This window comes from Typha latifolia, chromosome 2, assembly GCF_019914945.1.
Source record: "Typha latifolia isolate L0001 chromosome 2, TyphaL0001v2, whole genome shotgun sequence".
NCBI lineage: Eukaryota > Viridiplantae > Streptophyta > Magnoliopsida > Poales > Typhaceae > Typha > Typha latifolia.
In genome coordinates this window covers 7,182,336-7,254,424 of record NC_133087.1, presented here as the reverse complement: position 1 = coordinate 7,254,424, position 72,089 = coordinate 7,182,336, and the positions used below count along the sequence as shown (strand labels likewise).

General features: G+C 38.5%; 3 protein-coding genes across 5 annotated transcripts; 2 read left to right on the top strand and 1 right to left on the bottom strand.

Annotated features, from left to right (window-relative positions):
• The first annotated feature begins 4,928 nt into the window (after positions 1–4,928).
• On the top strand, positions 4,929–11,659 carry LOC140783004 (uncharacterized). The gene is made up of 4 exons (XM_073129945.1): positions 4,929–5,362; positions 10,770–10,849; positions 10,931–10,989; positions 11,202–11,659. The coding sequence occupies exons 1-4, from the start codon at positions 5,045–5,047 to the stop codon at positions 11,504–11,506; spliced, it is 762 nt and encodes a 253-aa protein (XP_072986046.1). The 5' UTR covers positions 4,929–5,044; the 3' UTR covers positions 11,507–11,659.
• A 15,724-nt stretch (positions 11,660–27,383) lies between these two features.
• On the top strand, positions 27,384–49,252 carry LOC140781585 (apoptosis inhibitor 5-like protein API5). The gene is made up of 16 exons (XM_073127634.1): positions 27,384–27,600; positions 27,717–27,881; positions 30,832–30,931; positions 31,012–31,077; positions 36,321–36,403; positions 36,478–36,552; positions 36,690–36,839; positions 42,057–42,122; positions 42,224–42,289; positions 44,039–44,149; positions 44,406–44,492; positions 44,572–44,678; positions 47,889–48,003; positions 48,259–48,324; positions 48,686–48,786; positions 48,877–49,252. The coding sequence occupies exons 1-16, from the start codon at positions 27,514–27,516 to the stop codon at positions 49,061–49,063; spliced, it is 1,632 nt and encodes a 543-aa protein (XP_072983735.1). The 5' UTR covers positions 27,384–27,513; the 3' UTR covers positions 49,064–49,252.
• Positions 49,253–49,842: 590 nt separating this feature from the next.
• Positions 49,843–63,192, bottom strand: LOC140781584 (C2 domain-containing protein At1g53590-like). 3 transcript variants are annotated; one of them, XM_073127631.1, is made up of 12 exons: positions 62,986–63,192; positions 58,210–58,284; positions 57,906–58,049; positions 57,462–57,557; positions 57,226–57,342; positions 54,477–54,629; positions 54,346–54,387; positions 54,030–54,078; positions 51,936–52,028; positions 51,669–51,852; positions 51,247–51,373; positions 49,843–51,148 (listed from the first exon to the last, which is right to left on the bottom strand). In XM_073127631.1, the coding sequence occupies exons 1-12, from the start codon at positions 63,109–63,111 to the stop codon at positions 50,657–50,659; spliced, it is 1,698 nt and encodes a 565-aa protein (XP_072983732.1). In that variant the 5' UTR covers positions 63,112–63,192; the 3' UTR covers positions 49,843–50,656. The 3 variants fall into 3 exon arrangements, with proteins under 3 accessions (XP_072983732.1, XP_072983733.1, XP_072983734.1); XM_073127632.1 differs by having other exon boundaries at positions 51,936–52,025; XM_073127633.1 differs by lacking the exon at positions 57,226–57,342.
• Between the last annotated feature and the right edge of the window lie 8,897 nt (positions 63,193–72,089).

The following is a 72,089-nucleotide window of genomic DNA, read 5'->3' as shown; positions in this document are numbered from 1 at the left end:
ACTAGCTCTATGATCTCTGTCTCCTCTAATGGCTCCTGTAGAACTGATCCAATGACCTCATGATCTCCAATCCGCTCCGTCAATAATAAAACATAGAAGATAGGATGCACTCTCGACCCTTTAGGCAGCTCCAAACGATATGCAACTGGTCTGATACGCTCTAACACCTGAAACGAACCGAAGTAGCGATGCGCTAACTTCTGGTTTCATATCGGACGCAATGTCACCTGTCAATACGGTTGCACCCTCACGAACACCCAACTGCCGATGTCGAACTCTTGCTCCCTATAGTTGCGATCATAAACTTGCTTCATGTGGTTTTGAGTAAGTTTAAGATGGACACGCAACCTCCTTAATGTAGCATCTCTATCCATCAAAGGTAAGCCCACCTCCGTTCAATCTATAGATGTCATTGGGTCAAAGGCATGTAATGTCAGAGCCGTGCATCCATACACCACCTCAAATGGAGTCATGTCAATAATACTGTGGTAGGCAGTGTTGGAAGACCACTCCGCCCACAGTAAGAACTCCAACCATTATCTCGGCATCTCTCCAACAAAACACCTCAAGTACTGATCAATGTCTCGATTGATGACCACGGTTTGGCCGTCCATCTGTGGATGGTAGGCCAAACTGAAGTTCAATTAAGTCTCCTGTAATATGAAAAACTCTATCCAAAAGTCACTCATAAATACACGATCACGATCCGAGATAATCGTGTATGGCATGCCATATTAATCGAGCAGCATCTCTAACAAAAATTTCAGCCACCGACTTGGCTAAAAATGGATGTGACAATGCAGAAAAATGTGCATACTTGCTCAACCTATCAACCACCACAAAAATAACTGAATAATCACGTACCAGCGGAATACCTTCTATGAAATCCATAGAAATATCTTCCCAAACACAGTCCGAATTCGGTAGAGGCTATAGTAATCCGAACAGTTTCAATGTAGTTGCCTTAGCCCTTTAATAGACTTCGCAAGCATGGACACAACTCATCACATCTCGCCTCAATCCTGGCCACGTGCAACTCTGTGATATCCTTATATAAGTCCTCAAGACACCCTCATGACTAGCCTCTAATGTTTGGTGGAAATGCTCCAACAATTTTTGCCACAATCCATTATTTGCGGGCACTCGAATGCAGCCGCGGTCTAACAGCAAACCGCCTCGATTCTCCAACTCTTGATGGCGCTCCGGATCATCCAACACCTCTTGTAACAATCTCAAAACATCTGGGTCAGATATACATGCATTCTTCAGTTCAGCAAGAAAAGAAAACGTGAGAGAAGAATAAGCTACAAGCTCAGCGGTATCGGATTGGCATGATAGTGCATCTGCCACTCTAATTTTCGTTTCTTTCTTGTATTGAATTTCATAATCATACCTCATCAATTTTGTGACCCATCTCTGCTGTGCCAGAGTGTGAATACGCTGTCCCATAAAGTATGGAATGCTCATTTGATTGGTTCGGATAATGAATCGCCTACTCAATCAAATAAGGCTTTCACTCTGTCACCTCATGCAGAATTGCCAATATCTTTCTCTCATAGGTCGATAATTGCTGGGATTTTTGTGATAAAGCCTTACTAAGAAAGTCTATGGGACGTCCTCCTTGTATTAGTACAGCTCCTATGCTAACTCTCGATGCATCACATTCCACAATGAACTCTTTAGTGAAATTCGGTAGAGCTAGAACGGGCGCCGTTGTTATTGTTGTTTTTAGTTTTTCAAAAACTATAGTAGCTTCATCCGTCCATCTAAAAGAGTCCATCTTCAGCAAAGAAGTGAGAGGAGCAGTAATCTTGCCATACCCGGTGATGAAGCGCCAATAATATCTGGTCAGTCCCAAAAATCCTCGCAATCTTGTGGTGGTAGTAGGGATTGGCTAAGCAGTCATACATGCTACCTTTTGAGGATCCGCCGTTACACCTTCTGCTGAGATGATGTGGCCTAAATACTCCACTTGTGGTACTCCCCATAGGCACTTGGACTTATTAATCTTCAGTTGGTTTTGCTTCAACAAATTCAACACATTCTCTAAATGTTGCCAATGCTCCTTTTCAGTCCTACTATACAGCAAAATATCGTTAAAGAATACCAAGACATAACTTCGTAATAGAGGCCAAAAAATATCATTCATGAGGCCTTGAAAAGTAGCTAGAGCATTGGTAAGACCAAAGGGCATCATTTGGAACTCATAGTGCCCGTTCGGAGTCTGAAATACAGTCTTGTGCACATCTGTTGGGTAAACTCTAATTTGATGATACCCGACCCTCAAGTCAAGTTTACTGAATATAGTCACCCTTACAAGCTCGTCCAGTAGCTCCTCTATGACCAGAATGGGATACTGGTCCTTGACGATAATAGCATTTAGTGCCTAGTAGTTGACACAAAAATGTCATATCCTGTCCTTCTTTCGCACCAATAGCACCGGCGATGACTAAGAGCTATGACTTAGTTATATGAGACATTGCTCGAATATCTCAGCTACCATTTTAGAGATAACTTTCTTTTGCACATGTGGATACCGATATAGCCTCATATTCGCTGGTGCAACTCCAGGTACAATATCTATGCGATGGTCCACTATTCGCCTTGGTGGTAACTCCTTTGATTCCTCAAAAAGTCTAGTAAATTTATCTAATAAATTAGACAACTCGATAGTACTATTTGGACTCATTTGAGGCTCGTCTCTTACTGGTCATAATTAAAAAAATAGGCCAAATCACTCGCACAAAGCAGCCCCTCCATCGGCTGCATCGCTAGAATCAGCGGAGACCTAACACCATTAAGTCACACATCTTTATTTCTTTGCTTAAATTTCATCAACATGCTCCAGAAATCAAAAGTGACAGGTCCCAAGCTTTATAACCACTGAGTGCCTAGGACAATGTCCGTTCCTCGCAGTGTCAACGGATACAAGTTCACAATGATGTCGTGTCCTTGCACCCGTATACCGACCCGGCGACACAAGCTCTCCACTTGAAGCTTCGTGCCGTCTCCAATAGCAACGTCAAACCCTGCAGTCGATTCAGCATCCAAGCCCAACTTCCGCACTAACCTCTCGTCTAAAAAGTTGTGTGTACTCTCGGAATCGACGAGGATGTGCACACAATGCTTTCTAATGAGTTCGTCCACCTGTAATGTCCTCGGCGCGGAAGTAGCTGAATATGCATGCATCGATATTTTAGCTTAGATATCTTCCTCCGCGCCCTCCTCCACGGCCTCCTCATGGATCTCCTCTAAACACTTTCCATCACCAACAACCTCATCATCCTCCTCGAGACCGTCGATGAGCATAACACTCCCGATCGATTTGGAACACCGATGACTGGGGGTGAAACGTTTATTGCATCAAAAGCAAAGGTCTTTCGCTATTCGCTCCTCCACCTGGGCAGGTGTGAAAGTTCAAACGAGGGGTCTTATGCCTCTTCTAACATCAGAAGAATGTCTCAAAGGTGGTCGTGCTCTAGTACTAGCAGTCGCTATCTTTGAACTTGCAAAATTTCCAACCGGCATTCTAGGCGCAAATCGCTCATTTCAGTTGCTCCAACTTATTTTTTCTTCCATCTTGAGAGTTTTATGCTTTTTCTCCATCCTCACGACCTTCTCAAGATTGGTAAGACAAAGAGCACAAATATCTACTTGTATCTCTTCCCGCAATCCTGAAATGAATGTGCTCATCAATGTCGGTTTGGGCCAAGGTGGCTCACAATGACTACTAACTCTTTCAAATTCAGCTTCGTACTCCAAAACAGTCATCCTCTGAACCATCTTGCTTAATGTGGTAGTAAAACCTTCATATACCGTTATCCCAAATCTGCGTATAATCCTCCTACAAAAGTCAGTCCAATAAATAAATCCTCCACCACGAATAGCCAATCTATACCAATGCAATACCGTTTCTTAGAGGTGAAAGCTTGTTATTTAGACATTTGCATCCTCCGCTGTCCCTTGACAATCAAAGTATTGTTCCACTTGAAACACCCAATCCGTCAGATCACCGCCTTGGAATTTTGAGAAGTCCAAGCATGCGGTTCTCCCTTGGATAGCATTATCGGGTTCGCAAAATATCCTCGGTTCAGGTCTGAACCTTTGTGCTTGTTGATCTCCTTCTCTAAATCCTCAAGCATATCCATCACCATCTCCGAAGGGATCAACATCATCTTCTAAGTGTCAATTCTCTTTATCGACAAAGCGCATCGGTATTGCACGCTTCTCGAGTTCCACCACCGCCAATCTTGGGTTGTGTATCAGAGGTGGGGGATGATGTGTAAAAATAGGTAAAAGATGATCATTAACATTAACATGTCGCACCTGGATTTGTGGGGTATCGGATCGGTATGGTCCCATTTCTGGTCCTTCTTGAGACACCAATCTTCGTCGAGGAGATGACGAAGCCGACCAGTTCATGACATATTCCTTTAAAGCATTATGATCATTCTGCATTGCAGCAACTCTATGCAGCAATGTTTGGAACATGCCCCATATTTATACCCATGGACGTTGGTTGACTCGGTCCTGCCGTGGTCGCTCCAAATGAATCGGCTTCACGGTTAGGGTTATCGTTGATTGAGTCTTCCCTTATCAGTGTGTTCTCCATTGATCTATTTGTTGATGTCATCTTCCTTGTTTCCACCATTATTGGAGGTCAGAGGTTCGCCTAGCTCTGATACCAAATGATATGTCTACAGTACCAAAAGATAGGCTCTGATGCCATATCAGAAAACCTAGTAAAAATGTTAAATTGATGAGCATTTTCCTTCAAGGTGCTAAACGCCCAAAAGTTTCAGCTTTTTATTAAAGACAGTAAAACACTAAAATTTGTAAGTGTGCGATTTAGGCCTTTAGGGTTATTGGAAATATAGAACCCCAGTAATAAGTTTGATGGGCAAAATAAATTAATTTTGGAATAGGGCTAATTTGCTCAAAGACTGCAAAAAGCCCAAAGGGGGGCTCACGGCTCACTCTCGAGGTCAAAATAGAATTTGCCCATTCCAGAAATCCTAGAACAGAACCCAGAATCCCTCGAACTATGCGAAGGCTTCTCACAAGAATTCCTCGACTCTCCACCACCACCTCTTTCGTCTCTCGATTGGCCCCTCTCTCGTCCTCCTCTTCTCTTCGTAATCCTTACTTCCGCGGTGGTGTCGGCTTATTACCCCCCCTTCCCCAACGATCGCAGCAGACCATTCCGAGCGATTTCATGAAATGGGCATCGCTAGGATGCTGTAGAGGTTCGAGATTCGCCACCGGCTTCGCCCCTCTGCAGCCCAAGACCTTGGGCTCCATCATCGACATCGATAGGACCAAGGACTGCTCACCAGAAGACCTAATCTCCATCTGGGATGATGTGAGTCCCCCAAACTCAAATTTCAATATTTCTCTGAGATCAAATAGAATTTTGGTAATTTTGGCTATGAAGACATTTATGTTCAGTCGTTAGTTGGCTGAAGTAGTTCTTTTATGTTTTTTGTGGGATAATGTTTACTTGCAAAGTAATTCTTTAATCTTGGTGGGCAAAATATTTATACTACTATATCAAAGTTCTTTTATGTTTTAGTTTCTTTTAATTAACATGTTAACTTATGGCTTGATGTGGTGATCTTTGCCAAAGTTAACATTTCTTTGTTTCTGAAGTGGTTTAATCTGGTTTGGTGTATAAGGTTGGAATAAGTTTAGTTGAGACATATTAGCCCTAGAAGGCTTTTCATAATGAAATTAGTGGAACTTCTTTTACCAACAAAAAATATTAGCAAAATCTACAAAGCAAACAAATTTATCATACCATACCAAGCTCTTGTTTAATATGGATCCAAAAGATCTATTTTCATCCTACCAATCGGAACTTGGTACAAGGAGGAGAAATATGAGATAGCATGGTCCCCTAGCACTGGTGGCTCATAATTCCTTGATCACAGTGACCTTTCAATGAGCCTCATATTGTAATTGCGTAATAACTCTTTTGAACTACTTCACCTTTGATGGTGTAGTGCTGTAGACCTTCACAATTACGTGTCCTGCAAACTCATTGCATGGATTTTAACTTTTTTTTCTTTGATTTTCCTTTTCTTCTGGTGAACCTTTTTCAACCGAAGTACAGTTGGTTTTCATGTGATTAACTATAACTACCTGAGCATGGTTCTATTCTTGTTTCATTTGTGTTTTACTTTGTTCCTTTGTTTTCTTTATCCTAGTAGAAGTGATGTATCATATCCTAGGGTAACCCTGTGTTGATATTGTCCTTGACAAACTAACTCCAGATAAGGAAGTTAAGCAAGAGTGAACCAATGCTGAAGTAATTTTATTCATACTATCATGTGATAAATCTTTGATTTTGCATGCCGGATCAATGGAGTAACTTATTCCACTCAGTAATGAATCACTGCTGGGATCATTTCTAGTCTCAAGCCTCTCTTATCATGCTATATTCAGGTGCATGTCAAAGCTCATAACATGTACATGTAGAATATCCATCTTATCAGGACAGTAGGATCGAAGGACCTTATTATCCAGTTATCTGCTAGGAATATTACGACTTTCTTCTATTCGCTTCACTTTTGATCAAACTTTGCATAATGTTGTGTCATTTGTCTTGAGCGATTTTATTGTTATTTCTCCACTTTGGGCTAGTTGGAGGTGTGTTTCCTATACCATAGGAGTGATTATGAAGCGAAAGCAGATTTAAATGATGATAAAGAGGTCCATGTTGTTATTTAATTGGGAGCCTTGTGGAAGGTTCTCCAGCTATTACCATTCTTGAATGTCTTGATGCTCCAAATGAGAAAAAGGTTGAAATGTGCTTAATCCTAATATTCTTGGTAGAATCTTGATGGAAAATGTTAACGAAAAAGAATTACAATTAACAACAAGTACGAATGGGAACTCTTGCCAATCTCCAAGCATGCGAAACATAGAATGAGATACCTAAGGTGATTTCTTAGTTAAGCTAAGTTGTTATATTTGGTACGGAAATAAACTTGTTAAATGCTTAGTTGACCTTGTGGGAGAAATCGCGAAAGCATTTACGGTTCCACTCTAGCATGGGGTGTATCCGTGTATGTGTATTTTGCACATACTTAAGGAGAGTGATTTAGTCTTCTCTTTAAGTTATAACTTTTGTTTACTATGTACAATCTTCTATAAGAAACTTTCACACTTATTACTATTAATTTATCTTGTGATTTTCTTCTATTTGGATATTGTTCAATGACTTAATCAAATCATTAAGTTATATTTTATGAATCTAATATGGACCAATTTGGACGTAAGAAAATTGTGAGATTTTTATGGGCAATAGCTTGATGAGTTAAGGTTCTAATGACTTTAGTTTCATGTGAATCAGATGTCAGAATGAAAAGTTAAAAATAAAATAGTGGAAGAAGATCAAAATAGGACAGGAGTGAAAATATTCGACGTTATGGCTATCGGTGGCGGCGGCTAATAGTGGTGGTGGGCGGTCGTATAGTAAGGTGGCTCATGGTAGAGGTTGGTAGTTAGGATTTGAGTGCTTGAAGGTGGATTTATGGTTACGATCTATTCCTATGAAGAAAAAGACGATCTAATGACTACAGTAAAAGATAAAAATAATGAGAAATAAATTGGCTAAACTCAAAATTTATGCAACGATAATAATTAACTCATGACCACTCTTATTTATAGGAGTAAAATTTTATTGAATCGGATCCACATGCGGATTATTCGCTTTATTTGAATTTAAAACAATAACCAATTCTAACTAACTTTACTCTACTTGATTCGACTCGACTAACTCGACTGACTTAACTTTCTTGGTCGGATCGTAACAATCCACCACACTTCTGACACTTTGCCCTCAAGGTGATTTCCTTCACATCCTTGCACTCGTACAGTTTGTCATGCCAGATAGAGGACTCAGGTTCATCCTCTTTGAGACCGCCTAAGAATATGACGTTGGCTAACTAATGCTTGCATTTATGATCGATGGTAAAACAATCATTAGCTTTTGGTGGTTGGGCGTGCCATGATACGTGAAAATTGCTTTTACTAGGTAGGTCCAATCTAGTAGGTCCCCTAAAATTTTTGAGAAATCAAGCTTGACGGTCCAAACTTAGATCGTAAAATGTGGCCTGTCATTGTGGGTCAAGTGATCTCATGGTCGATGTTGGTCACGTGGGTAGGCCCATGGATCCGGCTCATGTCGTGCCCGAGCTGCATGCTTGTTCGGCTCAATCAAATGATGCGGGCCTATCGAGTCGTTCCACCAGTCATACTCAGGTTCGTACTTAGTCCCAAGGTCATGCTCATGCTCTTCAAACTGGTTTGCAAAAATTTGGCCTGCCTCGAAATTCATGCACTTTATCTCCTCCATGCATTTGCCATAACCTAACCTAAGGCTGAATTTGAATTTCGGCCTACGGGTATCACCACAGGTTGTTGTAGCCTTGATGATAGCTGGAAAGGGTGTTTGGCCGTCGGCAATTGCCATCCAGTGGGTCCCCGCGGTGGCTTTGCAGCAGCGAGTAGCGGTGGCAAGTCAAAATCGAGCTCAGCCCCATTGTTGGAGAGTCGTAGCGGTGGGAAGCCCCGACAAATCCATTCCAATGAAGGGATAGTTCCTCGTGGCAGTAGCTATCGGGTTCGGCCACCACTAGCTGGCAGTCGGCCCAAGGAAGTCAGCCGTGGAGGCACCGGACCCACAACCATGCAACTCGGGTTTGCTACAGTGAAGAGAGCCATTGTAAGCTATTGACTGGCCATCCTTATGGCTGCCACCAGTATGGCTCAATTGCGGGGCCCTGTGGAAGGGATCAAACGTGGAGGTCAAAGCCAAGGTGCCTAGATCGATGGAATATTAGGGCTTTAGAATCTTACTTCCACCGCAAGTGGGGAAGATGACATTGACCCCTGCGCTTGCGGCTTCTCTGGGGCTACAATGGCTATGTCTAGGGTCTGTAGTGGTTGGGGGTCTCCACTGCATCCGGAGAAGGGGTCAAGGCCATAGTTTGGGCTAGCTTGTCCCCTTCCTCACGGCTTGGATTATTCTCGTCATGGGGGTCTATTTCGACTGTGGCTAGTGGCGCAAGCGGGTGGTGTTGAATTAGGAGGGTTGCCGTCAAGGCTTGAATAGCATTTTGATATGATTCGAACTTCACCGATGACGTCTCGAGTATGGATACACTTTAGGGGTATCTTTTATTCTTGTTTTAGTATTTATTTCATAGAAAAATAAGTTTTCTGTATGTCGCGTTCGAACGTGCTTATGAACGCATGCATCAGGTTCGCACATCCAGAGAGTGCGAATTATGTGTTCGAACGCCGCATTCAAACGCGCTGCGAATGCCTGTATCGCGTTCGCAAATCCAGAGAAGTGAGAAATATGTGCGTTCGAACGCAATCGGGCGCGTTCGAACATGGTCGGCGAAAATATACTATTTAGGGTTATTTTGAATTGTTTGGTTAGCCTCTAAAGGTGTGGATGGCAACCATGAAGTCATTATTGATGAATTAAGTTTTTGCCTTGTCTCCTTCGTCTTCTTCGCTCCCGTTCTCTCGATCCCCGGCGACACCGCTTTCAGCCTCCCTCGACCGGCCAATCACCCTAGTCCCTTAGGGGTGGCCCACTCTTGCCCCTTCTTCCAATCTATCCAACACTTGCTATAACCCTTCCATCACCCATAACCTTTCCACCACCATTTATTCACCGGTGCCACCCCATTAACGTCGGTCCACCACCATCCATCATCACCTAGGATCCCGTGCCACTATCCACGGATCCTAAGACAGACCCCCCTGACGTTCGTCCACTAATCGGACGATCATCCAATTCATCTGAAACTTGATTTATTGGAAAGCTCTTTTCCAGGGCTACGACATATCAAAATCTCACGTCCATCCGACGGCAGCATCATTCGGGATCTATTTTCCAAGTTCTGTGTCAGATCCTATCCAGATTTGCAAATCAAAATAGATCGAGCCTTGGCCCAAAAAGGGAAGATTATATCACATTTTCCATCCCCTCGGTGCTCTCCATGGCGGATCTAACGACCTCCTTAGAAAATTCTTTAAAAAACACCTTTACCCATCGTCGTCGACGGTGGCTCTTGGAGAAACTCCCATAGAAACGGAGATGAGTTCCTAGTCCTCCCTAGTTGCTTCTTCCTCGTTTGTTTTGGATCGCATGTTAACCATTGTATGAGGAAAGTCGACTTTGATACCACTATTACAAACCAAATCTGAACTAATCTAAACGTAAGAAAATTTTGAGAATTTTTGTGGTGGCAGTCTTATGAGTTACGGATCTAATAGTTTTAGTTTCATGTGAATCGAAAGTTGGGATAAAAAGTTAAAATCAAATAGTAAAAGAAGGTCAAAATAGGACAGAAGTAGAAATGTCTGACATTGGGGCGGTCATCAATTCATTCAACAATAATATCAACTCAGAATGACTTCTATTTATAGTAGTAAAGTTCTACTGGATTGAACCCACATACAGATTATTTGTTTTATTTGATTTTAAAATAATAAACAAATCAAACAAACTAACTTGACTCGACTCAACTGATATAACCCATATGGATGGATCGTAAAATTGTAATCGAGTATGGTACTATATTTTTCTTTTCATGAATTTTTTTATTTTTATCTTTTGGTTTGTTGATGAACAAGTTTCATAAACATTTGATGAATGTGGCACATTCTAGTATCACCCGAGTAATTCCTTTATATTCTAGATCTTCTCATTTTGATATGACTAATTTATTTTCCTTATGAAACTTCAGTATCATTTGGGAAGAGGTCACATAGGTACATCCATGAAAGCTAAGCTATACCATCTCTTGGAACAAAGATCTACTTCCTGGTACTTGTCTTTCTTCACTTTCCTATTTTCTATGTAGTCGCATATATTTTTTATTCATTCCCATAAACTTTTATTTTGTAGCCGGCATTTTGTTATTCCTTTATGGAGAGGAAGCGGATATACCACCATGTTCATACAAGGTCGTCTTTTTTAAAATTCTCTTTTTTGCTTTCTTTGGTATAGTCAAGCTTGTATATATTGGAGGGCTCAGTTTAGAATTCTTTAATAGGCCTCCAATTTGGTTTGGTATTGTCCTCTTCATCTTGAAATTATGAATCTTTTTTTGAGTATTTTCTCATTATCGAACTTATCAAAATGTTGATCTTGTTGTGTTTGCTTTTCATTTTCCCAGTCCAGATGCCACACATGCTCTTCACAGGCCTTGAGGATTACAAGGCAAGAGGAACTCAAGCAAGCCCATACTTTACTGTGACCTATTACACAGAATTCGCAGAAAGCAAGGATGTGGTGCTTATTCGCGGGGATGTTGTATTTACCAGCAAACTTAACGACTCAGAGGCAAAGTGGCTTCTAGAGACTGCTCAATCTTTCTATCTGAACGACATGCGGTACAACCTTGTCGAGCGGTTCAACAAAGAGACTCATGAATTTGAGTTCAAAGATGTTCTTCAGGCACTTGAAATGCCGACACTCTGACCCTGTAGCACAAAGTGACAATATGTGTTTCTTTCTCGGCACAAAAGTGACTAACAGAGTTAAATTATATGGATAGATTTCCCAAATTCTGTGGCATCCTCTTCTCTTCATCATAGACTTAAAATAAATTTCCATTTTTCCGCTCTTATTGCAGATTGAAGCATTCTTGTCAGGAAATCAGAAAATCCAGAGTTCTACCTACTTTGATATTTTGTCAATTTTATTAATAGTAGATTCCAGAATGCATACTTATCTTCCATTATGGTAACATTCATTTCGCCTATCTGGATATATAAACTCTCAGGGATACAGTTGTCCGCAATTCGAAATATCCTATGTCATCCTTATTCCGAGTAGTATACTTGAATAGGACAAGGAAGCTACTACAACTAATCAGCTAGAGATCAACCCAAGTCCTTGTTGTAGAATAGGAATAAATTTTATTATTCTATAACTAAACAACAATTTAGGTTTTTTTAGTATACTAATTTATTATTTTATCTCATATTATTTCATACAATTTCTAAAAGATAATTTAATAAGATGGCGTTTGGGTAAGGTTACTAGCCAATGGCAGTCGGTGTTTAGTAGGTCCTCAAGGCCGCAAGCAATAATGGAACCAAGAAACCAAGCTCATCTCGGGTTGCTGCAATGCCGGCCATGGCACATCGCCGATGAGTTCATCGGTCCCTAGTGGTTGCAGTTAGTGGCCATGATCCCATTGCAGCAGAGCAAAGGTGGTGGATGGCCCCAGCGAAGCCACCTCGACATGGCTTGTCTTGGGCGATATCACCATGAGCATGGCCATCGAGTTCAGGCCTTGCAATGGATTCGACGGTTGCGATGGCTACCATGGGCTTGCAATCGGCTAGTGGAAACTGATCATGGCTGCAAGTGGTTGCTAGAACACCAAACCTGCGGCCACTAGCAAAGGTTTTGCTATAACAAGGAGGGCTTTCACCACAGTCTTCCTGCAGTCTCTTGTTTCTACAACCGACTTAGCTTGAGTGCAGGGGTACCATGGAAGGAACTGAATGTGGCAGTTTGGGTTGGGAGGGTCTGGATCGCCACCGGTAAAAACTAAGGTTTTAGGCCCTAGCTTCCACTAGTTGAGGATAGGGGTGTAAACGAGCCGAGCCTGAGCGAGCCGGCTCTGGCTCAGGCTCGGCTCGAAATTAGTTTCGAGCCTCATAATGTTGCTCAGGCTCGGCTCAGCTCAACCCGAGCCGAGCTCGAGCTGAGCCTAACTGAGCCCGAGCCGAGCCCGAGCAAAGCTCGAGCTCGATTAGAGGCGGTGGCGACGTGGGCGGTGGCGACGTGGGCGGTGGCGACGTGGGCGGTGGCGACATGGACAGCGGCTTGCCGAAGGAGTCGGAGACGGATGGAGGAGGCCAACGACGGAGGAGGAAGAGGAAGAGGAGGAGGAGGAGGCCGACGGCGAAGGAGGAGGAGGCCGACGGCGAAGGAGGAGGAGGAGGAGGAGGAGGAGGAGACGGATGGAGGCCGACGGCGAAGGAGGAGGAGGAGGCCGAAGGAGGAGGAAGGCGTGGCGCCGTGGTGGTGGCTTGCCGTCGTTGCCGATGGAGGCCGACGGGGAGGGAAGAGTGAAGGTGATCAGGTGGATGAGGGTGAGAGTGAAGATGAGGGTGGGGTGGGGGAATTGAGGATGGGGAAGGTGGTGATGGGAAAGGTGAAGTAATTAATGAGGGTGGGGTATGTGAGGGTAGGTGAGGGTGGGGTAGGTGAGGGTGATGAATATTGTGTTACGGGTGAGAATGAGTTAGTGAGGGACACATGGCAATATTTCTTTATGCCACGTGTCCTTAGTCATATGGAGTCAGGCTATCGAGCCTATCGAGCCGAGCCTGAGCGAGCCGGCTCCAGCTCAGGCTCGGCTCGATATTAATTTCGAGCCTATTATGATGGCTCGGGCTCGGCTCAGCTCTGATCGAGCCGAGCCGGACTCGAGCTTCACCCGAGCCAAGCTCGAGCCGAGCCCGAGCTGCTCGTCAAGCCTGACAGCCCTAGTTGAGGAAAATGATATTAGGACCATCGTTAGGGGCTTCTCTCGTATCGCATTGGTGACTGGGAGGGTCTGTAGAGGTAGTAGTGACTCCAATGCAATCGAAAGTGGTGCTGTAACACCCCTTGGGCACATGCACGCCCACATGCCCACACAGTACGCGCGTCGCACGCGACAGGACAGGCAAAGCCACCACGCACAGATACACCCCTATTCTCATATAATCCATCACAAAATGAATCATGATATCATCAAGTTAAACATGTTAACAAATCAATATCTATATCAACAACAACTATACTAGATAGCTATATAATCTAGCAGGGTCCACACAAGCTATGACAAACCATTAAGATACAATTTATATGATACGATTCGGACTTCACCGATGTCGTCTCGAGTATGGATACACTTTAGGGGTGTCTTTGTTTCATATTTTTAAGACCTAGAGATTAAAAGCATAATGTGTGCCAAGAATAAACTTATTGAAGCTAACATTACTCTCATAACTTTGTAGCAAGGGAATGATCTCAACATAAGAGGGAAGGGGTGGACATGACATTGAAATAGTAAATGACTCATATTTAGGCCCAAATCTATTAAGTAATGAGAAGGCCTTATTCTTATCATTAACAAGATAGCCAATAGCAGCAGGATTGTCAAATATGAATTTAAACTGATACGATTCGGACTTCACCGATGTCGTCTCAAGCATTGATACACTCTAGGGGTGTCTTTGTTTATTTTTTTAGTGTTTAATTCTTAAAAAAATAAATTTTATGTATGATGCATTTAAACGCGAGTAGAGTGCGTTCGAACGCACTTGTGAACGCCTGTATCAGGTTTGCACATCCAGAGAGTGTGAAATGTGCGTTCGAACGCCGCGTTCGAATGCACCTACGAACGCCTACATCGCGTTTGCACATACAGAGAATGCAAAACGTGGGTTTGGACACGGTCGAACACGATCAGCGAAAATCTACTATTTTAGGATTAATAATTGTCATTTTTGAATTATTTGGTTAGCCTCTAAAGGTGTGGATGGCAACCATGGAATCATTATTGAATGAATTGAGTTTTACCTTGTCTCCTTCATCTTCCTCTCTCCCATTCTCTCATTCCCCAGCATTGCCGCTTCTAGCCTCTCTCGACCGGCTAATCACCCTAGTCTCCCTTCTTCCAATCTATCCATCACTTTGCCCTAACCCTTCCATCACCCATAACCCTTCCACCACCATTTATTCACCAGTGCCACCCCATTAATGCCGGTCCACCACCATCCACCATCATCTAGAATCTCGTGCCTCTATCCATGAATCCTAAGTCAGATTCCTCGACGTTCATCCACTAATCGGACGATATCTCAAGATACCGATATCTGATTCACCTAAAACTTGATTTGTTGAAAATCTCTTTTTCGGTGCTAAAACATGTCAAAATCTCACATCGATCTGATAGCGACGTCTTTCAAGATCTATTTCCAAAATTCTAGGTCAGATCCTGTCCACATCTGCAAATCGGAATAGATCGAGCCTTGGTCAAAAAGGGGAAATCATATCAAGTTGGTATCAGAGCCACCGTTCCTCGGACACGCACTTCCAATGATGACATCTAGAGCCATGGCTGCATGGCGAGATGAGAAAGAAGAGATTCTCCCAATAGAGAAGGGGGAAACGATTGTAGGGACTTCCACCCGCGGAACCGCCCAACCAAATCGGAATACGGAAGAGCCTAGTGTTCAAGCTGTGTTGGGGTATCTTTCCAAATAAATGGCCATTAAGAACCAGATGATGATGGAGATAATGAGGGAATTATAGGCGACAAGGGAAGCCATGGCGAACGGGAATGCACCATCGACCCCACAGCGCGAGTCCACTCCCATGAACCCGCTGCCACCGATTCAGAATTTGCAACCACAAGAGCCGCTGCTGCCCCCACCCTATGGGCAGAGAAAAACAAGGATGGTTCCACCGGGCCCAGTTGCAGGTGAACCCATCCGACGACCGAACCACTATGGAGATCACCTTGGAGATCTAGATCCGTGGGCGAGGCAATACGAACTAGAACCGCGGCGAGTTAATCAAAATCAAAGGAGGGATCATCAACCATTCATGGTGCATCTTCCTCCGGTTAGACAAGGACTTGGATATGATTCGGATCGAGACAATGACATCTGTGGGGTGAATTGTGCGTTTCGAATTCCCCAAGTTCAAAGGTGGCAATCGAATAGATTGGTTGTATAGGGCGGAGCAATTCTTCGCATACTAGGGTACGGAGGAAGAAAATAAGGTGACACTTGCGAGCTTCCACCTTGAAGATGCAGCGCTTCATTGGTTTCGAGCAGTCAATGCCAATGAGGCTATCAAAACTTGGGCTGACTTTTGCGCTGATATCACGCGGCGATTTGGAGCGTCGGGGTATGAAGACTTTGATACTCTCCTCTCAAAAATGGTGCAAAAGACCACGGTTGGGGCATACCAAGAAGAATTTGAGAGGATAAGTAGTTGATGCCAACCCCCATGAATGGATCAGCAACTTCGCAGCTTCATCTCTGGGCTGCGGGGAGACATACAAGCCGACGTGAGGGCTTTAAGGCCTAGAACCTTAAAGGAGGCCTTCGAAGATGCGGTGCTCTTGGAAGACAAACACCGAGCCATGAAGTTACATCTAAAGCAGAATTGGATGAGCCAAGAAAGTCGTAATCAAGCTCAACCAACCATAACGGAAGGAAATGTTACAAAAGTACCAAGAATCGTTGCTGCAATAATGCCTCCTCGAGCACCCCTAAAACCATCCCAAGTTGTGAAGCACGCACCTAGAGGCCCGAGACGAGCACTCACACCTGATCAAGTGGAGGAATGAAGAGTCAAAGGCCTATGCTTTCGTTGTGATGAGAAGTTTATACCCAAACATCGCTACGCTAAACAGATGGGATCGGTGATGCTAATAGATGGATTGGAGGATGTGGAGGGTGAGTTTGCAGCCGAAGATGAAGGTGTGGCTGGACATCAAGGAGAAGTAGCTGAGGAGCACCCCGTGGAGGACATAATAGTTGAAACCTCCCTCCACGCATATTCAAGGACAGCCATGCCAAAGACTTTGCGGGTGAACAATGTAGTCAAGAAAACCACAGTGAGAATCTTGATCGACACTGGGTCCACCCACAACTTCATTGACAAGATGCTTCTTAGGAAGATTGGGCTCGAGTCGGAACTCACGAAAGGGATCGATGTGACAATTGGAGATGGCACCACATTGTGGGCAGATTTTATTTGTGGAGGTGTGGAATTAAAAGTGCAAGGCCAAACTTTCACATTGGATCTTTACCCGTTGGCCTTGCGGGGTGCCAACATTGTTTTGGAGACCCAATGACTTCAAAGCTTAGGGCCCGTAATATTTGATTTTTCAAACCTCACACTTATATTTCGGAGGAATGGTCGAAGAGTGCTGCTAGATGGAAACCAACCATGGCAAGGGCCGACGTTGCAACCACTTTTGGGACTTCCATGTGTAGGGGATCGAGCTCTACTATTGCAAATGGATGTTGCTGAACCGGAACATCCACCATCAAGGGAAATAGTCGCTGACATGCAAGAGCTACTGCAGGAATTTAGGGATCTCTTCGAGGAACCCTGAGGACTGTTGCCGACCTGTCGGCATGACCATCACATCCAAATCATTTTAGGGGCTGAACTAGCAAATGTTCGACCCTATCGGTACCTACATGTCCAGAATGAAGAGATTAGCAAATTGGTGGTGGAGATGCTAGAGCAAGGGATTCTTCAATCAAGTAGAAGTGCCTACTCATCGCTGGTGCTGCTCGTTCGGAAGAAAGATAGGAGTTCGCAATTTTACGTCGACTACCGAGCCTTGAATGCGATCACCGTCAAAGACCAGTATCCAATACCAGTGATCGAGGAGTTGCTGGATAAACTTATAGGATCGACTTACTTCAACAAACTTGACTTAAGAGTGAGATATCATCAAATCCGTGTTGACCCGAAAGATGTGCACAAAACGGTATTCCGAACTCATGATGACCACTATGAGTTCCGAGTCATGCCATTTGGACTCACCAATGCACTGGCCACCTTTCAAGGGCTGATGAATGACCTTTTTCGCCCGCTCTTGCGTCGATACGTGCTCGTCTTCTTTAATGATATTCTAGTGTATAGCAGAAATTGGAGCGAGCACTTGTGGCATGTGCATAAGGTGTTGAATATCTTGCAACAAAACCAGGTATAAGTCAAGATGAGAAAGTGTCTTTGAGGAGAGCCACGAGTGGAGTATTTGGGACATATAATCTCAGCGAGAGGAGTGGAAGCCGATCCAAGCAAGATCAAGAATATGGTGGACTAGCCGATTGATAAGCTCTGATACCACTTTGATAAGCTCTGATACCAAATTGATAATATCTGGAATCAAAGATAGGCTATGCAACTATTCCTTCAAGATCTGAATGTATTACTAGAATCAATTCGTGCAATCGTGTAAAAATATTTATCTGATATTCTCTAGGAGTTAGAAAATTACAAAACCTAATTGGATTAGATCCGTAACTTCCTGATCTACAACTTTCATATTTATGCCATTTGCAGATTTGAACTGTAGCAGGGACGAAAATACAGAATAACATGGGTGATGGTGGTGGTGACGGGTGGAGTGGATGTTAGGGTTATGGATGGATATGGAGATGAAGGTGGATTGTGGATGTGATTTAGGGATATAGATAAAGGGAACGAAGTGGTCGAGATCCTAAAGAAGAGGGAAGCTCGACAATCGAGGAAGATTAGAAGTTAGGAGAAACCTTTCCAACAGTAGAGGTGGAAGGATGGTGAAAAAGGAGGATGGAGAAGTCTAGAGAGAAGATAGGAGGCAAGAAATCAATAATCCAATAGCATAATCAATTTGGCTGCCATCCACATATATATAGAGGATAACCAACAAGTCCTAAAATAATATGAAACCCTAATTCTAGAGGATTCTCGTCGATCGCGTTCGAATGCACCCGATCGCATTCAAACTCACCAAAAGACATTCTCTATATGTGCGAACGCAATGCAGGCGTTTGAACGCGGGCGTTCGAACTCGCCCGACCACGTTCGAACGCACAAGCCACTCAACTAGAATATCCATCTCCAATCTGGTACCATGTTGTCGTTGGTGTCTAGCAAGTACTCGAACTGGCTCTACGATCTCTATCTCCTCTAATGGCTCCGGTAGAACCGATCCAACGATCTCATGATCTCCAATCCACTCCCACAGCAATGAAACATGGAAGACAGGATGCACTTTCGACCCCTCTGGCTGTTTCAAATGATATGCAACTGGACCAATACACTCCAACACCCGAAATGGACCAAAGTAGCGATGTGCTAACTTTTAGTTTCACATCGGACGTAAGGTCACTTGTCAATATGGTTGCACCCTCACAAACACCCAACTGTCAATATCAAACTCCTGCTCCATATGGCTATGATCATAAACTTGCTTCATGCAGTTTTGAGCAAGTTTAAGATGAGCACGCAACCTCCTCAATGTGGCGTCTCTATCCATTAAGACTACGTCCATCTCCGTACGATCTACATATGCTACTGGATCATAAGCGCGTAACGTCGGAGTTGTGCGTCCATACACCACCTCAAATGGAGTCATGCCAATGCTGCTATGGTAGGCGGTGTTATAAGACCACTCTGCCCACAGTAAGAACTCTAATCATTGTCTCGGCATCTCTCCCACAAAGCACTTAAATACTGCTCAATGCCTCGATTGAGCACTTCGATTTGGCCGTCCGTCTGCTAATGGTAGGCCGAACTAAAGTTCAATCGAGTCTCCTACAACCTGAAAAACTCAATCCAAAAGTCACCCATAAATACACGATCACGATCCGAGACAATCGTGCATGGTATGCCATGTAACCGAGCAACATCTCTAACAAAACTTTCAGCCACTAACTTGGCTGAAAACGGATGTGACAATGCCGAAAAGTGCGCATACTTGCTCAATCTGTCAACCATCATAAAGATAACAGAATAACCACGTACCAGCAGAAGACCCTCTATGAAATTCATAGAAATGTCTTCCCAAACACGGTCCGGTATAGGTAAAGACTGAAGTAATCCGGCTGATTTCAATGTGGTTGCCTTAGCCCTTTGACAAACTTCGCAAGCACGAACAAAACTCCTCACATCCCGCCTCAATCCTAGCCATGTGCAACTCTGAAATATCCTCTAATAAGTTCGCAAGAACCCTCATGACCAGCCTCTGAAGTGTGGTGGAAGTGCTCCAACAATTTCTACCTTAATCCATTATTTGTGAGCACTCGAATGCATCCGTAGTCCAGTAGCAAACCGCCTTGATTTTCAAACTATGAATGGCGCTCTGGATCATCCATCACCTCCTACAGTAATCTCAAAATATCTGGGTTAGATGTACATGCATACCTCAGCTCGTCAAGGAAGGAAAAGGTAGGAGATGAATAGGTTGCAAGCTCGGCGGTATCGGGTTGGCACGATAGTGCATCCGCCGCTATATTTTATGTTCCCTTCTTATATTGAATTTTATAATCATATCCCAGTAATTTTGTGACCCATCACTGATGTGCCGGAGTGTGTATGCGCTGCCCCATAAAGTATGGAAGGCTCCTTTGATCAGTTTGGATAATAAATCATTTACCGATCAAGTAAGGCCTCCACTTTGTCACCGCATATAGAATTGCCAACATCTCTCTCATAAGTCAATAATTGCTGAGATTTTTGTGATAAAGTCTTACTAAAAAAGGCTATGGGACGTCCTCCTTGCATAAGTACAACTCCTATGTCAACACCCGACGCATCACATTCCACAATAAACTCTTTGGTGAAGTCCGGTAGCGCTAGAATGGGTGCCGTCGTCATTGCTGTTTTTAGTTTTTCAAAGGCTAAGGTAGCTTCATCCGTCCATCTAAAAGAGTCCTTCAACAAAAAAAATGAGAGGAGCATCAATCTCGCCATATCCAGCAATGAAGCGTCGATAATATCCGGTCAGCCCCAAAAATTCTCTCAATTTGATGGCAGTAGTAGGAATAGGCTAAGCGGTCATACATGCAACCTTTCGAGGATCCGCCGTTGTGGTACTCCCCATAGGCACTTGGACGTCTTGATCTTTAATTAATTTTGCTTCAACAAATTCAGCACATCCTCCAAAGGCCGCCAATGCTCCAATTCAGTCCTACTATACACCAAAATATCGTCAAAAAAACCAAGACATACCTTCGGAAGAGGCCAAAATATATCATTCATGAGGCCTTGAAAGGTAGCTGGAGCATTGGTGAGACCAAAAGACATCACCCGAAACTCGTAATGCCCGTCCGGAGTTTGAAATATTGTTTTGTGTTTATCCGCCGGGTGATATCTAATTTGATGATACCCGGCCCTCAAGTCAAGCTTACTAAATATAGTCGCCCCTGCAAGCTCGTCCAGCAACTCCTCAAGATAGTAATAGCATTTAGTGCCCGATAGTCGACACAAAAATGTCATGTCTCATCCTTCTTTTTGCTCCAATAGCACGGGGGATGAATATGAGCTATGACTTGGTTGAATGAGATATTACTCCAACATCTCGGCTACTATCTTTGAGATAACTTCATTTTGCACATGTGGATACCGATATAGCCTCACGTTCCCCAGTGTAACCACGGGTATAATCTCTATGCGATGGTCTGACGCTCTCCTCGGTGGCAACTCTTATGGCTCCTCAAACAGTCCAGAAAAATTATCTAATAAATTAGACAATTCAATGGTAGTCTGAACTCGTTTGAGGTTCATCTCCTACTGGACCTAACTGAAGAAGATATGCCAAATCATACGCACAAGGCAGCCCCATCATAGGCTGCATCGCAGGAATCGGCGAAAGCCGAACACCATTAAGCCACACATCTTTGTTTCCTTGTTTATATTTTATCAACATTCTCCAGAAATCAAATATGATGGGTCCCAAACTCTGTAACACTGAGCACCAAGGATAATGTCCGCTCCTTGCAGTGCCAACAAATACAAGTCCACAATGATATCGTGCCCTTGCACCCCACCCCGTATATGACCTAGCGACACAAGCTCTCCGCCCTAAGCTTCGTGCCGCCTCCAATAGCAACGTCAAATCCCGTGGTTGGCTCGGCATCCAAATCCAATCTCCTCTCGTCTAGAAATTTGTGTGTACTCTCCGAATTGATGAGGATGTGCACACAATGCTTTCTAATAAGTCCGTCTACTCGTAACGTCCTCAGCGCAGAAGTACCCGAATATGTATGCATCGATATTTCAGCTTGGATATCTTCCTCCACGCCCCCCCCCCCCCCCAATGGTCTCCTCATGGACCTCCTCTGGACACTCTCCATCATCAATAACCTCATCATCCTCCTCAAGACCGTTGATAAGCATCACACTCCCGATCGATTTAGAACACTAATGACCGAGGGTAAAATGCTCATCACATCGAAAGCAAAGGCCTTTCGCTCTTCGCTCCTCCACCTAGGCAGGTGTGAGAGTTCGAACGGGAGGTCTTGTGCCTCCTTTAACATCGGAAAAAGGTCCCAAAGGTGGTCGTGGTGTAGTACTCACAGTGCTATTTTTGAAACCGCAGAATTTCCAATCGACGTTCTAAGTGCAAACCGCCCATCTCGGTTGCCCCAATTGATTTTCGTTGCCATCTTTAGAGCCTTATGTTTTTGCTCTATCCTCACAACCTTCTCAAAGGCCTCCTCAAGAGTAGTAGGACATAGAGCACGAACATCCGCTTGTATCTCATCCTGCAGCCATAAAATAAATATACTCATCAATGTCCGTTCAGGCTAAAGTGGCTCACAACGACTACTAACTCTCTCAAACTCAGCTTGGTACTCCAATACGGTCGTCCCCATCTGATAAATCCACCACCACGAAGAATAGATCTATACCAATGCAATGCCGTTTCTTGGAGGTGAAAGCTTGCCATCTGGACTTTTGCATCTTCCGTTGTACCTTGACAATTAAAATATTGTTCAACTTGAAACACCCAATCCGTTAGATCACCGCCTTGGAATTTTGAAAAGTCCAAACATACGGTTCTCCCCCGAATAGCATTGTCGGGTTCGCGAAAGATCCTTGGTTTAAGTGTAAACCTTTATGCAGGTTGATCACCTCCTCTAAATCCTCAAGCATGTCCACCACAATCTCCATAGGGATCAACCTCATCCTCATAGTGTCAATCCTCCTCATCGACGAAGCGCATTGGTGTCGCACGCCTCTCGGGTTCCACCACCTCTAGTCTTGGGTTTTGCAATGGTAAGAAGGGATCATTGACACTCACATGACGCACCTGGACCTGTGGGTATCAGTTCGATGAGGTCCCACTGCTGGTCTTTCTTGAAACTTCGATCGCCGTCAAGGAGATAACGAATCAAATCGGTCCATGTCATATTCTTTGAAATCATTATGATCCTTTTGAATTGAGTCAACTTGAATTGGTCGCTCCAAAGGAATTGACCTCACGGTTAGGGTCATCGTGGATTGAGTCTTCCCTTATCGATGTGCTCTCCATAGGTCTCCTTGTTAATGTCATATTCCTTGTTTCAACCATTAATGGAGGTCTGAGGTTCGCCTGCTCTGATACCAATTGATAAGCTTTGATACCACTTGATAAGCTTTGATACCAAATTGATAATATCTGAAACCAAAGATAGACTATGCAACTATTCCTTCAAGATTTGAATATATTACAGGAATCAGTCCATGCAACCATGTGAAAATATTCGTCAGATATTTTTCGGTAGTCAAAAAATTACAAAACCAATTGGATTAGATCCGTAAATTTTTTATCTACAACTTTTGTATTTATGCTATTCGCAGATTTAAACTATAGCAGAGACGAAAATACGGAATAATATGGGTGATAGTGGTGCTGACGGATGGAGTGGATGTTAGGGTTATGGATGGATATGGAGATGAAGGTGGATTATGAATGTGATTTAGGGATATAGACGAAGGGAACGAAGTGGTCAAGATCCCAAAGAATAGGGGGGCTCGATAGTCGAGGAAGATTAGAAGTTAGGAGAAACCTTGTAAACGGTAGAGGATGGTGAAGAGGGAGGAGAGAGAAGTCTAGAGAGAAGATAAGAGGCAAGAAATCAATAATTTAATAGCATAATGAATTTGGCTGCCATCCACATATATATAGAGGCTAGCCAACAAGTCCTAAAATAATATGAAACCCTAATTCTAGAGGATTCCCGTCGATCGCGTTCGAACGTGCCCGATCGCGTTCGAACGTGCCCGATCGCGTTCGAACGTACCAAAAGACGTTCTCTGTATGTGCAAATGCGATGCAGGCATTCGAACATAGGCGTTCGAACTCGCCCGACTGCGTTCGAATGCACAATATGCATTCTCTATATTTGCGAACCTGATACAAGCATTTACAAGGGCATTTGAACGCGACCCCTCCTACGTTCGAAAGCGACCTACAAGAATTTTATTTTAATGAAAATAAACACCTAATGTAATAAGAAAAGATCCTATCTAATTGTATTACCGATTCCCACTAATCAGCGAGCATTGAAGGGATTCCTTGGGTTGACGGGATACTATAGGCAATTCGTTGCCAACTACGGCAAGATTGCTGCCCCGCTAACCTCCTTACTCAGAAAAGGAGGATTTCAATGGACGGGCAAGACGATGGAGGCCTTTGAAGCATTGAAGACAGGCATGTCTACCGCACCGATTCTAGCACTACCAAATTTCAATAAGCCCTTTGTGGTGGAATGCGACGCTTCGGGTGAGGGCATTGGAGTTGTTTTGATGCAAGAGGGCAGACCCATGGCATATATGAGCAAGGCATTGTCAAACCGGTCGTAACAGCTATCCACCTACGAGCACGAAATGCTAGCAATTCTACACGCCGTCACCAAATAGCGACCCTACTTGATTGGCTAATGATTTACTATTCGCACGGACCAGTGTAACTTACCCTACTTCATGGAGCAACGTGTGCACACCCCAACATAGCAACGATGGGTGACAAAACTCCTTGGTTATGACTAGGAACTAGTCTACTAAAAAGGGATCGAGAACCAAGCGGCCGATTCCTTTTCGCGACCGGACACAAGTGAGCTCACCTCCTTTTCAGCACCAACCCTTCCTCTATTTTTAGATATGTGGGGAACCAAAGCAGAGGATCAAATTATGGAGGAGCTTGAGTCAGAGTTCAAAGATCGCTTCCCTAATTTCAAATCTTGAGGACAAGGTTGTGGAAGCGTGGTGGATTGATACGATTCGGACTTCACCAATGCCGTCTGAAGCATGGATACACTTTAGGGATGTCTTTATTTCTTTACTTTAGTGTTTAATTATTAAAAAAAAATAAGTTTTATGTATGTCGTGTTCGAACGTGGGTGAAGTGCGTTCGAACGCGTTTGTGAACGCCTACATCAGGTTTGCACATCTAAAGAGTGCAAAAATGCGTTCGAACGCGCCTACGAATGCCTACATCACATTCACACATATAAAAAAAGCAAAATGTGCGTTCGAACGCGATCAGGCGCGTTCAAACGCGGTCGGGCACGTTCAAATGCGGTCGGCGAAAATATACTGTTTTAGGGTTAATAATTGTCATTTTTGAATTATTTGGTTAGCCTCTAAAGGTATGGATGGCAACCATGGAATCATTATTGATGAATTGAGTTTTTGCCCTGCCTCTTTCGTCTTCTTTCTTCCTATTCTCTCGTTCCCCAGCGACACCCGGGTAGTTGGATTGTAACATTCTACCCAAGATAGCGTATGAATATGAAAAAAAATCAAAATACAAATAAATATAGATCAAAATAACTGATCTAATCTCTCTCATATTTTTCAGGCTTCATATGAATATTTGCTCATTAATTTCCCAAATTGTGCAAATTATAAGTTTCCAAATTTTTTTACTGAGACTCAATTTAGACTTGGACCGTATCATATGGGATATTGAGAGTAAAACCATTTCATATGAGCTCATTATGGGCATTGATGAGGTTAACATATGAATGTTAGAAATATCACTTTGAATTAGATAGCTCATTCCTTTTCTACATTATTAATAAAGTGAGTTAATATTAATCCAATTTATTAAATGTAAATGGCATGGCTTTTCTAGAAAAATTAAAACGTTAGGGTAAAATAAAAGCAAACATATGCAAGGGTTTATTGTAAATTTGAGAAAAATAAAATAAACTTGGTATTAATATACCAATTAGATAATAGAAATAGTATGGTAAAAAAAAAGGAAAGAAAGAGGATGACTTGGAAGAATATAAGGAGGGGGAGAGGAAGAAGTGAAGAAATAATATTGATTTTAAGAGAGAACTTCCAATCCAATTAATTACTGTACAAATCTTATTGGAGAAATTATATTTTATCTAGTTGTAGTTAGGTCTAAATTTATTTTGGCCTCTGTAGTTTTATTTGTACTTTAATTTTTTGACGTTATATCCAAATTGAAACATTTATTTCTTGTGTCATATATGATCAAACTAGAAAGAATTTGAAGATCTTCCTTAGAGACAGTTGTAGAAAATTTAATAAACTTTCTAACATATTTAAGATAATACGGATCAAATTTTAGATATAAAAATAATATATATATATATATATATATATATGTGTGTGTGTGTGTGTGTTTGTTAAATATATAAATATTTTTATTATTTGAAATCTAATCAGTATTATTTTAAATGCATTAGAAAACTTATTCAATTTTTAACAACTTTTCCTCTAACGAGGATCTATAAATTTGACATTCAATTTTGTCAAATATGATAAAATGAAAAAATAATTTTTAATTTAGATATAACTATATTACGAACCGGCTTGATCCGATTCGTAGTGATTTTGCACTGGATTTGGTATCCGCGGTGGAGGCACAGATTCCTAGGTATAGGATAGAGATGATGATGAAGGTGAGGTGGCTCAACAATAAATGGTGGTGGTTTGCGGATGCAGATGTAATAGATGGTTGAATGCTATGATTGGCTTATAACTGTGATAAAAACCATACGGGAGGTGTAGAATATTCTACGAATATTTTTTTGAAATTGCGCAGAGTTGAATTTAGCTAATTAAATAAAATCTTAACTTGCTAAAATTCTAACTAAACCAAATAACCAAATAAAATAATTAGACTCAATCTATTGAACCTAATCTCCCTTTAATGTGATCCGATCTGATTCGATTCGCATCAAATTACAATGGGGTAAAGTGACACAAATAAACTATATGTGATAAAGTAAATTTAAGCCTTAGCTTTTTTGATTTTCTGCACCTGATAAGCCTGTCCAAGATATAAAAACACCATTAATGTGCTAATAAAGCTCCAACAGATGGCAACTTATTTATGAGAACATTTGGTTGAAAGAAATACCCTAACTTTTCATAAAAAAATAAACATAAAGAGTAAAGTGATTCTAAATCTAAGTTTAGAAAAGCATAGTATAAGCCAGAAAAGAAGGAGCACACAAGTAATTCATACAAGCACTCTTTGTCGTTCAATCACAATAAGAGATTGTTCAACTCGGATATGAATAGAAGGTGCTTTTACAACTTAATTATATTAAATTTTTAATTTTGTAATAATGAACTCTAGTATATATAAATCGTGTATACTTTATTATAACAAACTATGCATCTTATATATATGCGCTCAATTATACGATAAAATCAAAAATCAAATGTAATTAAATTACATAAGTCACATGAATAGTACTACCTCTAATCTAGATAAGACAATTCTTCTGACTACACAAAATCACCACCGTCCGATCAGCTCCCCTCCTCCTGATCTCATCCCTAGCGGTCCGCTCACCGTTACAGTGTCGCCTCACCGCCTCAATTTCTCCCCTAACACGATTACCACCAGCCAAGGTTAATCCCTCTTTTGCTCCTGCCGTCTCCTCTTCCTTTCCCCCCTTCTCCTTTCCATCTCTTCCTCTTCTCCGGCCAAAATGACCTCCGATTCCCCCGACGCGGCCGAGGTTGAGAAGCTCTACGAGTTCGGCGAGAGACTAAACGAAGCACAAGACAAGTCCCAGGTACTCCTTTACCTCTCCGTCGACCTCTTCGTGTATTTAGAAGCTATGTTTTGCTTTCTAGGGTTTTCATTTTTGGTTTCATGGCATTTTGATGGGGATTTGGTTTGGATTGGCAGCATGTTGGGGACTACGAGGGGATTATAAACGCAGTGAAGGGGCAGAGCGTGAAGGCGAAACAGCTCGCCGCGCAGCTCATCCCGAGGTTCTTCAAGTTCTTTCCCGGCCTCACGAGCAAGGCCTTGACCGCACAGTTCGATCTCGTCGAGGAGGACGAGCTTGGGGTTAGTACTTTTACTTTCTACTCTTTTCCTGACAATGTAACTAAGTTAGATGTTATATTGCCGTATTAGGGTTTTAGGATGAGTCGTAGCCTGGTTAGAATAAAACCTATTTTTGCAGTATGCTCCTAAATGGTGTCTTCAATTTTGAAGTAGAAGACGTGATTCATATGTAGGATTACCAGTAGACTACTAAAATCACAGTACTTTATACTAATTTTACTGTTTGTAGAGATGCTTATTGCATGCATAATTTTTGATATATGGCTTGCACTTTGTTGTCAGATAATGTTGATTCTTGTTAACGATATAAAAGCAGTCTCTTTTTGGCCATTTTCATAGTTTTCAACAATAATTGTTACTTTGCACATTCTCTTAGCTCCTTAATTTTAGAGATTAAATTAGGAATCTGATTCTTCATATTAGTTTCATTACCTGAGTACTTCAGTGAGAATTATGAAATGAGGTGGGGAAATTTAGCCAGAATGTTGTTTGACTTCTCATTTTGGATGTGAAGTTTGGATGGTAAATGATGCATGTTGATGAAACAATAGCTGTCTATATGAATTACTTTCATCAAACATTATCAACATCTTATGGTATATGACTGTATCAATGCCGACAAATGGTATATGTTCTTTTAGCGCTAATTCTTCATCTTAGGAATATAAAGATATTTTTTATTGTTCTAATTATAGGATGAATCAATTTGCTAATCATGTAGGTAGTATAAATATGTCAAGTAGAATATCTTAACCTTTTGGTTTTGTTTCTTTTTATAACTTCCTCAATTCATCAATCATTTGTTTGGACTCTAGGGATGGCCCCACTAGCACACTCATGCACGCAATATTGTCCAAAAGGGTGAGGCAAATTAGCATGTTTCTTGAGGCTTCTTCTTGGGCAACACTACATTGACCATCACTTAGGTTATTTGACTTTTTATTGCTTGGATCTTAATGAATATCAACCTTGCATCCTAGGCCTAAAGTTGACTAGAATCACGGGATAAAACTAGGTAGAAAAGGTGAGCTCCCAGGTTTTGGTATGTATTCAGTTGCTCCCAATTATGAATCAACAATATTTCCCTATTCCCACCCTGCATTGTCTTGTTTAAATCCATGTTTCCTCTTTGCTTTCTTCCGGAACTCACAAGATTATAGCGATTATTTAGCACATGGCTGTGTGGCCACTAGTTTGCTAAGTCAATTAGCACATATAACTTTGATAGCTAATTGGCGTACCTTGTCCACTAGAAAGATCATTTTTCAAGAAAAGTTTGATCAATAATTCAACGTAATTCTGATTTTACTAAGTTTTTGAAGAAAAAGTGGATATTGTAATTAGGGGTGATAAAAGTTGACTTGACTCGGTAACCCGACGCAATAATCTAGCTTTTATGTGTTTGAGTTTAGTCTAATCAGACTCGTGTCATAATACATGTCAACCTGTTTAACCTGATTATTGAACAGGTCGTGTTTGTATTTATTACCTCAACCCGATGAACTCATTTATGATATGGTCTGCTAACCCGTTTATAATATGATGACTTGTTTATGATCCGATAACCTGTTTATGACCTGACTAACCTGTTTATGACCCGACTAATCCATTTATGACCCAACTAGTCCGTTTATGACCCGATTAATCTGCTTATAACATGAAAAAATTCGTTTATATAACCCAAATAAATCCGTTTATGACCTGAATAAATCTGTCTATAACCCGAATGACCTTTAAAAAAATAAATAACTTGTGTCACCCGATAACCCATTTATGCCCTGTGTAACCTGTTTAATAAATAAGACGTGTTCGTGTTTAGAAATTATGACCCGTTTAATAAACAGGTCATGTTCGTGTTTGCATTATTATGATCTTACCTAAACCTAGCTAATCTGACCCGATTGCCACCCATAATTGTAACAAATATCAATAAAATGCTTCAGTTATTTCCTTCTTAAGAAAACTTTGTAGTATCAATATTTTAGTTAATGAAACAATGGATAAGAAAATATATTTGCATTGATTTTCATAATTTATTGAATTAAATTCTCATTGAGAAGTATGATGACTTTACATCCTCCACTAGGATCTTTTATAGTATTGAAAATGCGGGATTGAGCTGTTATTTATCTGGATTAATGTGATAGTATATTGTGTACTAAATGTTTTTGAAATGTTATGTATGGGCAAATTTTTGTCCATACATATGCATTTGCGATTTTGCATTACTTGGCTGTCATTTGTAGGGCCTAGAGGCATCTCTTATCAGAATGGTTTAGTTGGTGTAAGGAATTTATCCATGACATAGAAGCATAGAAGTAGAACACTAGAATTGGGTATAAGTGGATAAGCATGTTATGTAGATGACTAAGTATATAGAGTTTTAAACTTATCTACATTATGTGTTATGTTTACATCTTTGTAGCTTTTATTTTGATTGCTGGTCATTTCTTATTGTGTACCTAATGCTAGGCTGCTTCAGTGTTAGTTTTGCTTGTGTCAAAATTTTTAACCTTCAGTGTTAGTTTTGCTTGTGTCAAAATTTTTAACCTTTTATTCTCTTATGGATTTCTGTTTAGCGCTTGTCAAATAGTTCTCTCTGTCTCATTTCCCGCATGTTCTTTGTACTTAATATATTAGATATTTTCCGATAAGCATACATTGAGCTGTATATGCTTGGTATTTTTACCTGCCTTTACATATGTGCAATGTGGTATTTAGCTGCTCTTGTGCTACTTCTGACACTATTGATCAGAATATTGAAATAGCAAAGAAGATAATCATCATGAAGTGCTCTGAGTTGATGCCACTATTTTATCTGTTTGATTATGATACATCATCTTTTATATATCCATATATGTTGCAGGAATTTCATGATATTAGACTTATATAAACTAGGTTTTTTATGATTTTGAAAGTCAAAGTAGTTTTTGTCATTTTGTGGCTACAGATCAGAGTACAAGCTATTCGTGGGCTTCCTCTTCTTTGCAAGGATACACCAGAATACGTTTCTAAAATTGTGGATGTCCTCGGACAACTCCTTACATATGGTATTCTTTTGTTAGATTTGAGGTTTAGATCTTACTTCATTACTATATTTATTTATTTATTTACTTCTTTATTCCTGTAGAGGAAAACATTGAGCGTGATGCAGTTCATAAGGCCATCTTATCTCTTTTAAGGCAAGATGTGAAAGGTATTGTTCTTGTGGTAATTACACCTTTGATAAATAGTGTTAAGTATAATCACCTTTAAGTACAAGATATGCTCAAGCTTTTTGGTTGATCTTAAAAGTTCCATTGTTGTCTTATGGTGGGAACTCACCTTATTAATAGTTTTGTTGTGGATGTGTTTGATTTTCATGGACTTTGTCTTGTTGCACGGTGAACTTTTTCTTAATTGGGATTGTGGGTTGTTATAGTTCTAAGGAAATTTTACAAATCACACCCTACATTTGACCTATTTTGTGATTCATGCCTCATCTTTGAAGATTTTATAATCTGACCTCTCTTTTTTTTCCCATAATTCTCATTTAACACTTTTACGTTATTTTGACTAACGTCAACTAAGTCACTAAAATAGCCCCACTATTCCCTCACATTTTTTATATTCTTCTACTATCTTTCCCACTTACCTCCTCCATTATCGCCACTGCCGTCGTCGCTGCCATCACTTTTCCTTATCTTCCCCCTTCTCCTTTTCTTCTTCTTCTTCTTCTTCTTCTTTGGGAAAAGAAAAAGAAGATGAAGAAGACAGGGATAATTTATGTATTTATAAATTATTTTGTATATTATAACGAAATACTTTTTTTCTAGTATCGTCTAAGTTAACCCAGGGTGTTAAATGAGAATTTTAGAGGAAAAAGAGTCGAGTTACAAAATTTTCAAAGACAAGATGTGAATCACAAAATGTAAGATGTGAGTTGCAAAATCTCTAGCTCTAAAAAGGCAAATGGATCAATTTTTTTCTTTTACCTTAGATAAGCTTGATACCTTGATTGGAGTTTGTTTACCGCAAGGTTTGAAAAATCAGGATTCGGGTCAGCTGCCTAAAAAAACCATATATATTGGTTGGATCGGTTGTCCAGATTGAATCGAACTATTTATTAATTATATAAAATTCTAAATATTATTTAAAAATATAGAAAAATTTCTAAAAATTTAGAAAAAATAGTAAAAAATAAGAAAATAAACATTACTAATATATAAGGCCTAAAAAAATAAAAAAAGTACTATCTCAAATTTTGATGAACACTAAGCTAACTCATAAATTGTTATGGTCGTTGTTATCATAATCATCATAAGTTTGTAAATAGGGATGTCTAGGGCCTGATGCTTTAAAGAGTAATTACATCATACTAGTCATGAGGAAAATAATGATTAATATGTGGATCTTGTCTCTGAGGAAAATAATAATCAATATATAGATCTTGTGTATGAGGATACTGAGGAGGATAATAACTAGTATATAGATTTTGTGATGACTCTAAACAATAAATGCTCAATGTACCATAGCATAGGGAGCAACATCCTCATTTCGACGTCGCTGATATGTATATGCATCTTCAATTTCTCTGGTATTAATCTCTCTACCTTATTGATTTTCCTTGGCAAATGTGGAAGGGATCATGATGCAAAACGTGGTGGAGAAAGATGAAGAGAAAATAAGAAGGAAATGAATATGGTTTCACACCTCCACCCTAAGAAAATGGTTTCACACCAATATTCTTTAGAGAATAAAATCACATAAACTTTCATTAAGTTCCAAAGAAAATATAACGGGTATATATATAGACCTACAATGGAATTAAGCAAAAACACCATACATAGGAAATAAACAAAAGACACCCTAAATAAATCAAAATCAGAACCAGATCCCTATAGGAGGGATCATCAACTGTCGGCGTCCCCTGCTCTGGTACACATGCCATCACGTCCTATTAGTGATGTCCGCATCATTCTCCTCGGGTGGGAGAGAAGTCGACTCCGTCGAGTGTACTGCTCTGCTGCTCTTATACTGCTCTAAGGTATCAGGGTGATGCACCTCCAAATCGTGACGATCAAGCCATGTGTCATCAGATGTAGGTCGTCTTTTCCAACGTACTAGATACCGTTGGGATCCACCTTCTCTAGTTGAAATAATTTCATCATCTAAAATTTTATCAATTTCGTTTGCTGTGTTAGGTGGAATATTAGGAAGTGGAGGTAAAGAGGTCCCTTAACGAGGTGCTTGGGAATACATAACTTTCGAGACTTAAATAGATAGCCATCCTACAAGATGAAACCATCTACTTCTTGAGTCGCTCCATCGCTTAATAATTGTAAACTTCCTAAAAATCCGGACATGATTCATATTCAGTTTTGATTTTATCAAACCCTATTACTTCTGTATTCATCCTTGAAAGAAGAATCATGCTACGACTCAATGCATCAGCCGCTTTGTTGTCTGCTCTTGACTTATGTCGCAAGGTGTACGTATAGTCCTGGAGAAATTCAACCCACTTATCGTGTCTAGCGTTAAGCTTCTTCTTGGAATTAAGGTAGCGAAGAGCTTCATGGTCAGAGAAGATTACGAATTCTTGAGGAAGCAAATAATGTCTCCAGTGGCGCAGAGATTGAACCACAACATAAAATTCCTTATCGTAAGTGGTATATCGTTGTCTAGCTTCATTCAGCTTTTCACTAAAGTAGGCAATCGGATGATCTTCTTGGCTCAGGATTCCCCCTATACCAACTCCAGAAGCGTCGCAAGTGACCTTAAAAACTTTAGTAAAATCGGGGAGTCGCATGACAAGGGCTTCCACTATTTTCTTTTTGATTTCAGTGAAAGCTTTAGTAGCACTTGCTGACCACTTAAATTCACCTTTCTTGAGGCATTATGTTATTGGAGCCATAATGATACTAAACCCTTTGATGAACCGACGATAGAAGGTAGCGAGCCCATGAAAACTTCTCACGTCTCTTATGGTACAGGGTTCAGGCCATTCTTTAATAGCTTTGACCTTATCAGGGTCAGCAGACACTCCTTCAGATGAAACAATGAAACCCAAGAAAACAACTTTGCTTGTCAGAAACGTACATTTCTTAGGGTTTGCATACAGTTGCTCTCTCCTCAAGACAGCGCAGACTTGACGAAGATGATCTATATGTTGCTCTCGGGATCGACTATAGATAAGGATGTCATCAAATTATACGACTAAAAATTGTCCCATAAAATGTCATAATATTTGAGTCATCACTCTCATGAAAGTACTCGGAGCATTAGTCAAGCCAAAATGCATAACCGTCTATTCGTATAACCCATCTTTTATTTTAAACGTAGTCTTCCATTCATCGCCAGGGCGTATACGAATTTGGTGATAACTACTTTTTAAATCTATCTTTGAAAAGATCGTGACCCTTGTCATCATGTCCAGCATGTCATCCAAATGAGGAATGGGAAAATGGTATTTTACCATTATTCGATTAATAGTACGGCTGTCGACGCACATGCGTCAGGTTCCATCTTTCTTTGGCGTTAACAATGCGGGAACTGGGCAAGGACTTAGGCTTTCCTTCAAAAAGTCTTTTCTCAATAACTCGTCAACTTGCCGTTTGAGTTCAGCATGTTCAGTTGGGTTAAGTCTGTAATGAGGTAAGTTAGGAAGAGATGCACCCGGAACGAAATCGATAGCATGTTGAATATCTCTCATTGGTGGCAATTCATTCGGTAGATCCTCTAGAAAGACATCCGAAAATTTCTTAATCACAGTAGTGGCTTCAAAAGGAATCGATTCACCAGGCTCATTTAGAATTTCTCGAGCAGCAAGAATCATAATAGGATACTCATCTTGCGTTCAATGCTTCTCGCACTAATCAAGCTAACTTTACTGCCTGAGTGGATGGGATCAGTCTTCTTTTTCATCTTACCACCTCTAGGCTGCGAGGGAAGAATTTTGACTTTCTTACCCTTGTGTTCAAACATGCAGATATTTGAACGGCCATAGTAGAATATCTGTCATTAGAGTGGAAGAAACGAAAAAATGAGAAAGAAAGAAATAAAAAAACAGATACTTGAGGTTGGCGCAGTTCGCCGTAGTAGAATATCCGTCATTAGAGTTCTATGTAACTATGTATTATATTTTAAAGGCAAATTAGCAATGTTTTGAAGAACGTCTCCTGGAGCTGCATATGAGGACACATATTGTGGATTCAGTCCCTTATCTACCCATATAGAGCTAACCAACATAGGATCTAGGTGAGCGGTTTGAAGTTTCAGTTTCTGTTGGTCATTTTGATCTCTGAAGAAAGAGAAACATTTGGCTGCTGGTTGATTGCAAGCCCAAACCAAGGTTAGAATTAGCATTTTTGCTGGTTTCGTCACTGAACAATGAATTTCTGCCTTGGCTTTGAATAACCTTTGGTTGGACTGATCCATCGAAACTTCAAAATCATAAGGCACAAGTGGGTCAAATGAGGAGTACATGAACGAGCCACCACCTGTTACGGATTACTAAAAAAATTGATAGAAGGGTTTTTCTTTCCATGAAATGTAAATGAGTAGCTACTTAAAACAAATGCACATGTATCTTTGTAATTTTGTCCTAGTTATTTGTTAATTTATTTTGGTTTACCCTTTCTTGCATTATATTAGTTGAAAACTTATTTTGGATCAGTATTTTCTACAATAACATTTAGTAACTCATGGAGCATATTTTTTCCCTTTTCTTCTTGATTCTTTCTTTAATTGGTTATTTATTAATCTTATAATTTTACCATATTTTGAACATTTTAACAATGTCTAATATGGATTGCATATGCCACATTGAAAGAAAATGCCATTTCCTTTTGATTTTTCTTACTTATTTATCAAAGCAGAATATTCATCATAAAATACAGAGGCACATTTCTATGTATCATGCATGGGGAATGGGAATGATAAACATGCTTTTTGTCAAATCATTGCTCTAGATCACCCAATTTCACATTTTGTGAGAACCTAAATTAACCTAAAATCTGGTCAATGTAGTCTTGTGTAACCCTTTCTGAACCTGTAATTAGGCATACGAAGACATGATGTGTATGTATAGAGACATACGTTGGTTGAAAGTTCTCTTTCTTAAAAGATATCAGCATACTTTTTCTCCTTTTCAGTTTCTTTCCTTCATTTGAATTCTATTGTCCATCACATGCAAAGGATTCTTTCCTATTTCTTTTGTCTACAATCAGCAATGCAATTTTGTAGTTCCTCCATGAGCTGCAAGTGGCAGCTGCTGTGCTGCTGTTTCTTTTGAAAGCTTTTCATGGAAAGACAGATTTGTTGTTGTTATCCTATTAATATTTGATTTCTAAGTTCCAAAGGTACTTGATAACAACATTTTATTTTGTAGATCTGTATACAGTATTGTGCTTATTCTACATTTGATACACTCTTGTTGATCAGTAAATTTCTCTAATGCAGCTTCTTTAATGGCCTTGTTTAAGCATATTGAGATAGGCATGGAGAATGTTCGCGAGAAGGTTATTTGTTTCCTGAAAGACAAGGTAAATACTAAGCAATGTGGACAGTCATTTTGTAGATACATCCTCCTTACTGTGTAAAAAACATTTTATACCAGGTATTTCCCTTAAAAGCTGAGCTACTCAAGCCTCAAGTGGAAATGGAAAGATATGTCACGGATTTGGTAAAGAAAGTAGGTATCTTTTCTTTAATGAAGGAGACAATGAATCTACTTTGATTTGTAGAAGTTCATCTTGGATTTAATGACATATGCCATTTCAATGTCATGTATTTTCTGTCAGGACTCTAACAAAATACTTCATATTTCAGAGCTTACAAGATGTTACTGGTGCTGAATTTCAATTATTTATGGACTTCCTGAAGAGTTTCAGTATTTTTGGAAATGCTGCTCCTCCAGAACGTATCCAAGAACTGATTGAAATTATTGAAGGGCAGGCTGACCTTGATGCTCAATTCAATGTAAGTAATCTATATATGTAAATGCAAAAATCTTTGATAGTAGAATGATAAATATATGAGGTTCAAATAATTTAGTCTTGTCCTTTTTGTCCAAGATGTAGCTGAAGCAATCTCGTTTTCTTTAGTTTTATTTGCCCCCTATTATTTTGTATGTTAATTTTAGGAGGAAACTAGCTGTTTTGGCCCTTTTGGGAGTATCCACTTTTTCTTGCACATTATTTATAGTTCTTATGTTCTACTGTTAAAGTGTTGATTTATTGGTATAGATTGGTCTTGTTTTTCTAAATATCTTTTATGAACTTCCCTGTATGCTATAACATTGAGGATGGACTAGACCGCAGTGTTTTGAAAATCAGTAATAGCGGCCGCATTGACTGGGCGGCACAGTGGTCGCCCCAATAACACTATTTGTGACCGTGGGTTGGCGGGCGAGCCGCTGTAGCAGCCTTGGTGGGCCACCAGCAAGGCATTTTACGGGCTTGGTAGGGCACGATATGGCGTTACGGGTCGAAGCATAGCGGGTCGGGCTGAATGCGATTCGGGTTTCTCTATCTAGTTTACTTTAAAAAATCCCTCATTTTCACTTTCCCAAACCTCTCGAGCCCTAATCCTCCATTTTCTCTCTCTAGCTCTCTCAGTCTCTCCTCTCTTCAGTGGCGAGCAGCGGATGGTGGTGGTAAGCTCCCTTTGTATAACTGTCTTTCTCTCTCCTCTCTCGGTTAGTCTCTCTCCCCCTCACTATCTTTCTCTCTCTCAAGTCTTACCACCCCCACCGCCGACCACCGCCTCCTGACAGGGACTCCCACAACCACTCCCACCATCTCATGACTCTTACCCATCAGCAAATTCGTGCACTGGTTGGAAGTACTGTAATTGTGTGTTAATTATGATTCTGCTCTATTATGCTATTAGTTATATTTATATTAGTTTCTGCAATTGTGCTCTATTATGATATTAATTATTACAATTGTCCCCATTAGATTACTGCTAGTTACTGTTGGATCACAGATTGTGATCATGTTATTTTTTTATTTTGTAGTGGACCATTAAAAATTCTATATATACTATGTTAATATATATTATATATCATATATAATTATTTTTTAATTTTTTATTTATTAAGAATGCTAGACTGTCTTGGAAGATGCTAGGCGGTGGGGTGAACCCCCGCCACCAGCAACCGTCTTTCAGTAAACTGCTAGATTGAATAACCAATTGAGGATGAACTAAAAGGGTAGATAAGTAATTGCTTGCTGCAGTAAAAGTACCAGGATATCCAGGACAGCAGAAATGATAGGGCTAGATCTCACTCAATGGAAAATATATTGTTTGGAGGTCAACATAGTCTCAACTGCAGAACACCTAAGAAGTTTTAAATTTTGCATGTAGCCATTCATGTTAGCAGAAAAATTTGTTGCATCAAAATAGGGTGAAATGGAGAAACAACAGTGGTAGAGGAGAGAAGTTGAGAGGAAAGAGATGGGAGAAGAAGGATTGTAATGGTAGTAGCAATTATCAAGTGTTCGCAATATGCTGATGCTCAAGCCACCACATTGCAAAGACAGTTTACCAATCATTAGCATAACTAATATAATTAGAACTCCCTAGCATCTCAAATATTTTGTCCTGAATAAATTAATATATGAATCAAAGTAGCTAAGCAATATATATGAAGTAGTATTCTTAAAAAATTCAAAACCTTTTAGCAAGTAGATAATAGTTTGTTATTATATGATTATCCAAGTAAAACAAGTCAATTTCTAAGACAAGTTGATAAATTAAATATTAGTCACCAAATAACTCACCAAAGAAGTGCAATAGTTATAACTATCACCATACAACTAAAACAAAATGGACTTAGCAACTCATGAACATAAAACCCTCCCTCTCTCCCTTTAGGAAACAGTAAAGATGAGTTTGGCATCACTACACTGTGCAACGAGCCTTTGAGTTTGGCATCCTATCATGCATCAATAATATACTAAATAGGTTCATATTTATTCTCATCTTCATCTACAAGTAAAGGAATTTCTTTCTTGGCATTTTCAAGGTCACAATATAAATATATCATTGCTGGTGCACCACTTTCAACCCGTGTTGACACTTCTGCTAGTGGCTGAAATAACTTCGAAAGAAGTGACACAATTCTGAAAAATATCTTTTTTGTTTCCTTCTTTGACAACTTTGAATCATCTCAATCTTGCAATGTGAAGTTTGTGAACTAGGTTCTCAATTTTTTCTCTTCCTCATTGATACATAAGGCAGTAGCCAGCCTAGCACTCCCAGACTAAATCTCTCTTCTTGTTAAAATTCCTCATCAAATTTATCATGATAGTGTGTAGAGGAAAGAAGGAATAGGTCTCATTTTTGCTATCATGTTCTTTACTTGTCAAATTATATCAACATCTTTAATCAATGAGCTTCACTTGATGCCCAAAAGGTCTTTAGGATACTCAATAGACTTGTCGTCACTATGTTATTTGATGCATCATTTGAAACCACCACACATTTTTTTCTCTCCAACCTCTTCAACACAGCTATCCACCAATTTAAAGATTTATGCACCATTATGCACTTCGCTGCTGAATCAATTGACCTAAGGAGTGATGTCCCATGTAACCAAATTCATTGTACTGTGGCCACCCTGATCTGTCCATGCATTAATCACAAAAGAACAACCATTTGATGCCCTAGACTTCTTGTGCACCTTCAATGAATTCCAGAGTTTCCTTGATTTTTACCCTTGCACTAGATTGTCAAATAGCTTCCAACATTAGACTAAACCTTTGTAGGCAATGATTTAAAGAAACACCTGCGCCATACACCCATCGGTAATATACTACACAACTTTGTGCCATACACCGAGCAGTATATTTCTTATTTAATGTAGTTTGCATCTCTTTCCCTTTTCTTTCAATTTTTAGGTTTGACATACAAGATCTATCTATTGGACCTTTTGTAAAAGAAAATCCATTTCCTTTAGTAGACAATCTGATTCTACCACATTATCATCTGCATCATCTGCACCACCTATGTTTATTTCTTCTCTTAGCTGGTTCAGAGCTTCCTCTTCGTCTGATTTTGCTTTCATTTTTATAATAATAAGAGAAAATATTGCTCTCTTGCCTTCTTAGGAACTTCCCATACAAGGGGCAGGATCACCCCTAGTTCCTGCCAGGTGCTTCTTTAATTTCTTTAATTTACTTTTCCCTCCATTGTAATCATTGTGTCATTGTGAGAGTAACTGCATCAAATGTTCCTACCTTTATCATTTGGAAGAAGGTCATGATTTTATCGCTGATCTTGTTGCTTGGAAGGCTTACCTGAGGCAGAAGATGACGTACTTAAACCTTCAATAACCTAATCAAAATTTGAAAAATTATCAAAATTAAACATATTATAAAAATAATTGACAAACTTTGTAATTATGTAAAAGATTTGTAACTTACAATTTGGTACACTATGTATTTGAAATAACCTGAAATGGAAAAAAAAGAAAGAATTAATTTGAAAACTGTGAAAGAAATAACCCAGCTGCAGGAGTCTTGCATAATGCAGGAATTTCCTGCAGTCCTTTCACTCATGACTGCAGCTACAAATTTTCTTATCAAGAAATAAGAAATTCAGATGCAGAAATCTGCAGTTATAGATGGCATCTTTAATTAGTAGACCAATTGAAAGTTTGAAACTTTTCTATTGATATTTAGAAAAAAGAAATGGAAAAGAAATACTGTTGTTCCTACCTCTGTGCTACTTCTCTCTACTCCAAGAAGTGCTGAGGAAGCCACAATTGGTGTGGTTACAAGCTCCAAGTCACTAGTGGTACAGTTGCAAACTGGAGCATGCTGTTGACTCGTTAGAGAGCGAGTCAAGGCCACTGGTGGTGAGGTAGTTTCTCATCTCACACTCATCAAGATTACCACTGTTAGGACTGTTTTGTCTCAATTTCTCTTCCAAGTGGAATAAGGGAAAAAGACAAAAGGATGAGTGTCTGTGACTATTATCTAGATTTTAAGCCATTCGAAATTAGGTTTGGATTGGCTAATTAGGCTCTCCCTAAAAGGGAAAAATATTCAGGCCGCTACCCCTAAGGCATAGCGCTTGGGTGTGCAGATCCATCAAGGCACCCACATCAACCTATTCTTGCAACATTGTGCAAAAACTCTAAGAGGGTGTAAATATAAGATTTTAAGGTTAGATGCTCATGTGTTTGGTTTAGCTCTGGCAATATTAACCTGTGGCCTTTGTTCTTCTCATTATGACATCCCATGACTATATGCAGCAGGAAATTGGAATTTACAGATAGCAAAATAACTGCACAGGAATAGATTAGAAGAGAGGAAGCAAGAAGAAAAGGGGGACTGAGTGGAGGAGCAGGACTACATCAGGGACAAGAAGAGAGCAGTGATGTGAGGAAATTGATGAGTTTGTTCCATCTGGAATATATCTAATTAGCAATGTTGCATATGATGCAAGGTTGTTTCCATTACTTTCCAAGTGGTTTGTTGGACACACTGGTTCATTTCCCTTTCTCAGACATGTTACTTGTAATCGTCGCATTGACTATAACAATATGTGGTAGTGTGATAGACTGACAGTACATTTTCTATTCTTATATACTCTCCCTTTCCAGCAACGGAATTCCATTTCTGGATTGTCCGTTTAGTACTATAGGCTAAGATGGGTCTTTGTAAAATCTCTACTTATTTTTGGATTTTACTTAACTAGATCATTTATTATCTTGACATTTCTAGGGCTGCAATCACTTAGTTTTAAGTGGATATATATGTGTGTGCGCGCAGGTGTGTGCTTGTGCGAGTATGTATATCAATTTTCAAGACATTTTAAGTTAATTAAAGTATCTAATTTTCTGTTATGCGAGTATGTATATCAATTTTCAAGACATTTTAAGTTAATTAAAGTATCTAATTTTCTGTTAATGTCTGTATGCAGTGTCAACACTGATACTCTGATATATACAAGTGAATTAATCTACATTCATGTAGATGCAATCAAACATTTTCTGACTTCTGTTCTTAGTTAATTATACTAATTCTCCTTCCTATAGTTTGAAATGTCTATTTTTAAGGCTATGATACATTGGTTCTCCAAATAGTTGACATTGAGTTTCCAGCTTTATTTGATCTATTTTGAGATTGCATATATTGATATATATTATTGCTTGCATTAGGAGTATGATTATTGTTTTGTTTGCAGGTTTCTGATCTTGATCATATCGACAGACTGACTTCATGCATGTATATGGCTCTTCCTTTCTTCATGGTATGACAATGAAATCATGCTAATGGTATCTACTTTTCAGCCAAGTGCATTTTTATTTTTCTACTATTGCTTACCTTGTCTGCACTAAACTATCTTCTCAGAGAGGTGCATCAAGCAGCAAGTTCCTTAACTATTTTAATAAACACATTGTGCCTGTTTTTGACAAGGTAAACTCTATCTTCTTCCATGCTTACTCTTTGGTTAATTGCAAATTTGCAAGAGTGCTCTTTGATTTGTTCTAGTTGTATTTTAAATTTATTTATTTTTCCTTAGATTGTGAAGATAACAAAGTAAACACATAAATGAGTATTTTTCAAGTTGTCCTATCTAGTCAAATGTTAAAAAAGGTGGTTGATGAGTTAATTGTGAATAGGAGTATAACAATACAAACTTGATGGCAGACTTCTTGCCAATGTTTGGAGCTCAAGTGGGCCTGGAAAATGTACTAATGTTTATCATCCTAAGCTTCAAATGAGCAAATTTAATAACTATGTTACTATTTCAAGAAAAATTGTAATATTATAGAGAGCTGCTAGAACAGAAACATTTTAAAAAGGAGATAATTGCATGGCAGAAAATTTTCACGTAGAGTATATGATAGGAACTGACTTGGGGTTGATCCAAATCGCGGACAGTTCTGAATAGTCGAGGGAGAATATTCGCCAAATATTCTCTGGATGAGAAAAAACTATGAAATCGGTTGGAATAGCTTCATAACTTTCAGATCTAGGTTTTTGATATTTAGACCCTTCACAGATTAGGATGACATCAAGGTCTAATCTAGATAACAAGCCAACGGTAGTGTTGGTGGTGGGAGTGGTTCGGCTTGTAGATGGTGAAGGAGATGGAGTGGATGGTTAATGATGGTGGTGGTGATTTGGTAGATTAATACTGTAGAGGAGAAGACGGGGAGAAGTAGGCTTGCCTTCCAAGACTAGGGGATTTGATGGACAAGGGAGATTAGAAGCAAGACGTTATTGTTCCGACAGGAAAGACGTCATTGGTTGGTGAAGAGGGAGGAGGGAGGAGTTGTAGCCGTCAACTAAGATGAGAACGGAGATAGGCAAAGGCAAAATCCAATTCATCCTTTATTAATTCATACATACCTAAGATAGTCATAAACAAACTAAACTAAACTAGTCTTCTTTATCTATCTATCTATCTCGGATTAGTTCTTCGTTCTGCTCAAGATAAAATCCTAATATGAGAAAACTCTAAATATAAAAGTTCTGGATCAGGACGTTCTCGATCTTATCCAAGTGGTTTCATATTATTTGGACATCTTTTGAATATCTTGTGAATACTTTTCTGAAACTGTGGGGAGCTGGATTTAGCTAACTAAATAATTCTAACCTATTAAGACTTTAATTAAACTATAAAAGCTAATAAGATAAATAGACTCAACCCATTGAGTCCAATGTCCCTAAGATGTGATACAATCTATATATAAAGCTAGCAGAATGTATTATGTAATATGCATAACTTTCACATAGACCCAGCTATCTGGGCTGGTGGCAGCTCACTAGTCACTACCTGTGCTTGTTCACCATGATACCATGTATGGTATCCTCTAGAGGCAGTGATGACACTGATATGTTGCCACCATTATGGCTGGCATAACCTTGTCTGGAACGAAGTTCTTGACCTAGAATATTTGATTTCCCTAGTGAAAAGGTTTTCTTAGAAAAGCACATCCCTAGTTTTAAGAAAGTTCAAAGCATATTATATGTCTGACATTTGATGTAACCTCTGGAGCATAGATATTATAAGTTGGTGGGCAAAAAGTAGATTTTATTGAATTTGATCTTTGTGAGAATTAATCGACAGAGAAATAAAATCTTTATATTGTAGGTCCCCTAAATTATTCTGTTTTAGGTGACCTAAATTATAATTTGTCTCTGCCAACTTTTTGTCAGCTTCCTGAAGAGAAGAAAGTAGATTTACTCAAGACTGTTGCTGGAAGTTCACCATATGCTACGGCACAGGATTCGCGACAACTTCTTCCATCTATTGTTCAATTGCTAAAGGTACATGATTGGCACGCTATGGTATAGAGAGATCAATTTATTTTTATGGTCATAACTTTTCATCTACTTTCTGCTGTTTCTTTTTTTCTTTTATCATATGAAAACTTGATTTTATGATTCATGGACCTGTCTTTTGATGGACTCTACATATTTTGGAGCGAATTCTTTTCTCATGCATACACTGCCAATTTATTGTTTGGTTTGCTTCAAAGTTTTTCTGGTTTGATCTGTACCTTCTTATTTGTGATACTTGCAGGGGTATATGCCAACGAGAAAGACGGAAGAAACTAACTTTAATTATGTTGAGTGCTTGTTGTACACATTCCACCACTTAGCTCACAAGGTCATTTGACTCTAGTGTTGCTGTCTCTATAATTTCATATTGCATTTGTTGTACTTTGCTGAACTATTTGCAAATGCAGACCCCAAACTCCACAAACAGTTTGTGTGGTTACAAGATTGTGACTGGGCAGCCATCAGATAGGCTTGGAGAGGATTTTTCAGACAATTACAAAGATTTTACTGAGAGGTAATATTTTTATCTGTTATTTAACATTCCCTTTATGCTAATTTGGGTTAGTAGTTTTCCACTTGTTACTTTTAATTGGTATGAAGAATCATAATTTGATTTTTCTTTTATCTTTTTAGGCGTTGAACAACATTAAGTGTGACGAATTTATTTGAGGCACTTACTTTAAAATTGGGGCAGTTAATAGGATATAACTGCTGATGTTTTACTTTACTGGACTGCTTCTATGTATCATTACCAACAATTATTGTGCAAGGCATTGTCTTATGTAAATATTATCTACTTGCATAGTACTTTTGCATTTATATGTGTCACCCTTAAATGAATTTGTCACCACTATATTCCTATATCATATTTGCTTCATATTTGGGGAGGACAAATTATAATGCTGGACACTTGCTAGATGTGTTTCAAGGAAGCATGGTGGACGGCTGGCGTTTCATTTGCAATAATGATCATGTTGTTGTTATCACTTTAGTTGTATGATTAGAAGTTCTTGTGAATATGTGATTGATAGATTTTTCTTTTATGGGAGGCACTTTTCCTTGTTGTCCTGCCAAAGTTCACTACTTTTTATCTCTGATTAAAGGGATGTTCAAGGATAGAATCAATGTTTTGAAAAGTGTCTTATGCATGCAGCAGTTAATCCACCATATGTGCTGGTGCTGATATGGATTCACGTATGTGGGATAAATAGGCGTTAAAAATATTTTAGTAGTATTGCCTCTCTTGCTATTAGGGCTGGTACTTGATCTGGAACAGCAGATTCTAGTACTGGTGATTGCTTTGCTTATGGCGTATATGAATCACAAAGGTCTGGGTATTTATAATTTAAATATACACTGTATCTTATATGGTGAATTACGTTGTGAAAATCCTATCTACGAATAGAATGGTACTTATGATCAGTGATGGCCGTGCTAGTGGGGCGTGCCGAGCGGCATGCCTCGACACACCCCGGCGTGCCAGTGGCACCCCCCCCGTGCTAGTGGCACACATTTATAATATTTTTAATAAATTTTTTAGGATATTTAAAGATATTTTTGTCTTTGGTATGTCAATATTGATTTTTTTTGTCTAAATATAAAATTTAAAATCTACATTACAATATTTTATCTTTAGATTATTTTTGTAAATAACCTATTTTATTAAAGATAAAACAACAGTTGAATATAAATATTATTCAATGAAAATTAATATTAATGATTAAACACTCCATAATATGATTGAATACTCCATAATATAATTGAACACATAATAACATTTAATACATAATTGATCATTCAATATATAATCGATAATAGTTCAATAATTAAAACTAATATCTAGTTGAATGTAGAATGATGAGGAGGATCAAAGACTTCATTTGCTGGCACAAAAATAACACTGAAATGTTGCTTTAAATACTGTCGATATTCTTCAAAACTCATCCACTGATACTGCTCATTATAACATCTCACATAGTCTTCATACAAATAAGAATTTTGTAATTTTTCGATAATATAATATAAATATTGAATATGCACGGGAACGATTGGCACCGGCACAGACAATTCATAAGCATATGCAGATTGTGGATATAGAGTATAATAAGGGTGTTGCGGCTCTGGTAGGTGTGATTGATATGATGGTAATGATGATGAACTCATCATCCTGTGGGCGCATCTCTTCTAATGTCTTGCTACCTATAGATTCAAGTCCTTCATCTGACTGTAATCATATTGAGCTTGAAATGGTCCCTTTTTTTTCTTCTGTCTCTGATAAATTTGGTTTTGTGGTTGTCTAGGTCTGGCAAATGAGTTGTCATTTTAATTTTAAAAATGATAAATAAGTTGTCATTTTAAAAATGACAAATGACAAAAGTTAATTGATGGAAATAAGAAAAAGTAAAAAAAAAAAGATTTCACATGTCATATCATGTTTGTTAAGAAAATAAGTAAAGTTGATTTGATAAAGATTGATTAAAATAGAAAAATTTTAAAAAAAATGTCTCTACATCGGCACAAGGCTGTGTCGGACGGCACGTGGTCATGCCAGACCGGCAGGGATCGACATGGCACACATGCTGGTCGACACGCCTTCGTGCCGGTCGGCATGGCTCGGCATGGGGGTGTGCCAGTGGCACACCCCGTGCCAAGTGTCGTGCCTCTACTGGCACAGCAAGTGCCGGTCGGCATGGCCATCTTTGCTTATGATAGTACTTTGGTAAGCCAACAACCAATGTTTCTAACAAATATGATAGTTGACAAAAGGAGTGTAGGATAAATAAAAGGGAGCACAAAAATAATCCAGTTGAAAAAGGATAATACGAAACCTTTTAAGCTAATTATAGGAGATGGTAACATAATAAAGATTGTGTTGAATTTCAATAAGTGATAGAAATATCCAAACTAGAGTAGACTTATCAACACAACTAGTGTTATCTAAGTTAAGTAGCTACTCAGATAATTTCATGCTTAACTGGCTTATAATCTACCTATAATGTCTAGTGATATGGTGTTTCACATGTATACTGGTTTGTTGTGCCTAATTCCTTTGCAGCTGTGGTCCATGTGGTACAGTCAAGGAATCATATTTTCATTGGATAAAATATTCTAGCTAACCCTATTCCAAACACGGTTTAGATAATATAAGTGCACATCAAGGTAGAGAAATGGATGGAGATGAAAAAGTGGGGCTTACTGAGTGATTACTATCCCCTTTAATTACCTTGGAATTCAATAAGACAAAATACTGGTTTTGTATGTTTATCTAGCTTGATCGATTTTAGGTTTTAGTGTGCTAGAAAACAATTCGACACAGTATATATGTGCACACAGTACACTCTGGGCTGCTTCCATGCCATTGTCTGGTAGATGCTGCAGAGTCTGTGATAGCATGCATTGTTCATGGGAATCTTACTACACTTGCAAACTATTTCAAATTATTCCAGTTACTAGTTAAGTGAACATACAATTGGCAATGTAAGTTTGGGTGCCGGATTTTGTTATGTTAGTACTGAATTTGCATGAAGGGAGATGAACTAGAAGAAGTATAAACAGATGCATCTTGCCAACCAAGTGTGTTGAGATTGCTTAAAATTCTATTTTTTTGGTTGGTTGATTGTGCTGCTTATGTATACAATGATAGTTATTTGTTGAAATAGTGTCGTCTCATTTACTTTCAGATTGGTGGATTTTTTTTCTTAAATCCTTAGATCTTATGAGGCAGGTTAACTGCGACAGAAGATAAAGTGCGGGCAGCCTTGAAGAAACTCACGCAGGGGATGGCAGAGCACAATAAGGCAATGTCTGCGGCTAAGACTGAGGAGGCAAAGGCCAACATTGTAGGTTTTCTTCACAAAAGTTTGTCAAGTTCTCTGAAAATTAGATAGTTCTCTTTCAACTGCTGATTAATATGTAATAACATTAAAAAGTTCTGCTTTCTCAAAAATATGGAATCCCAGATGGTTTTTTAACAACAGTAGATGATCGCACTTACCTGCCAATAACTTATTTCAATCTATGAGTTGATTCATTAATCTTCATTGCTAAGTGCTAGCTTTCATCTTTTTTCTGAATCATTCATGAATCTTTTGCAGAAAATGGAGCAACAGAAAACTACAACTGCATTGCGAATATGTAACAATATATTGGCAATGACACAGGTAGCTGAAATCTCATCCTTTTGCTTAAACTTTTATGTGCTATTTTACATTGTGATTGGAAATATATGTTAGGAGTTATGACAGAGAATAATAAAAATGATACCGTTGCCATTGGGGAGTTCTATGCTGTGCAGAATCTTCCACCTGCTAAAAATGTGGCAAGGACATTGGTTCCATCTACCAGCTATTTAATCCTAAACTAAAACAAAGTGATGGAAAGGGAAAGGTTTAGCTCAATTCGAGCAATCAGATGTTGACACTCTTAATCACTTGCTTTATGACAGGACAGATGCATTCCCAAAAGCTTATGGCTGTGTATTTAGTATCTCCATGTTGACTCTTATTTTTGTTGTCTTTTCAGCCGTTGCATGCAAAAGCTCCTCCATTTATTGGAGACAACAAGATCAGCCTCTCATGGAGAGAACTGGTGAAGACAACACCAGGTTCAACAACCAGAGCAGGGTCAGATACATCATTGCTTTATACCTATATTTAAGTATTTTGACTATGCTTTATCAGGACATCAATTGTTTCAACCCTGGTTGGCTTCAGGACAAAGAGAGCTGTAACTACTGTAAATGGTGCAAGCACCACTTCGGCAGGCAAGAAGGGGCGAGGTGAGGGAGTAATGCAAAACCAGCTTGTGAACAGAGCTTTAGAAGGTCTATCTCGGGGCGGGAGGAGCAGTGGAAGAGGGAGGGGCTGGGGAAGCCGAGGAAGAGGACGGGGTTACCGTTAAATTCAGATAGTCAGATACTCATCTTTGAGAGATCCCTAGCTGCATCTACTTTATACAGAGAACACTACATTTTCTTGAATTTTAGAACAGGAATGACATCAGTTTGAGAACTAGGGGGCGGAGAACTATTGTAAACTGACATTAGTTGGTTCTTTAAATGATCTCATGTGTATTGAATTTTACCAGAAATTTCATACTTTCTTTTTTTTTTTTGCCATTTTCCTTCATTTTACCGATCTCTTTAGCTAGAAGCTGCAGGAACATGAACCATTAATATTGCTGTACATCGTTGCCGGATAATGCTGGTTCTGAGGCCTTTGAGATTGGTCTTCTGGTATGAGCTATTGTTGAGGCTTTTGTTTTTTATTATTTTATTTTTATATTCAAGCCAATTTATCAAGCCCTGTTTAAGCCTTCAGTGCAGCGGATAAGTGAGGTCTTTGCAAGAGCGAACAAAGCTCATCTTCTCTAGAATCGAGCCTACATCAGACCGAGTTCGATTTGGCTTGATCATTTTGACAGCCATATAAAAAAAAATGCAAAACGTTAGAACAAAGGATTGCCATTCTTCTTTTTCTGTTAAATAAATATAAAGGATTGCCATTCACCCACCAATTGGTAAGCATTCACCCTTTCTACTAGAAAGTTGGCTAAGAATTTGAGAAGATCCCTAAATTCAAGTTAACTGATGAAATCTAACCGAACTTACTGACCAATAAGCTTGTTAAAGAATTTGGCAAGATCTCAATCTTCGAGAAAGATTACCTTCAATCATACCATAAATTTAAAATCTTAATCTGGATTTCTTCTCAAAATATGGAGCACAAGGATTAATAGATTTCAGGACAACCAATTTGCAGTACAATAGCCATTGGAATATCTCAATTACTGTTCCGGATAACAAATCTGATAAAATAACCTCTTTGAAAATAGATTTCAAGAGTCCAAAAATGCGCTCATACCTCAATCTTATCAGGTCTTCAGTTACTTTTCTTTATTCCTGAAATCCTGCAGTCTCTTACCAAGAGCAACGGATGATTTCAAAGCTTGTAAACCATTTTTCGTTTCTTTTACACACCTTCATCACACCTTCATAAACTCCAGTATTTGATCCTCCCTAAGCTGTTCTATTTGCATATTTGAACATACCAATAAGCAAACTTCTTACAAACTTCAAACTGAGTGCGTCACTTTGGGTGATGACAAGTCTTGAAAACAAACTCCTTGTAAATGAGTGTAAAATTGCATGCATCTGTTCTCCTCAGACCCTACATAGTTGAGAGCCTCATATACTAGGATACCCTTACAAACTTCGTATTCTAATGCAGAACTTAATGCATCCCAATCTGCATAAAAACTTTGTGACATTCTAAACTTCTCTTGCAATAATGATTTTGTTATCATGGTCGTCAGAGGAACTGATATCCTTTTAGGGAACCTCCTAGTACGCGATTGATCACCCCTCATTTTCATCCAGTATCTCTCAGCAATTGGTCCTCTTTCCTTTTAACTGGATCCTTTCAAATTTCCATACACTGCCAATATTTGGTTGCCACCAGTTTTACCATGTTCTTGTCTTAGCCTGGTATTGCCTTACCCTTCTCCACTATGGCCAGCAATAGCTTCATCCACGATGAGCTTGATTGATGTCCGCTTCTCTCCAACTGGCCCGAGATTTGGACGTGGAGTTGGAATATGCCTGTTGCTACTCTCTCTTGGACTCTCCTTTGTACTACTATGAAACACAGAAACAAACTTGCCTAGACTTCTTCGCACTTTGCCAAGTCGAGGATATTTACTTCCATACGTGTTCTCATCATTGTTGTTTTCACTGCGATCAATAGTTTCATCAGCTTGAGTCTTCATATACTGCACTCGTCCTTTTCGAGACTCCCATGTTTGGGAAACACAACTGCCATGGTGATGGATCCATACTCCTATCTTATCTTGTCCCTTGATGTTGATGCGCTCAAACTCATCTGCCATCTTTCGGTATGCCTCCAAAGATGCATTTTTGTCAAGAAAGCTTGATCTCTTGGTCTCAATCTCAATGCCCTCAGAGATTTCTTTGTTAGAATCTTTCACCTGTAGGAGTTCTATTTTAAAATGGAGCTTTCAAGTTCGACAATACTTTTCTAGCTATTACCATTTTGACATGTCTGAAGCAGTAGAAAAGAACATACCTTTTCCAAATCAACTTCAAGTACAGTTACTGCAATGTGAATCCTGCCCATCTTAATATTCCTTAATGACAACCATTTGTCATGTCTTTCTCCACCCCTTAAGTTATCAATGTTTAGAGAACAAACTCTGGAAAGAGTGATAAGAGTCAAAGCAAGACAGAAGGAAATAATAAGAGCAAGACTGTTAAGCATGTCTTCAAGGATTGGAATGATTACAAAGAAAACAAAAAGATAGCATGGTTTGCTACGTTATTAGAATATCTCACAAGAAATAAAAAAAATAGCCTCCAAAATCTTGATGCAACTGGGCTTATCTAGTTGTTCTTTTGACAGTATAAAAGGAATATTTCAACATGAACTGGACTTTTTCTTACCATGTTAAAATTATTTACTACTCGAAAAATGTAGAAACAAGAACATACCCGAGCTTGTCATCATACATACGATCTTTATCAAGAACTTGAAGAGTAAGCATATTAGGTGCTTCCCATGATCTGATTGGAATTTTAACTTCTTCTATCCACCTTGGATTTAATGTTTTCCACTTAATTTCCGTCTGGAATCTGGAATGCCCAAGCTGACCTTTCAAATATGGATCAGAAAGTCCTGGGTAGTCCATTTCATAATAAACATTTAGAAAAAAAAAAAACTTTTACATCTGCAAAAAGAAGAGTGATGCCATAGCTTACCATTTAAATCGGAGGGTTTCAGGTCAGCTCCTTCTATTATCTCCAGTTTAACATAAGCAATTGGAGGTTTCTCATCAACAGAGAACCAATCTTCTGACAAATTTTACAGCAAAAATTGATTCAGAACAACCTCAAAGGTAATAGATCTAAGAGGCCAAACTCAACAAGAAATCATATTGTTTCCCAAAGTTCATGATTAGGAAAAAGTAAAACTCTCACTATTCTTAATTCACAAGAGAGAAAAGGATTCATAAAATGTGCATGAAAAGATAAGCACAAAAAGCTATTCCCTCTCTAAAATGCGCTTTTTTTCACATTCTCATTCAAGATGTTAGGCACTGTGGTGGGGACACCACTTTTCGTCACGTTTATTCTCATAGGCACAAAAGAGCTGCACCCGTAGCCCTTTAGCTTAACGAGGGTTATGACTAGCCACCTTCTAAGGCTATTTTCGTCTTTTTATCTTTTACTTTATTTTGCCTATATAAAGGCTTGCAATCATCTTATGGCATATGGTTGCGACCGGGATGTTCACTTTATGAGCTATTTTTGGAAAACTTTATGGCACATGATTGGCACAAAATTAAAATTTTCTACTGCATATCATCCTCAAATCGACGGTCAAACTGAGGTCGTTAATCATAGTCTTAGAAATCTTTTGCGCTGTCTCGTGGATAATCATAACAAAAACTAGGATGCCATTCTTCTTATAGCTCAATTTGTATATAATAACTCCATTAATAGGTCTATTGGCATGAGCCCATTTGAAGTTGTTTATGGTTTTAAAGCACGCAAACCTCTAGATCTATCGCCTATGTCAGCTCATTCTAGAGTCTCGAGTCTGCCCGAAGCATTTGCACATCATGTTCATTCTTTGCATCAATAGATCACTAAGCGAATTGAGGCAAGTAATCACCAATATAAAATATATGCCGACTTGCACAAATATGCCAAGGAGTTCGATGTTGGAGATCATGTTATGATTCGTCTCAGACCCGAACGATTCCCTTTAGGAGCTGTTCGGAAGTTGCATGCCCGTAGTGCAGGACCTTTCCAAGTTCTGAAACATGTAGGTGATAATGCTTATGTCATTGATATTCCTCCTGATTATAGCATTAGTTGTACTTTTAATATTGAGGATCTAGCAGCCTACCAACCACCTATGCACATCCCCACTGAAACTTATGCTACATCTACTACCCTTCCAAACATCCCTGCTGTGCCACATACCACTTCTGCTTTTCCATCCACATCACAAGAAAAGATAGACACTATTTTGGATGATCAAATAACATCTACTACAGAAGGAGGGGTTCATCATTTTCTCATTTGATGGCACGGGCGACCAGAGTCTGATTATACGTGGATCACTCGCGAGGAGTTACAGCAGCTTGACCCTGACATTTTAGAGTACTATTATAGCCACTCGACTAAGTCGAGTTTCTTCCACCCCGGGAGAGTTAGTGGGGACACCACTTTTTGTTACGTTTATTCTCGTAGGCAAAAAAGGGTTGCACCAGTAGCCTTTTGGCTTAACGAGGGTTGTGACTAGCCACCTTCTAGGGCTATTTTCGTCTTTTTATCTTTTACTTTATTTTGCCTATATAAAGGCTTGCAATCATCTTTTATGGGTTAATGAATATTTTAAGAGCTTTTGCATATTGAATGTTTGTTGGTGGATTCCGACACCCCGATTGGTGGATTCTACGGGTTTGATTATTTTTTCCTACTTCTTCTCAACTCTGCCGAGACGTTGTCCTACATCACACTGTCATGGGTGAACAAATAAACATCGAGTTGCTACAAAATGGATAAGGGATCTTATGGCATTCGATACATGAGCATGTCTCGGTTTGTAAGTGTGCTTCGGACTACCTAGCATTGTCTCACTAACAATATACTTTCCCTCTATATTTCATTAATGATAACCAACAAAGTAGGATGTATAGCCAAGATGTTTAAAATTGTCATCACTTGACATATGTTATAGAAGAGCAACTTAATATGATAAACATTGGACTTATTTTCGATATAGGATTGATTTATAAGGAAAGTCCCAGAATATAAATCATACACTAAAGTCTTTTATGTTACCTGTGGCTGCTGAAGCAAAATTTTCCACATCAATCACAAGCATGTTAGGCTGCAAGGGGCATGAGACTAGAATAAGATTTTGATGTAAAGCCAAAGTTTAGATAGCACACAGCCAAAATTAGGAATCAACATTTTATCTTTATGTTTGATACTTTGATGCTGAAATCTGGGAAACAAACAGAGTCTTCTTAAAAACTAAATGAAAATTTATTATCTGTCATAATTTAAGAAATCTGAGCTACAATGACTAATTTATTTCATATCTCCTTCAATTAAATAATCATCATCAAATTCTCTCCAACCCTATAAAACTAACCTCAATAAGCGTCTCCCCAAATGCAACATTTAATAAATTATCCTGCGAAACCAATAGATAAAGATACTGAGAAAACTAGGTAAGCATAACATTATTATGATTAACAGCCATAAATTAAAAGAAAATCTTACAAGCCATCCTGAAATTCCGGGAAATGTTGTTACATCGAGACCACGATTAAATATTGGTTTCACGGTCATCTGGAAATATGGAGGCTCAACAAAGCATACTCTGACACGTCCAACAAATGGCCAGTGCCTGAGAAATTTCACACCCAGATGGACCTACGTAAAGAAAGTGTAGTTTTTTTTCAGAATAAAATGCCTTCAGTTAACTATTATGTTCCTCAATTTGTCAAATAGTTCTACAAAATCTTAAATTAGATTATGCAATTCTTTACTTTTTTCTTTGCACCACTCCATTTCTGAATAGAACAATAAACAAAATTAATCTGCAGGTAAAACATGCAACACCAACAGCAAGAGAGATAAAAGTGAAAGATAAATAAAACAAGTCAGTTTGGAGAGAACATCGACTTAAAAGGATCTAGGGACAAGTCAAAACTCAGTATCTGATACTTTTAATAACTTGCCTGAACTTAAGTAGAATAGGTCTATATACCCTAAAAATTATGTTTTTTTAACAGGGTACTTAATTTGAAAAAACATTTTTCATCTTGATGGTTATTAGTCAACAAATATCACATAGAAAATAATCACTACTGTCTTTAATGCAGGAAAGTTGAGTGGTAAAGACTGTTATTGTCCGACTAGGATCGATCGGAAACAAGGGGGTCTAAGTGTCGATTAGAGGTGGTCGACAGTAGTGATTACTCTTATAGCTACTCTGATGTTATTCTTACTCCTAAGATAATCTAAGACTAAAGATAATCTCAATGCTTTATATGTATCTCTAAGATACAAGCCATAAAGGGTTATTTATAGAGAATAAAATAAAAAGATCCTAAACCTAATAATGCACAAACTAATAAATTTAGCTAAACTAGTCTCCATATCTTTCTCAATTGGTTCTCCGTTCTGCCCTAGATAGAATCCGAATTGCAAGAAACTCCGAATACGAAAGTTGTAGATGATGACGTTGCCGATCTTATCCATCTAATTTCATATTATTTGGACATCACACAAATATCAGGTGAATATTTTTTCAGAATTATCCAAAACTTAACTTAACTTGACCTAGCTAATTAAATAAGTTCTAGCTTACTAAAACTCTAACGAAATTACATAAGCTAATAAGATAAATAAGTTAATAGACTAGATTCATCGAGCCCAATGTCCCCATGAGGTGATCCGATTAGACTCAGATTACATCACTCCACCATGCTTCTAACCACCTTATCCTCAAGGTGTCCATGGTGATTTCCAGACCTTCCGTTGCTCTCGAACCGCACGTCCTCGATCTCTGTGTGGGTCCCATCTATCATGTTGATGGGAGGCCCCATGATGGATTCTGCTCTAAGACCCATTGGTTCGGACCATAGTTTGCCCTAACTGAGAGTGGCTCGGGCCAAATCCTAGCCACAGGTGGTTCGAGCCAAAGTCTTGGTGCGGACAACTCAAACCAGGTGATAGCCTATTATGGTTCATGCCAGACACTAATTGTAGGTGGCTCGGTCCAAGCCCTATGCATAGGTGGTTCGGGCCAAGTCCTAGGCACCGTCGGATAAGACCAAGCCCTAGTCGTCGGATGAGTTGCGATTTTAGCTAGTGGCGCATAATCTAACAGGTCAGTCCTCGATTGGGCCGAGCCTTAGGTGTGTGCCCAAGGATTGGGTCTGCCCTAAAACTTAGTATCTCCTCCCTATCGATCAGTACGGTGCGTGCTGGTTCAACCTTTGCGGTGCACCGAGCAGCCACAATTCAGCCGCGCGCCACTTCGACTGATTTTTAGACATTTGCGGTCTGCAGATCTCACAGAGAATCGTCACCATCTTTGCCATGGATGCCTGGATTGCCAGCAAGGCTTGCAACAACTTCAATTGAGCAGTCGACAGAGGTGGGATCAGAGGTTCCGATGGTAAGGTGCTGATCTCAAGTGCCACATCGGCTACCATTGGTGGATCCCAAGCAGTGGAAGTCTCCCTGGCCAATTGTGCCACCATTCTATGAGTAGTTGCCATCTCGTCCAAGGATAACAACTGCTCTGATACCAAATTATTATGATTCGACTAGAATCGATCCGCAACAAGGGGTTTTAAGAGGCAAATAGAGGTGACCAACGATAGTGATAAAGGTGAAAGGTAGTGGAGCACTATGGAGAGAGAGAAGATGGGTAACAGTGGTGGTAATGAAGGAAGACTAATTTACTTCGACTCCTATGTTACTCTTACTCCTAAGATAATCTAAGGCTAGAAATAATCTCAATGTTTTATTCAATGTATGCTTAAGATACAACCCAAAAGGCCTTATTTATGGAGAATAAAATAAAAGAATCCTAAACCTAATAAGACACAAAGTAATAAACTTAGCTAAACCAGTCTCTATATCTTTCTCGAGTTAGTTCACTGATTTGCCCCAGATAAAGTCTGAATATGAAGAAACTCGAAATATGTCACCGATCTTATTCATCTGGTTTCATATTATTTGAACGTCTCACTAATATCTGATGAATATTCTTTCAAAACTATATAAAGCTTAACTTAATTGAACTTAGCTAATTAAACATGTTCTAGCTTACTACGACTTTAACTAAATCACATAAGCTAATAAGATAAATAAATTAAATAGACTCGATCTATCGAGTCCAATGTCCCCGTGAGACATCTAATTAGACCTAAATCACATCAAAGATTATGGACTCCTTATGTATAAGTCTTTTAGAATTTTCAACCTCAAAGCAAAAACAAATTAATTTCTCTACCTTTCCTTCAACATGCATACCAGTTACATGCATATTTGCTGTAATGCCAAACGCTTGCATTGCAAGTATTGCACTCATATCTTCTGCGGAGAGAAAATTCACTCCTAACTCGAGAACCTGCAATAACTATCATATCTTAAAAGGTCCTAGATATATTGATACGAAAAAAAAACCTCATGAAGACCCATAATAGTATAGCTGTCAGTGATAAATGTACAAGAAAGATATGTATGTACCAAATGATCATCATCTGCTGATTGATGAAGAACCCTTATATCTGTAAAAGTAGGTGGATTCCTCCCCAAATAAAGGTGCTGAATAACTGCTTTTCCCTACAAATGCAATTGTGTAAAGTTTGGATCATGAAACAAATTTAGCATAAAATATTATTTGCCCAGAGGCATATTGAGAACAGAGGAAAAGAGAGCGAGAGGGACTTAGAAATTCATTTACTGAAGAGGAACATACAGTTAAGCTAGTATAGGAAAAGAAAAAGACAACAATATTGGAAAATCCAATCAAGTTATCTTATAAATTTGGAGAAATATTTAAGCGGCAAGAAATGCTAGATAACAGTTGATTACGTTTTTAAGAGAGGCAACACGAGTAGATGGAAGTATGTAACTAAAAAATATGTTTACAGATTGGATGAAAAAAAAAAATTTATGAGAGAAACTTACTACTGTCCAAGGTTTGAATTTGTCCAAGAACCATGGTGTAATGGGCAACAGAAAATGTTGGGATATAATATTCTCCATGCATATAGGCCAGATCTTTTCAGCAGCATGATTTAACCACCTTACTGATTCCGTATCAGAGAGAACCTGACCAATAAAAGAACATGAACGAGAGCTACTCCAATTAGATGCCAAGCTCACTAACCAACATAAAGAAATTTGGAAGTTCATTCATCAGAGAAAGTGGAACTTGCAAGTTCTATCAGGATTTATGATCAACATTGATTAAGAACACGGTTCTACATACCCTTTGTTGGTTGGCACATTTTCTCTCTTCGTATTGTATTCGACTCCGCAATCTTACTGAATACTTCTCATTCACCTATAGGAAAGGATGAAGATGTAACAAATTAGAGTGACCCATCAGCAACATTCTACAACAGTATATATTCTGGTAAACCAATCATAGATATGTTCATAGAAAGAACATACAAAAGAAAAAAAAAATACCAATGAAACAAGCTCATTTTAAGAGAAAATGGCAGGTTATGCTCAAGCTGAGAGGTGGCAAAAAAGAATTAGAAAGACAATGTTTGTTCTGAATCATATCCTGTGGTCAGCTACTGATATATAATGTTCTCTCCAGCTTGTTATGAAGATGTCAACACAATTAAGTGCTTGAGTAATCCAAATATCAAACCAAATTGTCCACCTGAATCAAGCATTTAACAACAAAGACTGTAGGATAATTTACTCATTATCAATATCAATCAAATTTCTACTGTCTTATCACTTTATGATATTGATTAATGTAATCTAGCAAATCTCAAGGAGATCCATCATTTACTTCATTTGATATATCAGAGATCAATCAAGGTAGTTTTCTTTGCAGCAGACTCAGTTAGTTAATTAGGGCATCTTATTCAACTACAATTTGTGACTTACAATACCTGCAACTAGCAAACCAACTTCGTGGAATTAACTAATAATGCAGTTTGATATTTGTTGCAGTTAGTTTATGATCTAAATATATTTAATATAAGAAGACAATAACTAGCTCTGTGATGGTGTTATTATTTTATCTTTTGGAGGTTATGTTGCATCAAGTCCTGAATCAGCCATAGTTTCCTACAACTTTGGACAGTAAGGCACATAATTAGAGTAATCTTATCTTCAAAGGAGTTAGTTACTTGTTCATCTGTACTAGCTTTTAAACTAGCTCTTTTTGTTGTTGTGCAATCATCTGAAAGAAAATGAGTGGTGGTGCCAGCCATCTAAAAGAACATTTGACTAGAAGATAAGAAAATATAACAGTTTGTACTCAAGTTAGTTTAGAAGTCAAAAGACAAATGTTGGCTCATCTAATAGACAAAAAGAAGAATAAACAAACTGCACAAAAAAGAGAGTCAATAATTCGTTAAAAATTGATGCATAATTATGAAAATATTGATAGTGATAACAGTGAGCAGAGTGGGGAGAATGATCTGGTGATAGCTTTCAAAGATCTAGATCAGTTAATATGCAGGGAGAAAGAGAATATAGGGGCAGTAGTTTTGGAACTCCTGGTGTTACGGGTTTTACAGCAGAGTCTGAAAATATCAGATCGGTGGATACATATCTTCAGAGAAAAAGGGGTCGTACATAAACTACTATCAAGACAGCTCTCAAAAGGATAAAAAATGCAAAGAAACATATTGGTAGGGCTATTTCTAAATTTTTCTTCTACAATCATATTCCTTTCAATATAGCTGATAGCCTTTATTATCACACTATGGTGGATGTTATTCAAGGTCTGGTATTCCGCCTCCTAGTTCAAAAGATATTGCTACTAAATATCTTGATTTAGAGGTAGATGAGCTTCACACTTATATTGAGACTTTTAAAAAATATTGGGATGAATTTGGTTGTACACTGATGTCTGATGGGTGGACTACACAAAACAGAAAAAATATAATTAATTTTCTAGTGCACTCAGGCATGGGGACAATATTTTTGAAGTCTATGGATGCTATTGCTCATTTTAAAAGTGCAAATTATATTTTTCAGTTGATTGATGAGGTAGTAGAAGAAATTGGTAAAAAAAAGTAGTCCAAGTGATTATTAATAATGGGGCAAATTATAAGATTGTTGGATAATTACTTATGATAAAAAGACAATATTTATATTGGACACAATGTGCTGCACATTGTCTTGATTTCATGTTGAAAAATATTACCAAAGATCCTAAAATTAATATAGTAATACATGAAGGTCAAAGGTTGACAAATTTTATATATAATCATGGTTGGGTTCTTAATTTGCTTAGGCAAATGACTAGTGATAGAAAGATTATCAGACCCGATCTCACTAGATTTGCCACTCATTTTCTGGCACTGGAAAGCATAATGTGATATAAAGATGAGATTATACAGGTATTTACATCAGTAGAGTGGTCTACAAAAATTAAGAATATAAAACCTAAAGATCAAAGTTTAGGTGAAGCTTTGAAAAACATGACTCTGGAAATGCATTTTTCCACAGTATTATAATTGTCACCGTAATATTTGAACCTCTTGTCAAGGTATTATAAATTGTAGACAGTGATGCCAAGTCCGAAATGGGTTTCTTATACGAGGCCATGGACTTAACAAAAGAGTCAATAAAAAAATGTTGGCAAAAGTTATAGGAAATAGCAAAAGTTGATTAACTCCAGGTGGAATAAACAATTATATAGAGATATACCTGTTGTTGGTAAGCATTGGTTTATTAAATTTCTACAAGATATTTTTTGAATCCCAGATTTCAATTATCTACAAATGTCAATAATGATACTGAAGTCTTGTTGAAAGTTAGAAAAGTAATCAGGAAACTAGAACCTGATATTCATAAGCAAATCCTTTGTGAAAGAAAAGTGAGTTATTATTCAATTAAATAATTTATTATTATTTGTTTCAAGTTTCCATATATTCAATTTCTTATGAAATGTATTCAATTATATATTTCAGATGGAGAAATATAGATTGAGAGCTGGCCAATTTAGTACTGTTAAAGTTGCTGCAGCTATATCTCACAACAGCCCAGCTAAATAGTGGTCCATTTATGAATGGGAGGAGGCGTCAAATTTGACACCAATAGCAAAGAAGATCTTAAGTCAAATTGTATTTTCATAATAGTGTGAAAGAAATTGGACTACATTTTCCTTGATCCACACCAAAACATGTAATCGACTGACAATGGAAAGATTAGATAAATTAGTATTTTATCATTATAATATGAGATTGAGGGAGAGAAATTTAAAAAGAAAGAAAAAATGATGAGTTGATTGATTTAAATCATGTTTTTGATGAAGAAGATCCCCTGACTCCATGGATCAGAGAAGTGGAAGATAGATTATTAGATGATAAAGATAGCCCATAGTTAGATGAGGCATTGGGGGAAACCACGACTAGAGCAGAGGCTAGTACAAGTCGTTCGGCAGCGAGAGATAGTATAGCTACTAGTGCCTGATGATACACCTGGTGGTGAGATCGTCCTTCTACATTTGCTGAGGAAAGTCAAGAAGGCATAGGGATTGAAGACAGAGAAACTGAGGATGTACATACATATCAGCGACGTCGTTATCAGGATGTTGCTTCCTATGACTATGGTTTATCAAGTATTTATTATTTCGAACCATCACATAATCCATATGTTGATTATTATCCTCCTCAGTATCCTCAGACAAAAGATCAATAGATTGATTATTATCCACCACAGAGACAACAAGATCTATTTGATATGAATGATATGATGTAATCACTCTTTGGAGCATCAGGCCCTAGACACCATTATTTACAAACTTGTGGTAATTATGATAAAGACGACCACAGAAATTTACGAAAGCCAACTCGGTATTTATCAAAGTTTTGACTTTTGAGTAAGTTAGTACTTTGTTTAATTTTTAGGGCTCATATGTGAATAATTATTATTATTTATTTTTTTGTCATGCTTTCTAATTTTTTAAAAAAATTTCTGCATTTTTAAAAAATATTTAGAATTTTTTGTAATTAAAAAAAATTCGATCCGATCCGGCTAACCGATATAGCTGATCCAGCCGATACTTATCATTTTCCCAGAAGGCTGATCCCGATTTTTCGAACCTTGGCTTTTATGCAAAGAACCTTTCAGCTCATCAAGCATAGACTGACTCAAAAATTATGATATAGAAGACAGTATGAATTAACTATAATGCTGGCAGAAAATGAAGATAAAAAGGATGAAAACCTAGTGGGACTAACTTGCTCTCAGTTTAATGAAGGAAAAAGAGATTCACTAAAGGAGAGTATTCAAGATGGATCAAATCCATCTAGGAAAATTGCTAAACCGAAAGAAAATAAAAGTGTACTTGTGTCCATGTAAGCATCTCTCACAATCAACCCTTCTTGCACACCTTATTTTAATTCACATTTTCACTAGTGGAATATCCATGGGTTTAGTGCAGGCTGAAAATTTTCTGAATGTCTCAACGGTATCCATGCCGAAGGCTGTAAAGGAAACATGTCCAGCCGAGAATGCAGTACAATTGGGTCTAAATACTTCAAAACTTTGCCAGAGTACCGACTGACTTGATTTTAGATTAGAATCCTATTAGTGATATTTATCAGGTCCACTAGTTGGATCATTGAGTTCTCAATTGGGAGGCGCAGAAGCCAAAGGATAACCAAGATCTTTTGCTCTTCTTTCTTCATTCTTCATTCTTCAATAATATTATAATTCTCATTCAGATCTCCGGACTCTTTCTGACTATAGCTATAAATTAACTGGGATTGTGAAATGACCATGTTACCCTTTTATGAGAACTTTTCGTAAACCATAAAGACATTTTTAAAGTAGTATTTCAACGTCAACTATACACGGCTTCTGGAAATTTTAAGGTCGATAGGTACCCACTACCCACTTCTTGCTCATCGCTGCTGTAGATAGGCTGTTTTACCTTTCAAAGGTCGAAAATTCTCCAATGAGGGGGAAGATCCACACAAAAAATTCAAATTCACGGAGGAGACTAAATCGAAGAAAAAAAAAACTAAAATTAGGCAAAAATGAGAGAGAATATCTCCTTCCATACCTCGTAAAGATGCAAGAAAGCGATGAAGAAAAGCAGAGGATGAGACCACCCCGACCACGCAGCGATCCAGAGCACGGCGAGCACTACGGCAACGTGGTGTATAACCGAGACCTCCATTATACCCATTTCTCGATAAAACCCAAGAAGGGAGGACGAGAGAGAGAAGTTAATATGAATTCAGGGAAGGAGGAGCAAAACTTCGTAGGTTTTGTTTTCTTTAAGTAATGCAGCAAAAAGATGACCAGGAGTGGGAGAACACGTACGGCGTTGAGTTAGGACGCGTTAGTAACGTGTCAGCAGGAGAAGGAGGGACCTCTGCCGTCTGATGGGAAAACGGTCGGATAAGGATGGTCTCGTATGGGTGTCGACGGGTAGTTGGTTGTTGTTTTGACTAACGGTGTTATTAGTTACTTTTAAAAAAATAAAAAGGAAATATATTAAAAATTTAGCCACCATTACAGAGAATACCTTTAATGTCAGCGGTTTAGTTACTAGAGTAGAGTTTGTGACTGACTTCAGTAAAATAATTCTCTTTTTATAAGAAAGCAAGTTAAAAAAAATGAAACTATTTTTAGTACGTAAAAATGTTATTTTTTTATTTATTTTTGAAATCAAATATCAATCTTTTTTGAAAAGGATAAAAGTGGAAAATGATGAAATTATTTGTAAACTGTGACAATTAGAGGTAGAATTAGAAGTTTGGTGTTAGAAACTATTTTGATCCGATCCGTAATGATTCTGGATAAATTTGAGGACGTGACTTTCGAAGAAAATTTCAAAGGATCTAGCTGTTAGATCTTACTGAAATTTAGATATGTTGTCGCCCTTGAAGAGAGCTTTCCAACAAATATAAGATTTTAGGGTTTGGATTACTAGATTTTGAGATATTGGCCAAATAGCAGCCGAAGGTTGGATGAACCCTAGCTTGTTAGTCCTTCAATGGCTAGATAGGTGCTAGGAGAACTCTTTTGGAGTAAAGAGGGAGAAGACCAAGGACTTGGGCGGTAAGGGGCAACAATGCCAAAGCAATTATTAGATATCATCCAATTAGGGTTTCCTCCACATATTTATAGAGACTCACCCTATTGATCCAAACAACAAAAATAAATCCCTAAAAAACAATCATTCTTGCCACGGTGCGTTGAAATGCGCCTGATTTCGTTCGAACGCGCAATTTCCGATCTTGTCTTTGCGAACGCGTGCAGGCGTTTGAACGCAGATCCCTGGCGTTCGAACGCTCCCCTCTGGCAAAAGACCTTATTTCCTCAAGCAAACACAAACTAAATAAATAGGCTCATCCCAATGAACCTAATGCCACCGCGAGTGGATCCAATCTGACTTAGTCATATCATTTGAATTTAAAAAGAGTTAATTATATTTTGATCCCCTAAACTATCGTCTTGTTATTACTTTTACTTATTAAAAAAACACATTGACCCTTTAAACTATTTAAATGTCTCACTAAGTTCTCTCTATCAATCTTTCATTAAAAGTTCAAAAAAAAATAATTTTAAAAAATTGACCAACTAAATAGAATGATAAAAATATTCTTGTCTTCCTTCCACATCCTTCTATCCTCTTTATTAGTGGTCTTTATGCAATTTCTCTAAATATCAAACTGTAAATTGGTCTTTCTTAATTTCTTCAAAATCCACTTCTAAGAGGAGGGGAGAAGAGAAAGTAAACAACATTTTTATCCATATAATTAGGTTATTAATTTTGAAATAATTTCTAATTAAGAGACTTAGTGATACAATTAGATAATTTAGGAGTGTACATGTTCACTTTTTTCTCAAGAATAAAAGTAATATAAAGTGATAGTTCATAGAGTCAAAAATATAATTATGAAAATGTTGTGTACCGAGCTAAGGTGGTTTTGGTGGAGATGGTAGTGGATGATTAAGTGATGAAATCAGTGGAGGTGACGAGATTTAGAGGATGAAAGTGGAAGGGGCAATGGAGATGATGATGACATGGGGTAGATCTAATTCTTAGAGGGGAAGAGGAGGGAATAGATGGTCAGGTCCTAAAGAGAAAGAGGGGCCAATGGATGAGAAGGGAGGATCTAGTCGGTGGCCTAGGGTTTGAGGGAGAGGGAGAAGATAGCTGCTACTATTAGACTAAGGGGATTGATAGTTGAGAGCAGGAAGGGGTTGGCGTCAGCCTTGGATCGATAAAATGAGAGGGAAGGAGATCAAGAGGTCAAGGAGGAGGCTAGAGGAGGAAGAAAGTAGACAAATGGCAAAAATTCAAAAACATTTAAAATAACCCTAATATAAAATGACCTCAGGGTCAGAAGTCTGAACACCATTGATAGGTGTTCGAACACTTTGTCGAAACTCTAAATCTGCACTCTCGGGTTTGAGCGTTTGAATGCCATAAGACGACATTCAAAGGCTGCTCTCAGATTTTGAGTTTAAATGCGTCGACGAAGACTACTCTCAGGTTAGAGTGTTCAAATGCCTCGACGAAAGCTACTCTTATGTTGTACCATCCGAACATCGTTGGCCGGACATTTGACCACATGAGCCCAATGCCAGAAGTTCCATAAAAATAGTAAACAACTAATATTACAATAAACAGGTTTGACCTAGTGAACCCAATCTCTCCGGTGAGATGACCTGATCAAGCCCGGATTACATTAGAAAAGAATGAAATTGTCAAATAACACCCATGATTTTATGACTACATCTCATCTCTTATTCTAACCATATCTTTTTTCACATTTTCATATCACATCATATATTATCTTTTTATTGAAGTCGGGAGACATAGGATTTGCATTCAAGTTCTAAGTTACAAATCACACATGAAGGTGGATCAATCCATTATTTAGATATAAAATCTACACTGTCATGAAAAAAATGTTAACTAGATTGCTATTTAGTAATTACTATTAATGTTTTATGCTAGAGGAATTAATTATTAATTAGTTTGTGGATTGTCCAATTGCCCTAATTTTGTATATAAAATATAGATAATCAAATATGGTCACTAATTCCTTTCAAACTCTATGGCTGGATCAAAATCATTTGAATATTTTGTGCCCGGTGGCTCCACTAATCTAGGGTGGAAATATGGTTACCTTCCTAATAAGAATAATGCCAACATAGTGAAATATTAATTTTGTGAAAATGTTACAAAGGAAAAAATTAGAAAATTTAAGAAATATATTACTCATGATAGAGGTAATGTTGTGTGTTATCCAAAAGCTAATCTTGAGGCAACAAAAAAAATTTATCAAGGAAGATTTAGAGGGAATCAAAAGAAAATTGAGAAGAAATCAATAGAGAAAGTATAACTGAAATCAAAAGTAAATATATTTAGAGAGAAGAATAGTTTATAAATTTCAAACATTAAAAGTAAAAGACCAAGAGTAGAAGTCTTATAAATAAATTAATCTTTATTAATCCAAAAGTTGTAGTTACAAAGCGGAGAAAGATTGGATAGATGAAAACAAATGATAGTTTTGCAAACGAAAAAAGAAATAAAATGAACAACTATTTAACTCATTGGGTTTGCAAACCTTTTAATGTTGTTAATGATAAAATATTTCATATTTTTTATGAAAATAGTTTCAGTGATGGCTCAAAGCATAAGCCGGCAATCCTTCTTCCGTTCCAAATATGGAGTAAATACTTTGTAGTCGTCTCAGTGTGGACACCTTCATGGATTTAATTTAACAAAGAAAGGTGGACGAGGCCGGTCGTGGAGGGACGTCAATGTCACTCTTTCAACCACGGCTTAAACTTCTCATCCTTTTTAATTAAGAAAAAGTTATCACTTCTATTGTCAAGTCATCTGTGAGATATGACATCAAAACACAAATTAATATAAAGTTAACTTTGAGGTATAAGATGTCAAAATTTCAAATAGATATATTATCAAAAAAATAAATAAAAGTAAACGTTAACCAACAAATTAAAGAGAGATAAAAGTAATAAGAGAGAAAGAGAGAGAAGCAAAATGATAATAGTTCATTATTTAGGAAAATCGTATTAATATGTGGTTTTAGAGATTTTTACCAAATGTTCAAAGTTGCGGTCTCATAATTCTACACGTATAGATAATCCTCGAATTGCTTGGAACTTGCAAGGCCAGAAATTGTCTCATCAGTCTTTGAGACTTATTAAGAGCCAAAATTTAATCTTCTACTTGCATTATATAATGACTATTGCCAGTGGGGGATGTAATAGAGCCAAGCTAGATCTATTCTTCGCTTAAAATTAATTTCAAGTTTGAGCCACAGCATTAAAATTCAACAATTTTAGCCTAATTTGAGGCAATTCAAGCTCAAACTGCTTGATAAGCAGATTCAAGCCCATTTTAAATAGATTTTATTTTTGTTGAAAAATAGTCATCAGACTGATATGTCATTAATTTCATCAACCAATTACAAACTTGATACATAAAAGGAGAGAGAAAATAGGGTAAGAACCCTAAGAACAATCCCCATACTTGGCTGTATTACATACGATATAATAATTAAAGTAGCATATCAAGAACAAGCTCTCATACATAATAAGAGAAAGAGGAGATAGAGCAAATCCTTAGAATCAACCGTCTGTTTGGCCAACCAGAGCTACACAGTAAAAACAAACATGAGTCTTGAAAGGTTGAGCATTTAGCATGCCCAAAAAGAAATACAGGCACATTAGTGACGGAGTCCATCCATTATACCTCAATTGATTGAAAGCTCCATTTGAGCAACCTGTCAGAACAAGAACAAACAAAACAATAAAGAAATAAATGGGAACAATAAGAAGAGGGCAGATCTGTCGATTACATCCACGACCAGAGATGATGCGAACTGGGTCAAATTGTGTCGTATCATGAAGATATTGGGCTTTGATAGATCGGGCATATTTATCTTTTAATTTATTCATGCTTATGTAAGTTCTTAAGGTAAGTCTAGTTAAGTCATGTAAGTCACTAAGATAAGTTCAATTAAGTCATGTAAGTTACTAAACTAAATTTAATTAAGTCATGTAAGCCTCTAAGACGAATCCTAATTTGAGTCGTATAAGTCTTTAGGGCTAAGTCCGAGTAGGACTCATTGTGCTCGACCTCTATATATAGAGGGGCTAGGCATTAGGAATACAAGCATCCAAGTATCTAAATATTGAGAACTAATTGAGTTTAATTATTTTCTTATTATCGTATTTACCATTTTTATCGTAGCTATTATATTATCTTTATCTTCATAAGGGTAGATCGTAACATAGAATCATTCCAAGCATCCAAACCCTAGCCACCACCTACCCCCAACAACCACCCTAATATGCGGCCTTCCACCACCACCCTTGGTCGTCCACCACCCTTCGACGACCACCGCAACTTCGGATATTTACTATTTTGCCCCATTCAAATATTGCTCCACTATTTTAATTATATATTTTTATCTAGATATCCGATTGGCGTAAAATTAGAGTCATTAGAACTCTAACTCACGAGGCTACCACTATCTATATTTTTATAATTTTATTACCTTCAGATCGGTTCATATCTGGTTCGTAACGATGGATCATAGTAGATGTTCCTCGAACGATGATTAACACGCGATCCAAGAGGAACGAGGAAGGAGAGACCATGGAGGATCAGGAACTCATCTCCATTCCTATGGGAGTATCTTTAGCACCCCCTCCACCACTAGCAATTTGGCATGAGCAAAGGCATTTTTTAAAGAATTTTTGGTCGAATCGAAGGAGAGCTCTGAAAGAAAATAGAAGACTCTCCAAGCCTTGACGGCAGCTATCTTGGCTCGTTACGGCCATGGTGGAAATAGCCCAACCATGGTCATCAACATCAAATCATGAGGGAGGTGGAGAGGAGACCCAATTTGTCAGACAAAACCCCTCCTCCGGTCAAGGAGGAGCGCTTTCCATCCTTACAGTCCGAGCCTACTATCATAGTGATGCTATGTTATGGACTAGATCTAGACCAATTCAGATGTAAGAAATTATGAAAATTTAGGTGGTGGTATTCTCATGAGATAGGGTTCTAATGGCTCTAGTTTCACATCAATCGAATGTCTGGATAAAAAGATATAATTAAAATAGTAGAGTAAAGTCATAATAGGGCAAAATAGTAAATATCTGACGTTGTAGCGGTCATTAGAGTGGCAGACGGCCAAGGGTGGTGGTGGATGGCCATATAGTAGGGTGGTTGCTAGAGATAATTGTGGCTATGAGTTGGAGGTAGAATTTATGTTTCTAACTTAGATCTACTCCTACGAAAATAAAGATGATTTAATGATATGATAAAAACGATAAATGTAAAAATAAGAAAAATTCAATTCAATTAATTCTCAATGCTTGAATGCTTGGATGAATAAAGCCTAGCCCTTTTATATGTAGAGGTCGGGTATAATGAGTCATATTCGGACTTACCCTTAAAGGCTTATACGACTCGAATTAGGACTTGTCTTAGAGACTTACATGGCTTAATTGAACTTGCCTTAGAGGCTTATATAACTTAATTGAACTTACCTTAGTGGCTTATATGACTTAACTAGGCTTGTCTTAAGGATTTACTTTATTAACATAACCTAGAGATAAATATGACTTAGCTAAATTAGCCTTTCCTTATCCTTCTCAGAATGTTTCTTCATTATGCTACAGATGGAGTCCTAATCTAATGAACCTTGAATCGAAAGTTGTAGAATAGGACGTCATCAATCTTCTCCAAGTGCTCTAATAATATTCTCTTAACTAATGAATATCTGCAGAATTTTTTCTTGAAACTATGCAGAAGTTAATGAACTTAGCTAATTAAATAAATTCTAACCTACTTAGATTCTAACTAAACTACATAAGCAGAATAAATAAGATAACTATACTCGATCCATCGAATCCAATGTCCTAATGATGCGATCTGATCTGACCCAATTTGCATCACGCCGAAGCAGCTGATAGTGACGACCTTTGAGTCTTATTTCCCACCCACGATGGGAGCTAGAGCTGAAAACCCTAGCTTCCCACCAGTAACGATCTAGCCCTTATCGGCGCCGGTCTCCACATCCAACGCCTTCCTTGGACCACCCACACTCGAGCCATGGCCTAAACCACATGCACTAAGACCTTGGCTCAAACCACCCACCTAGGGCAGACTTTGGCTCAAATAAATGGGCCCTAGAGTAGAACCTACCATAGAGCCCTCCTCCTCGTAGTAGACGAGATCACACAAAGATCGAGAACATGCAATTTGAGTGCATCAAAAGGTATGAAAACTACCATGGACACCTTGAGGACAAGGTGGTTGGAAGCGTGGTTGATTAATATGAGCTAGGTCAGATCGGGTTGTATCATGAGGACATTGGGTTGGATGGATCTACTCTATTTATCTTTTAATTTATTTATGCTTATGTAACCACCCTTAAGGCAAATATAGTTAAGTTATATAAGCCACTAAGACAACTTCAATTAAGTCACGTAAGTTACTAAAGCAAGTTCAATTAAGTTATGTAAGCCTTTGAGACAAATCCTAATTTGAGTCGTATAAGTTTTAGGGCTAAGTCCGAGTAGGAGTCATTGTATCCAATTTCTATATATATAGTGGCTGGGCATTAGGAATACAAGCATCCAAGTATCAAAGCATTGAGAATTAATTGAGTTTAATTATTTTTTTATTATCGCATTTATCGTTTTTATCGTAGTCGTTAGATCGTCTTTATTTTCATAGGAGTAGATCATAACCGTAGAATTATTCCAAGCATGCAAACCCTAACCACCACCTTCCTCTAGCAGCTACCCTACTATACGGCCGTCTAACGCCACCTTTGGCCATCCGCCTTCGACGACCGCCGCAACGTCGGATATTTACCGTTTTGCCATATTCACACCTTGCTCTGCTATTTTAATTATATGTTTTCATCTAGATATCCGATTGACGTAAAATCAGAGCCATTGGAACTCTAATTCACGAGGCTACGACTATCTAAATTTTCATAATTTTATTATCTTTGGATCGGTCTAGATCTGATTCGTAACAGTTTTTAGAATAATGAGTTAAAATTATCAAATATCAATTAGGACAAATTTGAAAAATATGATATACACATATGTCATAGAAGTCCAGTAATAAAAAAGACATGCAATTGAAAACTCATAGAAACCATAAAATCCAAAGTCTATGTAAATAAAGATCATGACTAGTGTGCAAAAATCGATAGCAATATTCCATGTGTGAAGTAATCCAAGAATTAGTTAGTCTAACACATCGAGAATCACGAGTCAATGAAAGCCTTCTAACGCCATGGGACATGTCGATCAGAATCTATCACAAAATGACTCTATCCGTCAAACACATGGAATCTGATATAGTTAAAAAAAAAAAATGACAATCAAAGCCGTCCAGAAGATCTATCAAGAATTTAATATATCAACAAAATTCAACAATACAGACCTAAATGAAAAGTTAGTAAAATTCATCAAAATCCATCAACCTCAAGAGAGGATATGACAACAAAATTTGATCAAAAATGCAAAGTTGTCCGATAAGTGCATAAAAATACCCTTATAAATAATAAAAAATACTAGCTTAATTGTTAAAAAATAAGCGTCCTTCTAGTTGTTTAAATGAGTTTCTCTAAATTCACGTTTCACTTTATAAAATGCTAAATTATTGATTAAAACTTATATTTTAATACTAAAATGAAGTTTTGAGAAATTCTGTCAAAACAATATGTGCCAGAGTTGCAAAAATTAGAATTTTTAGATCATAAACGTCGGATGCACTAGCCTGTCGGCCCGCTAGCCCGTCAGCCGACCAGCCCATGCGAGCCCGAGCCCGCAGCGACCCTATCCACACCCGCAGCGGCCCGGCCGACCAGCCCACGCGCAGGTCATATACATCCAGTCCGGTTGACCAATTTCGTGCAGCCAGCCAAACAACAAATCCTGCGATAGTAATTTTTGAAAATTGTCTATAAATAGAGGGGTAGAGACATTGGAAAAATATTCCAAAAAATACGTAGAAAATAAGAGAAAAAAGAGAAAAAAAAGAGCGGAGGGGAAAGAAAGAAAAAAAAAGAAGAAGAATGAAGCTACTAGTAGCAAAACATATTGGCACAACTAGGGATGCCTCTCCCATATTTTGGTTATTTT

Excerpts from the sequence above, each read along its gene's own strand:
- LOC140783004 (XM_073129945.1), top strand. The coding sequence starts at position 5,045 with ATGCGAAGGCTTCTCACAAGAATTCCTCGACTCTCCACCACCACCTCT. Across the intron at positions 5,363-10,769 it reads TAATCTCCATCTGGGATGAT|TATCATTTGGGAAGAGGTCA; the intron begins GTGAGTCCCCCA and ends ATGAAACTTCAG. Across the intron at positions 10,990-11,201 it reads TACCACCATGTTCATACAAG|TCCAGATGCCACACATGCTC; the intron begins GTCGTCTTTTTT and ends TCATTTTCCCAG.
- LOC140781585 (XM_073127634.1), top strand. The coding sequence starts at position 27,514 with ATGACCTCCGATTCCCCCGACGCGGCCGAGGTTGAGAAGCTCTACGAG. Across the intron at positions 44,150-44,405 it reads CTATTGTTCAATTGCTAAAG|GGGTATATGCCAACGAGAAA; the intron begins GTACATGATTGG and ends TGATACTTGCAG. Across the intron at positions 48,325-48,685 it reads ATATATTGGCAATGACACAG|CCGTTGCATGCAAAAGCTCC; the intron begins GTAGCTGAAATC and ends TTGTCTTTTCAG.
- LOC140781584 (XM_073127631.1), bottom strand. The coding sequence starts at position 63,111 with ATGGGTATAATGGAGGTCTCGGTTATACACCACGTTGCCGTAGTGCTC. Across the intron at positions 58,285-62,985 it reads CTTTCTTGCATCTTTACGAG|GTGAATGAGAAGTATTCAGT; the intron begins GTATGGAAGGAG and ends CCTTTCCTATAG. Across the intron at positions 58,050-58,209 it reads AATGTGCCAACCAACAAAGG|GTTCTCTCTGATACGGAATC; the intron begins GTATGTAGAACC and ends TTTATTGGTCAG.